We start from the raw sequence: 62,315 nt of genomic DNA, 5'->3' as shown, positions 1-62,315 counted from the left end.
TATCCCGGCAGCTTTGCACAAGCTCATGAGGATTTTTTCTAGGCTAAAAATAACCTCTGAAAAACCAGTACTGTCCATTACGAAGATTCCCAACATCTGCATTTCCCCCTTCCTTTCATCTTAGTTAATGGACAGAATTTAAGAAGTGCAAGTAGCCAGGAAAGGCTGTTTCTTCCATGGAAAGTGCCAGCCTTGTTCCTGGGATGGGCCAGCAGGCTGGACTGATGCAACATCCTCCGCCTTGCTCCCAACCGCACCACCGCAAGGAATCATTATTCCACAGCTCATCCCGCCTTGGCACGGATGCCGCAGGGCGTTTGCCAAGCCAAAGCTTGGGATAAAGTCTCCAAAACCTGCTCTTTTAATGTAGCTGCTTATTAACATGGCCCTCATCTGGGAGGTTTCTTCCCTTATCCTTTGAATTGGGAAAACCATTTCAAAACCTTCTCCCCATGATGGGTGGAAAGCGTATTGGCTTTAAGAAGCTGAAAATAGTGGTGGATTCTCAGCAGAAAGCAAGGGAAAAAAATGCCGAGTCTGTCATTTGGATTTATGAATATAATGTCTGCTCTTTTGACATAACCTCCCTGATTTAAGCTCGTGGTTTCTACACAAAATTTCCATGAACATTAATGCAAGTCATCTGTGCAAATCTCCCCCAGGTTGACAGGATGAAAGCTTTAAATTTTAGGTTCAGTCCAAAGCACCATAATACTGGTTTCTGGGTTCAGCATTCACCTGCCTAGGACCCAGGCTAGAGCCTGGGCTGGACCCACGGGCCTCACTCACGTCCTCAGTGCTGGCCACCAGCTGACTGAACCAGGCACCTCAAAGGTGGAGGAAGAGCAAGCAAATGCTCTAGAAATCACAGTTTTGTCTCAGAACCAGTACCAGATGGTTATTCATTAGGCAGAGGGATATTTGATCATCTTTTTATGCTGCAGAATGGAGCTTGTGAACATTATAATGTAATACGTGTCATACCAAAACTGTCAAGGAGCTTTGCCTTTGAGCAGGATCTGAGCAAAAAGACAGATGTGCCTAGAAGGGCTTTAGCCAGAGCCACAAAAACATCCAGGCTTGCTCTTGCTCAAGAACCTTCCATTGAGGTGAACATTAAATGGAAAAACTCCAGATCAACAGAGATTCCAGAGCACATGGGCTCAACCTCCCAGCACAGGAAGCATTTGCTGAGTGTGCAGGGAGAGGGCACTTCCCCTCTCCCCCAGCACAGGCAAAAACCAAGCACCCCAAAGCCTGCCAACTAGTATAAATTGCAATTCTTTACCTTTGCATTACCTGGGCCCTGCTCTGCTGAATCTGCACCTGCAGAGACCCACTGCTGACTTTCTCCAGGCTTCTCCCTCCTCTTCCTCCCCCAGTTCTTCCCCCATGCAAACAGGGGTGTTTTAAGCAATGAGGTCATGATGAGCTCAGCACTGAATTCAGCTCGTTTCTCCAGAGCCTGTCAGCTCCCGGCCAGGATCTGTGATTAATGCAGCTCAGCTGGGCCAGGTAAGGCAGACCAGGGCCCTGATTTTAAGGGGGTTTTAGCCATGGTTGAGAGCAAACATCTCAGAGGTGGAGGTTGACTCAGTTCTCCAACAAACTCAGTCCAGAATAGGAGAAAACCCTTTATTCTTCCCCCCAAAAGACAAAATCCTGCAAATTTCTTTAAGCAACAGATATATTTGGTCCAGACAACCCAACATCCCCCACAATAAGCTCCAATTTGAGGAGCAGGATTGGAAGGAAGGACAGAAAACCTCAGTGCAAAACCATGAGAGATGAAGTCTGGAAGCAGAGCTCTCCGCAAATGTTTTGCTTTGACACTTACAACAGGGGTTATTCTTTTTCTGATAACTTTATCCTACCGTTGGCTGGAATGGTCAATGCAACATGTAATATTGCAAGGACTCGAGGATTTGCATGAAGAGTTTATATCTGAGTGCTGCTGTGTCCCTGAAGCCCTGCGGTGCCTGGGATGTCTCCAGCGCAGGAGCCCGACCTGGGCAGCATTTTGTGATTTTTATGCAAGATTTTGCGCTGATTTTCTGAGAGCTGGGGAAAACCAGCCCGCTTGGAGAAGAGCCCAGCCGGCTTGGCTGGCTCTCAGAGGGATGCACAACAGGGTCCAAATCACGGCCGAGCTTGGTCCCAAGCCGGAGCACACGCTGGGAAATTAATTCAGGAAAAGGGCTAATAACCAATTCTGAACAAATATTTAGAGTTGCTTGCTCCTAGAGGCAAGGTCCTCATGTGCCCACAGGGGCCGATTAGCGGATTACTGAACAACTCCATCATATATTTGCCCATTATTCCTTTTTGCGGATAATTAATCAAATAACAAGGGGGATTTCTCATCCTCATGGAGAGGGGAGTGTGCCAGGAGCTACCATAATGGTGCAGGAAGACACGGAGGGGAAAACAGCCCCAGTGCTTAAGGCCTTTAGGAAATTTAATCCCGCTCTGTGTTTACATGGTTTGAGATCTTGGCCTTGATCTTGAGATCAAGCGCCTGCTTTGCTGCCTGGACGTCCTGCAGAATAAAACAGGTAAGAGGAGAGACACGGGCACTGTCTTTGCACCGTGGCCATGTTCCTGTGCAATATCTTTTATTAACGTATTGCACCAAGAGGCTCACTGGCACAAATGGGCTCCCTGGGAGTGCACCCTCTTCCAGATCACAGCGTAAAAACCCCATGTGCACCACGGCGGTGCCAATGGAAAGGCCCTACTGGCATTTACCACCGTGAGGTTTGACATACTCCCTTACAGGAGCTGAAGGCCTGACCCGAAACCTGCCCCGGGCCAATAGATGTCTTCACTGAGGATTTTTCATTCTTTACACTTAAAATATTTGTCAAATTGCCTAAAGCAAAATTTTGCTTTCCCATTTTGCTGGCACCTGATGTCGTTGCCTTGCATTCTGCTTAGCCGGTAAAAAGCAGCAAAGAAGGAAAAAAATAGGCACTTTTAAAGGGAAAAGAAAAACAGAAGGTGAAGTGGAGGGGGAAAGTGCGTGAGTGTGGAGGGATAGAGCCAAAAACATAGCATGGAGTGAGGGGAACAGCCTCAGGCAGACGAAATCTCGTCCTTAGGGCACTCGTCAGGAAAGCTCCCTGCTAAGTCATAGCTCAGGCTTTTCTTTATCCAGCAAAACATTTTCCTTTCTTTCAAGGGCAATCACCTTTTATAGGAAAGAAAAAAATGGAGAGACTTGTGCAAGGAATTTGAGAGAGTGCTGTGAACCCTCTAAGCTCTTAAATAATTAGTGACCTCCTTGGGTATTATGTTAAGAGACGTCATCCGCATCGCCCAGAGCTAACACTACTCCTGCTAAGGAGCTCAGGACTGGAGCAACTGTAGGAGTTAAGGAGGATTGCATATAAATCTGCCCACAATCTTTTTAAATTAGAAAAACAGCGAGGAGCTGCTCTTGAAAAGGTTCTGTGGAAATTATCATTGTTTTCTTATTTCTTACATAGGCATACCACAGAGGAATTGGGACAATAAATGGCTTGTTAAACATAGGGACTAAATTTATTGGCCTTATAGACAAGATTTCTTTTCTGATTTGATCCCTGTTAACGTATTGTTCAAATATATTTATATATGAGTACACACACATGCATATATATAGCTTGCAACATGCTACCATAAATCAAGTGCAAACACGGAGCAGATGTGATATAGTAGCCGGGATTAACGTGCCTTGGTGGTGCTTTCATGGAAAAGGAGCCGGCGCGGGCTCAGCAGAGCATGCCTCACGGATACGGTCATGGGGCTGCTTGAAAAGGGTATTTACACACGGCGCTGGCCGCGCTCTTTCACATGAGAGGTGACTCGTCCTCCTCGTCTGCTTTTAGATGACTCAGACTGTACACAGAGAGCTTCATTAGGAAAATATGTTCCAGTAATTGGTCATTTGTAATTGTCTGCGCATCCCGAGCGGGAGTTTTCACAGCCCCTTAGCTGCTGCGAATGGGGGATGCAGCCGACGCCGGTCCCATGCGGCAGCTTCACCCGTTGCTTTGAAACCCGCGTTGCTCCTCATCGGAAATGATAAGGACTAAGAAGTTGTCTTAATAAACATACACTAATGCACCAGGTTTCATAAAAAAAAAGGCTTCAACCCGTCCATACCATTACATAAGATATAGAAGTAAATGCACCTTTGCACAAAAGAATTTTGGGTGTTGGGTAACCCCTGGGTTTCTTAGATTCTTGGCCTAGCTTGTGCATTTGGAAGGACCCAAGCAGCGTCATGGGCACTTGGAGGTCCCGGGCGCAGAGCAGGGAGGCAGACGTTACCATGAGGAAGAGAAGCTACAACCCGGCACAGCTGCTGGATCCTTGGGAACACAGGGACGGAGCAGCAGGAAAGGGCAGCGAGGACAGGGGATGCAGAGGAACCCGGGCTCCTCCACCAGCTCCGACGCCAGACACCAGCATGTTGGGAATAAGTTGGGAACAGAGCTGTCTCTGCAGGACATTCATTGGGCCAAACAGGGGAGTCCGAGCATCCTCCCTGAACATAGTTTTCCACATCCTGGAACAGTCAGTGACTGATGAAAAATTAGTATTTTCACATATGTGCATATTAAAAAAAAAAAGGGGGGGGGGGGGGGAAGGAAAACCACAGGAGTTTCTAAGGCGACCTTACCATGGGGCAGCTCAGGTCCCTCCCTGTGGCCATCCCGGATGGATTTTCCTTTGCTTGCCTTGCTAAGCGGTTACTGACACTCCTTGGAGCTACATTTCTGGCAGAGGACATGATGGCTGCATCAGTGCCCCACTGTGCCCCTGGTGTCCCCAGAGCCATCCAGATAGGGGCCAAAGCGAGAGTGGGTTGAAAACAGGGTGAATGCACAAAACCAATGGAACGGCACAAGGAAAGGTCAGGGAAAATGAAGGGAAATGGTGCAAAGCAACCGAAGGAGAAAGGGCAGAGGATGAGCTGGAGGGACATCTCTGCCATCCCATTTTCCCTTCTTCCTCCATGGTGCTACCCCTGGAGATGCTCTCCCTGGGCAGCTCCTACACATCATCCCTGTGGATCACAGGAAAGCCACTTCCTCTGGAGCAGGAGTGTCTGGGAGCGATTTGCTCTAAATAAATATATGAGAAAGCAGCAGACTCAGGGTCTGTGCTCTCCTTTTCCACACACTGATGAGCAAGGGGGATCCAGGAGCAGCAGAGACCTGCAGGTTCAGCACAGACCGGACGAGGAGACCTGCCAGATGCTCTGGTGGTCTCAGATGATCCCAAGGAGACTGTTACGGGGCTTGGGACCATCCCGGGGGTTGTCCTGGCTTCTCCTTGCTCTGGGGAAGAGACATCAGGCACCCACCCTACAGATTTTTGAACATTTGTACATGTACCAGGACTTCTGTCCAGGAAAGCAGCATTCGCTTCTGTGGCCAACTCCCAAGATCCAAATCTCTCTGGATTCGCTCTTGGCACACGCACATCCGCACCGGCACACGCTGCTCCAATGGTGGGTTCATCCGCGGGATGGTCAGCGAATCGCCATGCTAAATGCGGCTGTGTGTTTTAAAACCTAATGTAATAACTAATTTCAACCAAGAGATCATATGTTTTCCTACTTTTGATGTTTAAGAAGCTAATTTTAAGTGAGAGGTTGGCTTGCTTTTGAAGTCTGATGAGTAAATTGCATAGAAACCTCCATAAAACACAGACCTCATTAATAAATATGTAGTCCTTTTGTCCAGGACTTCCAACTTTAAATCAAATGCACAACAACCAGATGTTTTTCACATTACTGCATTTCAGGATTTTACTGGAAGTGATCTCATCATCCATAGTTAATGTAGGTGTCCAACTGTGCATGTTATTCATATCACGAATCAGACCTTGCAGCTTTAGGACACTGTGTGGCAAACACAACTATTGTTTAAAGTGGATAAAATTTATGCTAAGCTTGCCACTGGGATATGAGGGAGACCAAGTTGGAGGCAATATGCTGATTTTGATGAGTGTCAGAAGTGAGGAAATTATATCATTCAAGTGTTTGAACTTATTGTTTGGAAACACTGAGCCACTGTTCTGGGGAAAGATACTGAATTTAGCCAATCTAGTAAATCAAAGGCTTCTCTGTTTGCTTTTGAAGAAGGCAATTAAGTGCAAATGTAAATGATTGAGACCAGGATGGAGACAAAAGTGAAAAGAGATGTATGTTTTCCAGAGAGAGTGAAAATAAGGGCTCACTTGCAGGGAGGAGTGGAATAACATTTTGGTAGGAAAATGCTTCACCCTTTCTGAAGGCAATATATATACTTAGATTTTGAGCTGAGCTTTTCATTAGAAAGCATGGCAAGATGGTGGGGTTTCTTTCCCCAAAGAGATGGAGAGGGCAGGACATGGTTCAGTCAGCGCATCGCACTACAGCTTACCTGCTGCTGGAGTAGGAAATACCACGAGGGAAATACCAGCCAGGAGCTCTGACCCTCAAGTACTAATGAGTCATTTGCTAATTACCAGCAACTGCTGGTTGAAGGGAGTTCAGGAGTATTTGCCATCAAAGCTGAACAGTGGGATGTAGGAAACGTGTAAAGACTCCAGCTCGTTAGAGAAGAGCCTATCTTCTAATTTGCCTTTGCAATTCCCCTTCTTTCCCCCAATGTCTGAAGAAGAGTTTGAATTTGCTCAAGCTTATGAGTTGAAATCTCACAGGAAGGTTTCTCAGGAGCCTGCTTGGTCCATTTGGTTTATTTTCCACTGGAAATATCACAAAAGCTGCTTTTAAGACAGCTATGCAAGGTGGAAGAGAAATGGGGGTTGACCAGCATGGGACCCAGGGTAGGTCTCTTTCAATGGGAGATGAGGAAGACGGGAGACAAGTGTCTGCTCAGAGGAACAGGTGAAATAATCTCATTTTTCCTCCACACAATTTAATCCTAGCCAACACTGAAGCCATCCTGCTCAGAACACTTTCTTCCATGCTGTTAAGCTACAGCTTTCTGGGACATCCTCAGCGAAGAGGGGAAGACTGGTGGCCTTTCAGCAGAAGAACGACCATTGGAAGGGAAAGTACTGAAATATCCTTTCACACCGAATCAGTTTTGACTCACACTGCAATAGCGACCAGCCTCAGCCTCTTGCCCACGACACAGATGTCGGAAGTTCATCGCTTTTTCCCAGGCCAGCTCTTTGGGAAAGGAAGGAAGAAGCAAGAGTGACTCACTTGCTCTTTCTACCAGGAGACCAGAGGCAAGGAAATGGGCACTCAACGCAGCCAGGTCACCTGAGCCCAAAACATTGGATCAGATTCAATGGAAGGTGCTCAAGTCTCAGTGTAAGAACATGGATCTTGTAGACACAGATAGACACAAAACAGCTTTGCATTTAAAATAGGCTGTTTTTTGGCCATCACTAGGTGAAGACAGACTGTTGCTGTAGTGGTTGGCAGCAGGGAGGGATGCTCTGCCTGGATGCAGGCAGCACGCAGCACCAAGATGCTCCCAATGCCCTCTGTGCCTGCAAGGGCAGCAGCTTTGGCACGCGGCTCACCCCTATCCGTTCCCTATCTTCAGAATCAGCATGCAAACAAGGAGAGTTTGCAAATATTTTCTTCATGGGAAACACAACTTAATTTAGATCTGTCGCTCATTATGAAGAAAATATAGCCTGGAATGAGGAGACTGAATGTAATTAGGTTACACTAAGCTGCAATATTAGGGCTCTTGAAAGGAGGCCAGGCAGGCCCGTCCCCTTTGAGATGCACTGCAGCTTTTGCAAGACCTCAGTTTTTTTTTTTTTTTTGTGGGCCTCATTATTCCCATGCCAATTACTGTCAATCATTAGCAGCACTATGAAATAAATAAATCACCATACGACTGCAAGGGGTTTGGGAGCTTCCCAGAGACTTGGCATTCGCACGTCCTGCTCACCAGTGGGCAAACCCGGCACGAAATCCCACTCTGAGAACGGGGCCCTGATCAGCTCAGCCTGCAGCACCAGCCCCGGTTCCCCATGCAGGAAATGATACCCAGGGTCTATCAGGGCACAAAGGTGGCAGTGTGTCCCCAGACTCCAAGGGCTGGTGGCCCTGAGGTCACAGGAAAGAGGTGTCGAAAGAAGCTGCCCTCGCTGGAGCTCCCACACTGACCCGTGTCAGCAGGGAAATTGCTTTTTGGCCAGGGATTTATGGGGATTATAACCAAGCGACTCGAGAAGCGAGTCCTACAGAGACGGGCTACGCAATTGCTGTCCCCAATCCCTCCTGCCTGGCTGGGCAAATATTGCTTGAAATTGTTTTTGATGCAAGCGTTAAATAGTTCCAGTTTTGCAGCAGCAAAGGCCCCTGCAACCTCCTCTTTTTGAAGAAGGAAGAGGCTGCAGCGAGGGGCAGGGAGCTGCTTTCGGTGAAATTCAACCGTGCAGAACGGAGAAGCAGCTGCACCCTCTGCCGGGGAGCGCGGAAAGGAGCCGCCGGGAGCAACGCGAACCCAGCGCAGCTTCCCCACCCGAGCAGGTATTTTCTCTAAAAACACCCCCTGCTTTCTAAGGGATGTCCCAACAGCGGTGAAACCCCAGCAAGCCTCCAACCACCTCCATCCCAGCTAGGGCTGCCAAGCCCCGTGTGCCACATCCGAAGCGTCTGGGTGCCACCAATAACTTTTCCTCTAATTTTCCTCTAACGGGCTGGGTGCTCTGCGGTTGCTTTTACAGACCCGGTCTCCTCTGTGGAGACACCTCCGGCATCAAGGCTCGGATGCGGGGAAGCAGCGCGGCTCTGCTGCAGGATTCATCATCCTGAATCGGGACCTTGCGAGGAATCCCTCATCCCAGAGTCAGCAACTATTTCACCAGCACCAAAAACACCCTCAGACAAGCCCTGGAAATGCAAGACCCTAAACGCATAGCAGCACCCGCGGAGCCTTTCCCTGGGGTGCAGCCCTGCAAAAATAAAAGATGGGAAATAACACCAGCTGAATATTAAAATAAATAAATAAATAAGAGAGCGAGAATAACTATCACCAAAAGGGCACTGGCATTTATGAGCAATAATGCAAATTGCTTGGGACAGGCACTTTGAGGGATTGTGTTATGTATAGAAGATGGAGGAGAAAAGGAAAACAGAAAAAAAAAAAAGAGGGAAAAATTATATACATTTACACCCACAAATTTTGTATCTGCATCTATACAGATTCAAAAATATATGTATATGGGGCACCAAGGAAGGAGCGTATTTGCTACCACTCGGGAGCTGTGAGGTTGTTTCCGCAATTGCACTGGGCGCCTTCGGTTGCTTTAACTAATAAAAAACCGCCATGGGTTTCCACAGCTTGAAGCAAGGCTCTGGGGGAAGCACAAAACCCTGCTTTCCCGCAGGCAGAGCATTTCTACACTATTTCCCCCCTAACTTTGCAACAGAGCCCCTCAGCGCCACTTATTAACCAAGCAGGGCTTCGTTAGCAGCCTTTCCCTCAGTGCCCCTTGCACGAGCCAGATGCTGCATTGCAGGAGTCCCTTAAATGTTAAAACAAGCACTAAAAAAAATCCCCTTAAAAAAATTTGGCACTAAACAAGTTCCTATTTCTTTCAAGGTTTGAGATGTTATCTGCGAAGGGGAGGCAGATCAAACAGCTGCTGCTGGACACCCGGGTCCTCTGGAACATCCTGTTCTCTCTATTTATTTTTTTCCTCAGAAACAGAGGTGGGAGGACAGGAGCTCAGAGCGTTTGCAGCATCTGCCGGTCAGGCTGAGCATTCGCGCCCTTTTGAGCATTGCCAGCAAACTTGCTCACGCCTGGGTAATTTATGTGCAGAGCAGAAATGCAGCTCTTGGAGCTATTTGTGTGCCTGCCATAAGCAGGGAAAATACCGCGTCTTCCTGAGCGCCAAGCTTTGAGGCAGATGTTTACAGATGAATGGGAACTTTATTAGATCGCAGCATGGTTACAGTTTTGGAAATTGCTTTTAATGACATTAATGAGTTTTAGGACTAGGATTTAATATCATTGCCTTTTAAATCTTATCTGCAGTGCACTTAACTGTCGGGCTTATTTGTGAGCAAGCCACTTGCCACTTTGTCACATCCTTGCTCTGCTTCGTAGGGACTAACCAGTCTTAAAATGGGTTGTCCAAGAGTGATAACTGGGGGCCAGGAACAAATCCCCTGCCTTCACTTTCCAAAGAGCAACGGGACAGCAGAAAGGAGCCTTGCTTCTCCACGAGCCCTCTTAAATTCTCTTGGACACTGCTTGCTAATTCTCTAGCAGACTGAGCCCTTAACAAAATAAATTTAAGATAATGCTATTTTATCTGAGCTGGGTTAACCGATACCTAGGTGCAGAGAGCTAGGTATTGTTTTTTCCCTGCATATTCTAAATGCACTCTTTCAAAGCATCAAATAAGTAAATTCAAACATATTTCCTCCCAGCATACGTGAGGATCAGAAAAATAGTAGAAGTTGGAGAAAACGGCTGCTGAAGCCTCCCTGCAGGCACTGAATGGTGTCCCCAGGCACCCTTTGCCTCATTTCAGGTGTTAGTTTTGTCCAAGGTAAGCTGCTTCCTTGTCACTAGGAATTCACCCCAGCCTCCAGTGACACAGTTGCACGCTACCGCGCTGGGCAAGGGGACAGGGACAAGGTGGCATGCTCGTCTTGAAGGTGTGCTGCCAGCACCAGCTTTTCTCGAGTATATCATAGAATCATAGAATGCTTAAGGTTGGAAGGGACCTCTCGAGGTCATCCAGTCCAACCCCCCTGCACACGCAGGGTCACCTAGAGCACGTGGCACAGGACTGCATCCAAGCGGGTTTGGAAGATCTCCAGAGAAGGAGACTCTACAACCTCTCTGGGCAGCCTGTTCCAGTGCTCTGGCACCCTCACTGGTAAGAAATTTTTCCTTAAGTTCATGTGGATTCATCAAATCATGGTTTCTGCTCAGCTGCCGCCAGTGCTGCTGGCCGGGGAGCTGCCTTCGAATCCCTCACGTCTACACTCGGCTTCTGGGCCATTTTGGGACTGCATGGCCAACCTCAACCCCTCGATGCGATACCACCGATGGAAACGCTGCTGAAGAGAGGCACTGAGGGCACAACATCCCATCTGAAAACAAAGCCACCCACATCCCTGGCTTTCCTTTTCCATTGCACAGAGAAATAAAACGGTCAGCGGCTCCCCGTGGCCCAGACCAGGCTCTTCACGAGCCAAGGAGACAAACAACTTCCAGCTCCTGGCCATAAACCAATGGATCACATTCCCTGCCTTCCCAGAAATAACTCCCGCGATGGTCTTGTTCATGCTCCAGCGTTCTCTATTTCTTGAATTTCCTGTAATTTTCCTCAGCCACAATATTATAGGGTTTCTTACTTCTTTTTTTTTTTTTTTTTTTTGCCCCGTTCAGGCACAGCAAAGACTGTAAACATGTGTGTCTTCCCCCTGGTTGTGCTGCAGGTATCACATCGGAAACACGGGAATATCTGGGGGGCATAATAAAGTGGCAAATAAATATGGGGGAGAAGAGCCCCGTTTTACGTGCTGTTTGATCAAAACATGTAGCTTCCCCAGCAAAAAGTTGCATTCTTCAAGGATAAGGCCACCTGGCTCCATTTATTCCAAGACATGGTGGAAGCGCGAGGTATTTATCCGCCCAGATATTTTTAAAGTTCATCTGAATTCTTTTCCCCTTCTCCACCCAAATTGTCCTGCTAAACTCTGCAATTGCGCAAGAGGCAGGAATGGAGAGAAAGAGCTGCAAATCGCCCTTAAAGTCTGGCTTTAAAAGTCAGTGCTTGGTTGCAAACAAAATAGTATTTAGCTGGTATTGCTAAATAAACGAAGAGGCTCAGCTGGAGCCTCTTCAGCCCCAGTTAGCTGGGCTGTTGTCCGTTCTTGCTCCTTGGCTTGAATCTGGAAGCAAAAGAACTAGTGCCCCATAAATTTTGTGATTGGCTGGAAAAAATTGGCTAGAGCTTCTGCTGGGATGTATAAATAGAAAGCAGGGTATTTTAGACCTTTCAGTGTGAAAACAAAGCTCCCAAGGCACGCGAAAATGCACCGAGCCACAGCAGTCATTTTCGCGATTGCAATCTCCAGTGGTGAGTTAGATTTTTTTTTTTTTTTGTAAACATTGATGTTTGTAAACTGCCTTCTCGTTCTTTTACTTTTTTTTTTTTTCCTGAAGTTCATCCCTAAGGATATAGGAGCCGATTTATTTTTGACTGCCATTTTCTTGCTTTTCAAAAATAACCCCCCTCACATTGTAGAACAACCATGGGGAAGCCTCTTGAGTTGGGTTAACACCTGTACTCAAATGATTTGAGGAGCAATATCTATGGCGGCTAGGTAAGAAAGGGCAGATTAAAGTCTATTACTTGCTATCAGCATTTATTTTTCCTTAAAAACCGTTTTACTTAAAGATCAGCTTCCTAAACAAAAAGTGTCCCCTAGATGCTTCTGTATTTAATGTTTTCCCTAGATCCACAGTTACAGCAAAGCCCAGGGCAGCCTTACTATGGATTTCAACAGACCTTCTATCATGTCTTCAAGTTTTCATGTTGCCCTTCATGGACGTTAAAAGCAGCAGCTCTGAAATAACCAGGACTGGGAAACCCTGTTTCTAGCCTTTTGCTCATTTTTGCTCTTCTCCTCTCTTTTTTTCTAGCTGTTGCAGCCCAATGGGCCAACATCTGCCCGAGTCAACCCGCAAACAAGATCAGAGGCTGTGACACCAAGGGCTGCGGCGGATACAACGAGCGCAGGTGAAGATGAGCACTGGAGAAATTCCCAATACAAAACAAAACCTTAAAAAGGTGGAATGGGGCAGGGGCTGGAGGACTTGGCTCCCACCTGGAAGGCTGGTGCGGATCCGCCGTGGATGACCCGGGACACTTTCCTCTTCTCTTGCAGGGGTGGCAAGCGGCACAGAGGGGTGGACGTGGTGTGTGAGGACGGCTCCGCGGTCCACGCGCCCTTCACGGGGAGGATCGAGCGGCGAACGCGGCCCTACGGCAACGGCAATGCCATCGATGACGGGGTGCAGCTCTCCGGGTCAGGTACCGGAGCTCAAAGATGGGCATTTTACAAAGCCCAGTGGTAGAGCACTCCAGTTCCTCTATGAGACTTTAAAATAAGCCCAAAAATCACGAATGCAGCCAGAACTGTAGTTTTATAGCATGGGAGTCCAAGCAAAAAGATAACCTAGAAATCCAGGATTTGGCTCCTGTGAGTCCCATTAAATCCAACCACTACCAGAGGCTAATGGACACTTGAAGCCACTTAATGTTATGAGTCATAGCAGGATCTTGAGTCGTAGCAGAGCAAACCAAGCTACATCCAGATGGATTATCCCCAAATTCTGGCAGAAACCAGAAGCCCTTTTAAAAACAACCTTCCACAGAAACATTTACAGCTGAAGCCCAAACGCAGTTGCAGCCTCCTGTGCACGTAACTGGGCCAGGCTCCGTGTGCCACTGGTGGTGGGAAACATGGATCTGTGCATGGACCAGTGGTTGGTCATCATCCTTTCAAGGGATGAAGGGGACAGTACAGATCAGAGCAATTCATCCTCATAAAAAAATAAATTCAAAGGGGTCAGGCTGGTGCATTGGCATGTTTGGGATAACAAGGGACAGCAGTGTGTCTTTGACTTGCTCATGCAGCTTTCACCCTTGTGATCCCCTTTCTCTACTCTGCTCCTGGTTAATCCATTGCTTTTCCTAAGCTCTCCTCTCAAGGCTATTGCTGCATCCCATTTTCTGCAGCTTTTCCTGCTGCTATAGCTCAAAAGTTCCCATCACCCAGTGTTTCCACTGAATTTTACAATGTTGTTGGGTTCCTGAACCGCTCACAGGAGCGGCAGTTCCCACTCCCTTCTCCATGCCCTGTCAACAGGTTTCTGTGTCAAGATGTTCTACATCAAACCACTCAAGTCAAGCGGCCCCATCAGGAAGGGTGAGAAGATCGGCGTCCTGCTGCCCATGCAAAGCGTGTACCGAGGCATCACCTCCCACGTCCACGTCCAGAACTGCGACCTCACCGACCCCACGCCCCACTTGTGAAGGCCACGAAGGCATTGAAGCAAAGGTTTGGCCTATCTCTTGTGTACCCACTAACTCGCTTGCACACCGATAGTCCCTTGAGTAAAGCAGAAGCCACCAAACCTTGAATGGGGTCTCTGCAAAGGAAAGCCAAGCGCCCACCAACAAAATGCTTCATGCAGGGGAGCTTCATGCAGGGGAGCTTCATGCAGGGGAGCTTCATGCAGGGGAGCAAGAATAAATGCACTATAGATGTCAACATACCCTGCACACTCTCTTGATGTTCACCAGCAACGCAGCGACCTGGGCTGTAACACGCCAGGCCAGCGCATCCCTGCTCTCTTTGCAGCTATATTTCTTCAGTAAGCCCAAATCTTCATTTCACTTCTGTAGGGGAAATTACCTTATTAAAACAATGATTCCTTACAAATTGTTTTGGATTTCTTTGGTGCTTTCACAAAGTTTGCCTGGAGGACAGATGATCCCATCACCCTATTGCAACTCCCAGAGATACTTAGGTAGCACCAGCGACCCGAGTGCTGGAAATGCAAAATATAAATGCAAAAAAGTGGCTGTTGCAGAAGTCCTCGAGGTCTGGGGCGGGAATGGAGCAACCATTTGCCCAAGAGTGGGCAAACTTAGACCATTCCATGTATTTAAGTGTTCTACAGCACAGTATCTATTTAACATAACACCGAAGAGGTCTTTTGGCTGATCAAGTAGCACAACCTGCTGATTTTTCAGTGATACTACAACCTGAACCAGACAGCTAAAACTCATTTAGGCTTTGTGACAAACCTCATCTCATTGCGGCCTCCTAAAGCAATGATAAAGCTTGATTAAATCCCACGTGCCAGCTTGATTTTCACCGTGCTGCTAATTGCACGACTTCTACCACAGTGAATTTCTAAAGCATAATTTGTTTTTTTACAATTCACGCTATTATTCTTTTTCCAGACAAACAGCTTTTGAGGTTTCTAAACACCGTAATGCACATACATCACCTGGAAAGCAAAGCTTGACATGCTTAGCTCACCACCTCACCTGAAACTGATGAGGGATCTTTGTGGAGCTTCTCCTTTATATATATATATATATATATATATTAAAAGGCAGAAAGTTTGGGCCTTCATGTTAGCGACTAATCCCTAGCTGTCCCTCACACCACAGCTGCAAACTGGGCAACCCTGGAAATGTCAAAACGTCCAAAGCTCCTTGTGTCTTCAGCTACCTGCTTCATCATTAACGCTATCACGACTGGGCCTAAATAAACTTTGTTTTATTTGTTAGTAAAATAGTTCATTTACCAAAAGCTCAATTTACTGAAAAACTCATTTACTGAAAACAAGTCTGTGAAAAGCTTTGAGACAAGTAAGTCTGGGAGAAGAAAGACTTACCAGTTCTGTTTGCAAATCCAGAGGTAATTCCGAGACTCAGACAACATCACTGCCACATTAAATTTGGAAACAAAAGAACTGCCCCCAGCTGCTTAAACTTGGCTGAAATGAGAAGTTTGTCTGAATGAAGCTTCTCTTCAAAAACTTGTTATCACTGTATTGTTTTATCTAGTAAAACATGAAACACTTCCTGCTGCTACAAAGTAGGGCCACGGGGAGTTATGAAGGAGTCCAGAGAGCAGTTCTGATAACAGAACTCCCTTCTCTTCCCATCAAAGTCATAGAATCACAGAATGCTCAAGGTTGGAAGGGACCTCTAGGGATCATCTAGTCCATTCCCCTGCACACGCAGGGTCACCTAGAGCACGTGGCACAGGACTGCGTCCAAGTGGCTTTGGAAGATCTCCAGAGAAGGAGACTCCATAACCTCTCTGTCAAGAAATTTTTCCTTAGGTTCCTGTGGAACTTTTGGTGTTTCAGTTTGCGGCCATTACCTCTAGTTCTGTTGGTGGCCACCAGTGAAAAGAGACCAGCACCATCCTCCTCACTGCCTCCCTTGAGGTACTTCTAGACCCTGATTAGCAGTCACAGGGCTCCTGGTGTGAATCCTAGGAAGGATTCATCTGGAGAGGAATCTCCCACTAGGAGAGCCTGGTACATCGTGTTGGCCAGGGATCGTCTTCGCTCCATTTGCTCCTGCCCACGGGCAGGGAAGTGGCCCGACCGCAGCTCCGAGGGGCCACGCAACCCGCTTGTCCCATATCCTTCTGTTACGGGGCGCTCGGCGCAACCACGGGGCCCCTTTCACAACAGCACCTACCGCCTCGCGCACGGACACCTTCATTGCCCAACACGGGGCTGGCGACAAGGGTTTCACCGCTTCCCGGCGCCCAACTGTCCGTGGTGACAAGTCTACTCTGCCAGACCACACAGCAAAGGCAGGCTACATCCCAACTACTGAAACACGCATTTTAAAACTCCTTTTTTTTTTTTTTTTTTTTTTTTTTTTTTGAGACAGATACTTCACCTTCACAAACGTGTCAGTTATGTTGTAAAAAAAAAAGATATCTTGAGCTCTTCATTTAAGAAAGAATCGAGCAAGACATGATGCTATTAAGATCTCTTAAGAAGGAGACACAAAAAGCACATGCTCCCAGCGAGCAGCAAGCTGCAGTAAGCCCAGCAACACAAATGCAGATGTAAAAAATTACTGGCAACTCCGAGCTGTCTAACAAAATACCAAATTGCAATGCAGCAATCAAATAAGCACTGCTCTCACTTTCTCTGACCCCAGAGTCATACTGCAAATCTCTTACCTATAAAAAGTCCAGCTTATTTTATACTCCACGTTTCTTTCTCCAAAGACTCTGTAGAGAGAACAGAGGTGCTGCAGTTCCTCCCTTGGTAATACAACCACCTCATTAGTTTATAAAAGGCTATTAAAGAAACCTGTTTTTTTAGGCAGGTGTCGCTGGGTAAAATTTATACAATGAGAGATGTAAAACCCTACTACTGCAAGCTGGCAATCTGGAGTAAAATGAGGCCTAAAGACCTGGCAGATAGAGACCATTACCACAGACACCATGTTTGGAGGCCCCATGACTGAGAACAACCAGATAAGAGCCAAAACTCATTTATTTTTAAGTGATTTTTGTTCCTAGCAGAAAGGAAAGTGCGGTATCTAGCTAACTAAGCTCAGCAACACTTTGATACCTACATCCTAGGAAATTCTTGACTCTCTCTCATGCTGGTTACACAGGATGCAGTTACTACAGCATGAGCACAGCGCTCACACTGGGCTGCAGGTAGATCAATAAAGCCCCCCAAGGAAGGGCCAAAACATTGAACTGGTGTTAAAGATTTTAAAATAAAGATAATAAAAGATTTTCCCTCCAACTGAAGTCCCTGGTCCATGTTCTCTGTTCCTGAATCTTTGGCCAAAATGCACCCTCACTTCAGGAGGAGGAAGAGAGTTGAGAAATGGTTCAACTGGAGCTTCCTGACCACTGGGATTGCTGCTTCCATCTGTTAGTGTGTGCTAAGAGGCCAATCATTTATCTTTCCCAACCGGCTCTAACAACAGTTGAGTTGGTTGACATCTTTACAGCCTAATATGGCAATATCATCAACTCGAGGTGTAATAGTTTGCTCAAGATTGATTGGCCAAAAAAAAAATGGACTTGCACTTTCCAAAGTACATAAATACCAAAGAGAGCTACTACTCGATGTCTTTGATTTGATCAAAGAACACCCGTGGAACGGCTAAAAGATGTCGGCTCTCAGCCTGATCACTTTGGTCAGCTTGGTGTCCACTGGTGAGTTGCAATTACTCTCTTGTATTTTACTTTTTCTTCAGGTAGGCAGTAAGAAATCAGTGAAATTTCCTCCAATATACACGCTGCTAAAGCCATTTATTGCAATTTAGTTTTATGTAGAATTACTGTAATGTATAATATTATAATTTTTCTAAAATATAAGCGTGGGTGTGCATGGGAATTAGTGCCATACCATACTGAAGTATTTAGAGAATTTTCCCTTCCGGCATTAACAAATATAAAGTGTACATCTTTAGTGTAGTTGAAAGCAATACCTTCATTCATTTTTTATAAATTTAAGTACTACATCATTGCTGTTTAACATTTTACCAATTTGTCATCTTATTCCTCACACATGTTCAGATGCAGAGGTTGCTTTTACATTACATTATTTCCTGTCCTTTCCCCATCTGGAAAACTCTAATCGCACCCATTCTTGTTCCTTAGAGAGAAGCTCTTCCTGCTGTGGTTTTACCTTGAAGAAAAATAAATATTTAAGTGAGACAATTTGATGCAGGTCTTGAGGCAAAGTGTATTCCAAGGAATGATGCAGGTTGGGTGAATAAGGGGGACTAGATTTCACTCATGGAATTTAAGGATAGGATAAAAACCCCAGAAGCCACATGTACAGGTAATGAAGAGAAAGCTGTATTCAATGGCACACAGACAGAAGTGACACACACAAGAGTCACGACAGTTGTCTTCTCTTTTAAGCACACACTGTACTTTGCAGCTTACCAATTCCTATAGCACAATACTAAGAATGCGCTTCAATTTCCCTTCTTTTCCTCTTTTGCTCTTGAAGTTTTTGGCAGTCAGTGGGACATACACCCACCCCAGCAACACAGGCACTGGGCACAGATCTGCAGCGGGAACCCCACCAACAAGATCCGAGGCTGTGACAAATACGGCTGTGGCGGCTACGGTGCTGACAGGTAACGCAGGGTGGTCACTGGGAAGTCACTAGGCGACTTGGGGATTTCTAAATAAAAAAATCCCAACATAAGATTCTGTTTTGCCCTGGAACAAGTGTATTTGTGTGTAGAACAGAGATCCTTTTCAATAGTTATTTTTTCATTGGTTAAAGATGGATTGAAGCCACTAATTTTCCAACTTCTTTGCAGGCATAAAAGCTTAAATTTTTGCCCAAGGTTCAGATCTTGCAGTGTGTGGATATCTGTTCCTAAGGCTGGGCCTGCCAGGCTTCACTCGACACCTTTATGCTTTCAGGCACGGCGGCAAAGGGAAGCACGTGGGGGTGGATGTCATCTGCTCTGATGGAGCAATTGTGTACGCTCCCTTTTCTGGCCAGCTCTCCGGCCCCATCAAGTTCTTTCATAATGGAAATGCCATTGATGATGGAGTCCAAATCACGGGATCAGGCAAGTAACAGCAGCAGCTGCATTATTCACTTGAGTAAGATATTTCTGTTGCTTTTCAAGTTAAGCAAACTCTTGTTTGCTCTCTAATTCCTGTATTTAAATACAACTACAATCACACATCACTAGCAGGAACTACAGCCCTCTTGCTATGCTCTTTTGAAGAGAAGGGAAGCAAACCAACTATACCCAAAATCAAAAAAACTGTAAAAATAAAAATATCAGTAACATGTCCTATGTGGGGAGAATTGTCTCTATTCTGCTGAGAACACTATCCCTATTCTCAGTTTCTCTTTTCTTTCCCCCTTTCCATAAGCGACTCAGAGAATTTTGATTCTAGGTTGCTGGGATCTCTACTGTACTTCTGCTTCCTCACTGCAGTCTCCAGTAAGAGTCCTCTTACATGGAGGACCTCTTGAACAGCACAAGAAAAGCTACACCTGATGTTTCCTGACTTCACTTCTCCTCTGTCTCCAGGTTACTGCGTGAAGCTCGTCTGCATTCACCCTATCAGATACCACGGCACCATCCAGCGAGGGCAGGAACTTGGAAGAATGTTGCCAATGCAGAAAGTATTTCCTGGCATCATCTCTCACATCCACGTTGAAAACTGTGACCGCTCTAATCCTACTGATCTACTCAAACCTGGTAAAAAAAGAAAAAAGTGTGTGCATGTATGTGTGTGTGTGTATATATATATACACACATACATAAAACACAGCAATGATTTCTTCACGATCCTTTTAGGATGATCCTTTACAAATACAAATTTAAAGATTTTGTTAGTAATGCAGAATAGGACTTGAAGACTGAAACACCATTAGGTTGGGCTAAATGAAAAATAGAGCTGAGTATTTTAGTGAAAAGATAACACTCTAGGAAACATGGTAATCCCTTGGCATTTCTCTTTAAAGGGTGTTCCTTAAATCAGATAGCCCTGTATGAAGAAAAAATTAAATCTAGTCTTGATATGCTTATACTGCCACATGAGAGACAAATCCTGTGTTGTGTCAACAACTCCAGCATATTCCTACTAACTAAAATGAAAACAAAGTATTTACAGCTGTGCAGCAGATCCCAGAAACAAAAATGCCATTGATGGAGCCCATCAGATTATTCAGAATCATTCTGATTTCTCGTGTTTCCGTATTTCAAAGTTGTTCCACCATTTCCACAACACGATCGACGCTGGTCAGCCGTATGTGCTGGGAATCCTACAAACGAGATCAGAGGCTGTGACAGATATGGATGTGGATACTACGGAGCTCCAAGGTACTGCAATTAGCATGAGTTTGTTACTGCTCCATTGAAATAGTGGGGTTAGGTCCATTTTAAAACTCAGCTTTGAAGGCTGAGGTAGCAAATTTGGTCATGTTTTCACTACAAAGGTAATGGCAGCAACACAACGGGCTGTCAGAGAGTCATGACATCTGTCTTGGGAGCTTTTTAAGACTCACCTGGGCAAAACCCTGGCCAACCTGACCCCGTGCTGGGACCAGCATTGACTGCAGTGGAGGGCTGGACTGGACGAGCTCCCAAGACACCTAACCCACATTTCTGCCACTGCACATTTCTATCTAAAGGGTTGTAAGAAACATTGGTTGTCAGTGTACGGAACTGCAAATCTAACAATACAGATCATAAAACCTACAGGGCATTACATAATCTACCCTTCCATAAAAACATGATTTAGATTCTTCAACCACAGTCTATGCCAGCACTGTCTTACAACTAACATAACCTTTTTCAGGACAAACGGTAAAGGAAAGCACAGGGGGGTGGATGTCATCTGTGCTGATGGAGCTACAGTGTACGCCCCCTTTTCTGGCCATCTCTCTGGACCCATTAAGTTCTTTCATAATGGAAATGCCATCGATGACGGAGTGCAAATCAGGGGATCTGGTAAATAGCTATTTTTCATTTAGTTCTCCTATCTCAACTTCACGTAGGAGGTGATCCATTGCACCTAAGCAGTGAAGCAAAGTGCATGTTTTGAGCCACAGCATCTTCTATCCATTCACATTCAGAAATTTTTGCTCCTATGTTGAAATCCTGATATAGGGCACCCACTCTTCAATATAACAGGCAAGCTCTCATTTTCAGGACTCTACAGTACTGAAGTTGGGCCCCAAAGTGCAGAAAAAAAGTTTTAAAAAGCAAAGATGTTTTAGTGGATTTCTCTCTAGATCTGTAAAAAGTCTTCAAGCTCTTCTCTTTCCTAAACAAGGAATCCCCATCCTCGCTCCACCTCCTACCCATTTTCCATCTTCCATCAATCCAGTAGCTTTATTCCCTTTATATTCAAAGACCACAGTATTTGGGCTACTTTTATTTATTTATTCTTTTTTCTTAAACCAGGTTTCTGCGTAAAACTGCTCTGCATCCATCCCATTAAATACAACGGTATGATTGAAAAAGGACAAGTCCTTGGGAAAATGCTCCCAATGCAGAGAGTATTTCCTGGTATCACATCCCACATTCATGTGGAGAACTGTGATCACTCAGATCCTACCAGCAACCTCGAAAGGGGGAAGGGACAAAGAACATAAAATGGAAGTGCAGTAAATTCAAAATAAATTCATCTCAGCATCCAAAAAGAACATAAAATGGAAGTGCAGTAAATTCAAAATAAATTCATCTCAGCATCCAAAAGTTGTTTCTCTTCTCATGCGGGCAGCCTACTTAAATGAATGAAGGAAAAATGTTTACCCAGAATAAATAAAAACACAACATTCTGCATTACTACTGATTCAGTACTTTGGGTTTTACATAATATTGCAAGGCCCTAACATTAATATGTGTTGGCAACACTAAAATGCAGGCCTGTTTGGCAGCACCTTTGAGCTGGAGCAAACTATCATTCCTGAATTTAGAGTGTGGTTCCTTTAGTAACAGAGAGACAGAGAAAAAGGACAATATTCCAACAAGCATTTGAAGTTTTCTCCTGTAGTATATTTCTGCATGTAGCCACCAGTGCTTTATTAATGGTGTCAGGTAGGAGCGAGACACGAAGGATTCTGGAACTTCTAAATGTCACCTGTAAGGTTTGTCCAAGCTCTCTCTCGCAGTTGCAGCACATCAAAACATCCTGGAGTTTGCAACAGGAATGGGGAAGGCCAACAATTAAGCTCCTACGTAAACTAGACTGTCCTTCCCTGGGTTTCTCGAGTACAGGATTACTGTAGGACAAAACTCTGCAGAGAGGGGGTGAAATTCAGTGGAACAGACAGGTATCTGTTAGCAGTGCATGTATTAGATTAGTTTATTAAGTTTTCAGTTATAGCAAAGCATGTATCAAACCAAATACTGTCTGGAAATACTTCAACTTTCTGTCCAAAGGTAAATTACAATCCCCTTGATTAATTAAGCACTTGCTTCCATAAAAAGTGCTAGCAAACAGTCGGCTGCCCTTTTTCTGCCTCCCTATCCCACCCTCCTGCCCCACTGTGCAAAAAGCAAAAATGCATTACTGATTCAGACGTGCATTACCTTGTTAATTCCCTTAGCTTAGAGCTGTGAACAAGTCATTGAACTAGCTTGTCCAAGATGATGATAGTTTTAGACAACCCATGGCAGTTATTTTTGCAGGAAAGTTTAACTGTGGAAGAAACTACCTGACATTAGATATAATGTCACGAATACCACCATTCATCAAATGGGACACATCTCATTACAAACAGGAAGATAGACCAACTACAGCAAGAAAATAATTATTGTAATATTTGTATATAATACATTTTAGTTTACAAAGTGTGCAAAGTATCACAAATATACATACTCTACAAATGCCCCCTTCCCTTCCACTGCCCACAAGCAAGGAATACAAGCTTTCTCCTTCAAAAAAACAATTAAGAGTAACAAGCATTAAGAAGTCGTGTGATTCTTTTCCTGGAACAAAAATTTCAGGAACCAGCAACACACGCTCTAGGAATCAGGGCTCACAGTCCTGAGAACTGTGGCAAGTTACTGTGGCAAACTCAGGCAAAGTTGCTACAGATTATTGTGGCCTCTGAATGGCAAATAAGTTTTGGAAGGGCTCTTAACGCTTAATTCCAGGCAGAAGGGGCCTGAAGATCACCGTTTTCCTCTCAAACCTTCCTTCTCACTGGGCATTTTCCTGAAATCCTTCTAATCTCTTAGTAACAGAAGCATGGAACAGCACTCAGACATCAGCGTTTGTAGTCAAAGACTTGGACTGTGTCCAACACAAAAGCTATTCCCTTTATTCTACAGTTCCCAAAGTCTTTTATTGTTGATGTAAATAATCAACCTAGATTCAAACTTTTAAATCCAGCAATTTTAACAAGGTCTCTTTCCCCATCCACTTAAGTGCATAAAATAGAAAAACAACATACTCTACAAAACTGTCTCTACAATTCAGCTAATCTTAAAGTGACTTAAAGTGCAATTCAAAATCAGGAAGGTTTGGGGGGCATAAACTTAATACTTACCACACCACTTTAAGGTACTCGCATCAAGTGAGCTTAAGCTAAATAAAAATACTTACATCAGTTCAGGTTACTCTAATATAAAGTATGAGCCTTTACACTTATAACAAGAACTGTGAAAAATCTGCTGCAGAAAACATCATGGCAAACAACAGGGTTTTCCTGAACTCCCAAGTTTTATCCAGCTCTCCACAAGCTGGATTTGCTCAAGGAGGAAAGCTTCTCTAGTTATCTCCTGACTATGTCAGAAAGTCTAAGCACAAAAAAAAAGTTTAACTTCAATAGATTAAACTGAAACTAAATCAGAGAAGCCTCATTTAACTGAAGTAAAAAAGTACCTGTAAACCATGGACATACTTTCAAGAGCGTCTACAGTTAAGTACACTTAATTGCTATTTCACTATACCATGAACATTCTTGAGTGATTTACTGTTACCCCTATATCCAGGGTCTCAAGGAAGAGAAACTGAAATCTGGGAATATGTTTCCTATATGTTTCCATTTAAAAGTTCCTTACTTGCATAGAGAGCAACACCCTGATCCTAACAGTTTATCCACAGATGTAGACAGTTCACCACGTCGGCATCATATCAGGAAACCACATCCTTCCAAGGTGCTTGGAGACTTCAGAATGAAGCTGATCCAAGTTATAATCGTTATCTGGAATCAACACCTCCTCCATTATAGAGAGCTGGGTGAGCCTGCCACCACACATCTTCACAAACTCGATAAATCCCCTGCAAGTTACTTCACACTCACCAAGCCCCATTGCTGTTAGGTTCTTACAGCGCTCTGCAATCTGCATAAGTTCATCATCCAAAGGCTGAAGTCCATTAGCACAAACCACCAGCTCAATTAACCTCGGGCAATTCATGCCAATACGACCTAACATTGCTTTGCTTACTGCACGGCCAAAGTACAGGTGTGTAACAGGGGTTTCCTCTCTGAAGAAAGCATCAAATTCTTCTTCATACAAGAAAAAATACATCACAATGTTGACTTTGGGGGAGTGTTTAACAAGAGCATCCCAGCTTTGCTTTTTAATGGTATGAAATTCAACTTGTCCAGGATTTTCACTCACAACATCTATCCGAAGGTGTTCGAGATCAACATGTTTTTCACTTGAAAGAGCCAGCAGCAGTTCATCACTTAAAATGTAGTAGTTCAAAGCCAGCTCCTTAAGTCCATGACACTGGTCAGCAACACAAAGAATTCCTGGGAAATAAAAATATTACTTTGTTAAATAAGAGGTGAATATAACTAACAATTCTTTACTGTATAACTTCAGCAAGCGCTAAGTTTACTGGCTTGAGTCTTCGTGCCCATAAGCAAGAACCAGAAGTAGGACAAAGTTCTAAATATCACATCTGTTCACGTGTGGACCCAAAGGCCCTCTGAACTGTCAGGAAATCCTGCAATTTACCTTGGAAGGAGCGAGCCCTTCACCAACTACTGCACCAGAACAGCAACATTTGTACTACCAGATCTGGACACTGGAGGGCACTGCAAAAACTGAAAAGCCCTTTGGTCTTATACTACTAAATTTTGAAGTTTGTACAGTCTCATCTTTCTGTAACACAACTTCAAAGCACTAAAACCTTTTTTTAATAAATTTAACTCAAGGTGTTAAAAACACCTTCTTTATCCCATCAAGCAGCACTTGATCTACAGGTTTTGTGTTTTTATTCCCATAAAACATGAGAATCTCCAGGACTTCTAGAAGATGCAGTCAAGTGAGAAGCACCTCCACGCTGACCAACTACTCCAGTTCATTCAAAGGGACTTTTGTTTTTCCCTTCAAACTTTAGAAACAGCCAAGATTAGGCCAAGAAAAGGCCTATGCTAAAAGACTCAAAAAGGCATGGAAAATACGGATAACATTTCAAACCTAAATCCTATTGTTTCCTACTCTTAATATTACATTTCTCAAATTCACTACTCACCAGCAGGTGACACATAAGGACAACTGCTCATTTTCAGTAGTTTTAGAGTATCGCTATTGTTAGCGACAAGAACTTTCAAAGAAGGATCATCCACGGGTGTGTCGTCAATCTTGATTGATGACAGTGACTTGGAGTTAACAAAAACTACTGTCAGCGCTGAAGCAAAATGAGCCTGTTTGGGGGGGGGGGGGAAAAAAAAGCATGAGAACATAAACCTTATGTATAAGTCAAACTTCTGCATTCAAAGACTTTAGTTTAACTGCAAGATAAAAAAACTGCAAGATAAAAAAAAGTGTCATTTATTTTATCTTCTAGAAAATAACTCTCCTGTGACCTTGCCAAGAGAGAGAAAAAAAGTAAACTAAAAAAAATCTCAATTTTTTCAGTACATTGGAACTAGTGATTGCTGTATCTTTTAATGTGGAAATTAGAAGGATCAACTCTTCTGAATTCAGAAGAGTTTCACTCCTTTATGCTGTGAAGTTAACAACACTACTAAATTTAATGAAGGGAACCTAAATTTATTTCCTCATTTTAGTAGATACAAGAAAACAGACCAATAAATATAGAAGGATTTATTTAAAAAGTATCAGCCAAGTAACTGTTCTCACAAATCTATAATATCAACATCATATACTTTCCTACATAAGCACAACTATTATTATCCAGTTTTCTCTTAAAGTTGTTTAAAGAGTGAATAAATATTTTCCTGAAAAAAAAATTCTCAGTATCTCTACTTATAAAAATACAGTTTGTAGGACATTACCTTAGAGACATTCATGAAGCTTGGTTTTGCTGTAGAAATCAAACCCAGTGTCTTGATAGAACAGTTCACCAACTGAGAAAGGATGTCACAGGCTGCTTCTGCTGACTCTGTGCTACTATCAACCTATAAAAGCAATTTAAGAATCATGTAGTTATTCACTATTACTATTTAGAAACTTAACAGTGTCACAAATACCAAGGAATACAAGCACCACGGCCTGTATTGCACAAGATTTCATTTGCCACCAGGTCAAAGTAACATTAAGTAGAAATTTAACGATAAGAGAAGTTAAAGTATTTTTGGAACTACTGCATTATCAAAATGTACAGCAGAGCATAGGTATTTCTGATATGAGTAATTTAAACCCAGCCCTTCTCTAAGAGCCTCATGCCCATATTTCCTCCTTAGTAACAGGTGTAATTAGTACTGGCATTATGATGGACAGTGGCATGCCACATATGTGTGCATGCATACAAACACTCACTTGACAAGTTAAAGCAGAACTAAAAAGCCTTAGGAAAGCCTAGATACAACTGAGGAAGCTAGTTCAGGTTACTTCGGGGACAATAGCTTAACATATTTAATAATGAGCTGAAGGTCCCCAATGCATCCATAAGCCTGACAGGTAGCTCTAGACAAATCACTGCTCCATCTCAGCTCCCTTAATAACTGATTAGCTCCGTGTCCTGCTACGCAACCCAATCGTGTCCTGCTACGCAACTCCAAGTGTAACAAAGTTCAGCAACAGCATTAATAATACACGTGACTTAAGAAATATTTCCTACAAATAAATTTTTCTTAAATTCTTCTATTTGCAGATTAATCTGTTGAGCACTTCAGCTGCCACTATTATTGCATTCACAATATAAAACCTCCACAGTCTGTATTTGAAAACAAGTCACGTAGCCTTCAGCACAGCATCACATACTGTTACTTTTTCCTTCACTGTACGGGAACTAAGCTGCAGAGGTAGGAAGGAAACAAGGTGTCTGCATGCAAAGGAGTGGTAGCAGCTGTGTTTTTAAAAATATGTTCCAGCCTTTACCTTGAAGCTGACGTACTGCAGATGATCAGCATGCCTCTTGATAATCTGCTGAATGAGATCAGGATGAGTAGACTTTAAATAAGAAGTAGCTGGCTGGCTGAGCTCAAATTCGAACCTCCTCCAGAGTTCCGGGACATGGAAAGTTTCATTCCACCTTCGACAAACGGAGGATGCCCTGGCTCGATCGACTAAAGGCAGAAACTGAAAGATCCTCAGGATGACGTGGTGTGGCAGGCTCCCCCAGCCCGAGCCGGGCAGGCTGGCTTCTCCAAACCGTGCTCCCTGGAAACCAGTCCTCTTTTTCTTAATTTTCTGTGATGTTTGAGGAGCTTCGTTTTCTACCACAGCCTTCTGCCTGGCTCTCTTCATTATGAATGTAATCAGCTTCAGGCACTGGAATAGGCCACTATATTCAGACTGCACAGTTGCTTCTCAGTTTCAAGTACAGAAGGTCTCTAAAAGACAAGAAAACAAAAACAAGCACACGGAAGATGGTAGAATCAGAGAAAAAATATTGTAAGAGTTAACAAGTTCATGAAATTTAAAATATGTTACTATGCAAAACGTCTGTCCTATAACATCATGGATCTCTGTATATTGATAAACAGTTAATGTTAACTCCATTAACTCCAGCTTCCTCTTGAATATTATGACTCAATTCTGAGTTATCTTTCTAACAAAACTTAACCTTCTTACAGAATTTAACATAAGCAACTCATCTCCCAGTAACCAAAGATACATGAGCTAGTAGAAAGGAATGGATGCAGCAAGCAGGCCTGCCAGTGGAGACTTCTGCTTTGAGAAAATGACAGCCAGAAGCGTATTTCTAGTCTATCAAGTCCTAAGGAGTCTTGGTTTGCTGGAAATATAAAAGTAAAGGAGCTGCAGCATGTCCTTGGAATGGCACAGGGAATTATCAAGAGGAAAAGAAGTCACAATAATGTGACCTCACAAAAATAACTTGCATCCTTGGATTTTGCACTATGTCAACATGCATATATTTAGCAGAGAGAAATAAAGTTTCTTAGCCCAACTTTAGCTGAGAATCTAGATGTGAACATAACATTATCAAGTATAACTAGTTCATAAACGAGCGCTTCTTGCATTAGTTTTTATATGATCTAGTGAAGGCATCCAAATTATGATCTACATGTGAATCAACAGAACACACTGTATATTTTTTTCCTGAAAGTCTTCCAAAACAGCCCTCAGAGTATGCCTGGATTTTTCACATTTTTTAATAAATACTAGGTTTCTCAATCGTTAAACACTAAATTAGCTAAAAAAAAGTTTTACTTTAAAAGTCATACTGGTTTAATTCTTATTCCAGCTTGCTTAGTTACTTGGAGCAATTTCCAAATCTGTGCAACAAAAAGAAGCACTGCAGTAAGTAGACGCACTACAGATCAGGTTAAGATCCAAATATACAGAAATTAATTTAAATGCATGTTCAGACCACATGCTTTATTCCACTACAGTTCTGTACTCCACTTTGAGCAGTAGGACTCAACTGACATATCCTTGTCCTAAAGGCTGAAAAATTGTCAGATATGCAAGGAGGGATATTCCGTTTTTATGAAAAGAGAAAGCACACACATCCAAGCAGAATGCTAAACTAGTGACACTCTTCCAATTATTTCCTGAATAGACATGTGTACTTTACATAACAAGTGAGAAAGTGATTAGGTCAGAGAGAACTAGTCGTGCTACTACGCATATTCCAACACATTCCATTCAAAAGCAAAGTAGTATTTGTAATCAATTACTAAGTACCATCGTACTAATTACGCTACTACTAATTGTACTAGTATTACTAACATAGTAAGATGCAAACTTCTTAGGAGCTCAGTATGAAAACACATTGTGGACCATTTTACTGAATCATCTACATGACCACATTTTATAACTTCAAATTCTTTACTTATGTACTTATGCACAACAAACTGGCATTCTGGGTGGGTGTATAAATTGACTGTATAGAACTCTCCTAGCCTTGCGAAATTTAGCTTGGTACAAATACCTGCTTATTTTTTCCTTCTGTCTCCTTAGGTTGCATTAAAAAATTGCTGTTTTCTGGACTTTAGTGTTTAAACATTGAAAAAATAAAATAAATGCTATTGTCTAAAAGAAGCATGATCTCAGTAAAATGCAAGTACCTTAAAAAGGGTAATTTTCCCTTTGCCCTTTGAAACTCATCTGAGCTTCACAGGGGCTGCTTTGGCTCTGACAAGAGATCTGACATCCTACAGCTACCAGAGAGAAGGGGCACAAAAGCTTATCCTGCAGACAAGCTGTAGTACATCCATTTCAGCAACGTACGAGATCCAACAAGGCATGCTCGGCATATGTAGTAACCTAGGCTGCTCTTGTCCTTGACACTATATCCCATTAGAACAGACAAATTCTGAAGTTCTTTTTTTTTTTTTTCTGTATTCTATACTGCAGAATTTTAAAACTAGCAACTTTTTTTTCACGTTTTTTCAAACATGAAGCCCTGATGTGTGAACACTTAAAATTTCATGCAAGAAACACATCGGATTGTATGTGTATCTATGTATTTTAAAATGCAATTGAAGATAACTCAATTATATATAATCAAGGTAGTATTAAATGCGAGGTGGACATGCACACATACCTCCAAGAATGTGGAAGTTCCTGTCAAGTTACCAGCACCTTTTTGGTGTCTGAACATCCATCCCACTGATGAGTCATCCCGTATGTGTGCACGGATTCCTTAACCAGAAGGCAGAGAGGGGTCCCAGAAGATGAACTGACCTGTGAAGCCATGGACCAAAGAAAAGCTCTTCTGCAAATTCTGGGAGACCCTCAGAAAGGACTAAGGCAAGTTGTGGAAACATGACTGGGATGACTAATACTCTCTATGCCGAGATGTGCAAGTAGAACAGAACGTGACAAGTAAATCGGTTTTACCGAATGCTGCTGTCTCAGAACTATCAACTAGCTAATAAAAGGCTGCAGGTGTTCCCACAAACCTTGTTTTGGCGTTACCCATAATTTGAGTCACACTAGTGCTCTTATGCAACATAGGTACAGCTTGCATATTATTTAAAGAGGTTGTGTACCTACATAAGCGTTGATTTTTTTCAGCTAACCATATACTAGTGTGCTGAGAAGGTTACACTGCTCAAAAGATTTGTATCTAAACATACAACATCCAATATCTTAAATTTAAGGACTCTTGGATTTAAACATTACTAAAGTTTACCAAAAGAAGGTATGCTACTGCATCACTATAATCCTTGACAAACTAGCTTGGCTAAACTCTCTCACAACTGGAAAAATACTGATAATGCATAAAGATGCTCCCATATACCACTATGATAGGAGCTACTCTATTTTAATATCAAAGAGCATCTTCTTCCACTATGAATTTGACAAAATATGCCCCAAATTTCCAAATTCAGTTACCCACTTTACATTAACTTACCAATAAAACTGCATCAAATAATAGGGACAACAACATGCAAAATCTACAAGCTGCATCATCATGCTTGTCCAGGATTACAGAGCTGACATGTATTAGTAACTGTGCTTGTAGATGAAATCTGAAGAAGTTTTTAAGATTACTGTGCATTACTTGCACATTTTACATATTCTTCAGCAAAATGTGCTCATCATCCCTTTGCTAACTCTGCATGGCAGGACAAATACAGAGCTAAAATTCATCTGCAAAAGTGCTGCCAGTTTCATAAACATGAGCATACGACATAAACATAAAGCAGATAGGTTGATAATGACATGTGAACAGAAAGATACATAAATAAGATATTGTAACTGAAAAAGAGCGAAACAGAGAGATGTATCCGAAGAGTCAGCACTATGGTGTAGTAACTGTAATTTAATAAACCACACGGCATATTTTGAAGCAACTTTCTCACCTGAAGAACGCTTCCAAGTTAGAACAGGCAATAAAAGAATGAATAGAGGTTGCTGCCGCCATGGGGCATTCAAAAGCATCTGTCCTCCTGTCCAGATAAAATGCCAGAAAAACCTTTATTAATTTAAATAATAATAATCCCAATAGGCCATCCCACGCAAAGAAAACAGAAAAAAATTAAGTTGGCAGTAATCAAGAGGTCCACTATTTTTACCATCCCACTTAAAAACTTAAAAGAGATGCTAAGTAACCTGTTATTCCTTCATTTTGTCCATCTTCCTCAGCTGCTTGCTTTAGTGAATGAGTTTGCATCACCTTAACACAAAGCAACTTACTTAGTATTGTAATTCTGTGAATTGCACAGCTTTCGAAGAAGGCAACTTTTAAAATTAAAGCAGGATGTTGCAACTGCATTTACCCTGTACTGGCCAAGAACACAATGTAAACAGTATAAATTATTCAGCATTTGCTTCTTTAACAGCAAAGTCCAGCAAAGAACACTCCCTGTAAATACTACTGCAACCTGTAAGTTAGGGAACCCTGCAAGTACATTGGAATAAGCAAGTACACTGGAATAAGCGAAGTTTTTTCCTGCCTTTTGCCCTTCACAGGCAATTCTGTCTAATGTTCAAGGGAACCGTAGGACACATGATCCACACACGGCTGCTCTCTTCCACCGTATGGTCCAGCATCCTTGTGCCCAAGATGCCCAGAGTTCCCCCCACTCAGTCCCACAGCAGGAAGCAGGGAATTCCGTAATATCCAGCCTGCGGCCTCCTCCCTATCCCAGGGACCCCATCAGGCAGGCGTATTCCAAACTACTTAATACTACTACACTGTTCTGCAGCCTTCTGAATTTCCTGTTTGAATTAGTTACCTGCAATGGCTAAAGACTTCTAACTAGAGACTACAGCTTTTGCTGGAGTGAACTTCTCTTTCACAGAGTCCCACAGCGCAGATTTAAATATACCTAGGTTACACACACTAGCACTTTATGCTTTTATGCCAGCGTTAAAAGTACCCAAGTCTTATCCTGCATTAAAACAAACAAAAAAAACAGATTACTGAAAGGGTTCTCAAAGCTCCGATAACAGAAATCAGGTGTATGGTCTCATGACATCTCCTTTAAGGTTCAAGGCCACACAGGCCAGCAAAAGCAATTCGAACAGTTACAGCTAAACCAAGCAGGAAGATTAATGAGAACAGCTAGCAGAAATGCTAACAGAGATGCAATCAGATATGAGGTAATGTTAAAGAAACCACTTCTGTTAGAAACCGAATGAGGTTTAGGTCCAAGGTGGAGCTCTCCGGATTGCAATCCAGGATAAACAGCCGCAGCGGAGGCTGGCGGAGTGTTTTGAAGCCCGGCGAGGTTTGGCTAATCTGCTCACACCCTCACGTGTCCCCGTTCGCAAACAGTGCCCGTGTACACAGCTGCTACAGCATCTCCCCCAACAGCCGCGCCGTTCTCAACAAGGGGAAACCTCATGTTCTCAACACCTTTTCTGCCCCAAAAAAGCGATTTTACCAAATTAATTTATTTACTCTACAAAACAACTCTTCGCATGCATCCCGGTTCGTTACATAGCTGCTTTTCAGGGGCCTACCCAAATGGTTGTATGTGTCAGCAACCCTGATTTCTTCCAGATTTTTCTACCATTTTTCCTCCCCCAAGAGCCTCCCCTGACTTCAATACGCAACGTGAGCTCTTTAGACTTTAAAAATAGTAATAATAATAAACCTCCCTGGTTTTGGACATAAGGCTCTGCCTAATGCTCCCGGCAAGGGGCTCCTCAGCACCGCCTGCCAGGAGGAGGTGACGCCGGCCCCCGGACACGGCTACAGCCACCTCGGCCGGTTGTTCCCCACGCGGGAACACGTCGGGAATTCCCAGCGGGGACGCTACACCCCGGATCACGCCGCGGTGAGAAGCGCCTTGCCCCACACCCTCGGCACGAAGCCGCCCCGCCGCCGTTCCAGGGGGATACAAGCCCAAATTTTGCAGGGAGGGGGACCCCGCCACTCCCCCGCCGCCGCTCCCCGGGCCGGGGCGGTTCGGCGGCGCCGAGCGCGGCGCACACGCAGGCGGCAGGGAAGGAAGGAGGGAGCCCGGCGCGGAGCCCCCCGCCGCGTCCACACGTACCCCCGCCGCTCCGCGCCGCGAGGCTCCCCCGCTCCGGCAGGCTCGAGGCGCCGCGAAGAGCCCGGCCGAGCCCTGGCCAAGCCGGGGAGGAGCCGCCGGCGCCGCCGCGCAGGCGCCATGAGCGCCGCCCGCCCCGCGCCGGCGGCGGGAAGCGGCACGTGACGCGGGCGCCATTTCGCGGCGAGGCGAGAGGCGCCGCGCGGCCAAAATGGGGGGGAGGCGGCGGCCCCCTCAGCGCCGTGTCCCCCTCTCGCCTTATGGCCCTGGGCCACCCCTACTTTTATTCATTGCTCCTTTAATTTTTCAATCATCTCCCGACTAGAGGCCATCTCTGGTCGAAGGAGGTGCAGGTCTCCTCACAAACAGTCTGAGCAGCCAAGTTTTTAAGAAGACAAGAGCAATTGCCTCAGTCTCACACCCAGCTGGGACAAAAATGCACCTTTCTGGGCAACTTCATCAATTTGACTGTCAAGAAGTGACAGGGGCAGTTGCTTCTCACAGGAGCCTAGAAAGCCCAGCAGCACATCACAAGCTGTTTGTTTTCTGAGAAACCTGCAGATTTTGAGCCCCCAAAGGAACTATTTAGCACCACTAGCTTCATATTTTCATTTCTAACTGCAGCCATGGACTTCAGAAGCCACTGCTGGAGTCCCAAGAATCTTCTCAGGGGCTGTTTTACACAGACACAGGGTTTTTCTTGTCAGGTCTCTGGAAAGCGACAACACCACAGAAAAGGAGTTCAGTATTTTGGGCCAAATACCCAAACAGACCCAAAACTGAGAAGAGCAATAGCCACCCTTCGGGTGCCGCAGGGTGTCTGCGCACCCCAGTATCGGGCTATCCTAACTGCTCATCCCAGCTTGAACAGAGATGATGTTCAGGCAGGTTTTACTGCTGCTTTTCAGCTAAGTGTTGGACAAACAGGTGCCCTTTCTGAAGGGCTAAACTTTTACCTTAAAATCTAGATACCTTATAACATGAATATTAGCTCACTGGTCCCGAGCAGAGTGACCTGAAGAGGCAGTAGGCAGTGAAGATTTGTATGGTATCTAAAATGCACCTCAATTTTGCAACACAGAAGCAAAATAAACACATCTATGCAGACATGCTACATAACAATCTTAATATACAGTTGCAAAGAAACATTCAGAGTGACTCATTTTCGTTGACTGCTACCCAAAGCACAAGCAACCGCACATTTCCTGGATCTTGCATATGTGTTTAACCAATAACAATTTTATAGCATCTTATTGTGAAGAGATAAGTGTTTTACTGAATGTTTAGTATTAAGTCCCACATTATATCTTCCTTTATGTGGGTATTCAGTTGCATCTTGCCAGCTTTGTGTTATAATAAAATAAGATCTTTTCAAACAAATGTGGGAAACTTAGAAAGCATATTAAAGGACTAGTAAAATTGAAACTGAAAAGACTAGTCATCATAAAATGACTATAGCATCTTTAAAGATGCTGAAGTAGAATGACTAACAAAGCCCATTGCATATAAAATCAAATTATTATTAAAAACTTACCAAAATGCTCTTAACTATGAAGTTCTCAGGTGTATTATTCATATTCACTAGAAAGTAGGAGATAAGTTCTGGATAATTCTACCCACTTTGTTCCATGTATATATATATGTGTGTGTGTGTATATATATATATATATATATATATATATATACATACAAAATGTTTTCTCCATTAAGTTACCACCAGAAGCGCATTAGTGTTGTAGTAACTCCCTGCAGACAGCAATAGGTGGTAGAACGTAAACAGGTTAATGGGGATTTGTAGCTAATATCTAAATCAACCCGTCATGGGTTTATCTTTGATGCATTGCCAGTAACCTTTGGGCTGCTGTAAAGGAACGGATTCCTACTTAAGAACAATTCAGATAGACTAATCTGTCCAAGGCTAATCTGTCCAAGGCTTTCTTTATAAAAAAGAAGTTTCCCCAGTTGATCTTGCAGAGACATGTCTAACTTAAAACATTATCAGGAAGACTGTCCAGATATTTTATTCTTGCAGGTTGCAATTGTTCTATAAAATGCTTGCGGATGTGTATGAACAAAAATCAGCTATTATTCTATCAGTGATTAGAGAATAAATGTGCACGCACCAGAGATGTTGCTTGTGTCTCCAGGTTCTCCATCCACACACAATGCAGGGAGCTGAAGACAAACTGCCCCCTGGGTGCATTCCCCGCTCCGCTCCAACTCTCTTCTGCAGACTGACCACCTCGTTCATCAACTCAAGGTCAAGCTTAGCCCTTCTGCTGCTGGCACTCTGGTTGTGTCCCCTGGAAACAAGCTTACAGAAGAGTTTCATTTCCTTGTGTCTCATTTTATCTTAACACAAATATCACTCATATTGTATTAGCTTTATAGGATACTCTGTGTACTTTGGTCAACAGCAATATTCACATTTTATTGCCGAGGTTTAAAATAGTAATTAAAAATGCCATATACTAATAAACTTGCTGGTTTGCTCCTAAGAAAGCTTTCAGGAAATTCAGACTGTGCAAACACGTCTCCCACAGCATAGAAGCAGTTAGTGCATTGTGCATTTCACAGACTAAAAACCTGGGTGCAGCGTGAAGGAAGGAGAAGCTCCCTTCAGTTACCAGCCGGTTCTTTGTGTAGTTTATTGAAAGGGCTGCAGAAGGGAGAGGAGGCAGCTGGAAGAAGTGAAGGGCAGAAGTCACAGACGCTCCTGAGATCAGCTGAGGATCCATGCAGTATATTGGGCTATACAAGGATAAGCCATACCAACAGATTTCAGAAACTCTACCCTCAAAAAATAAAGCCACGCATCTCAACATAAATAAATTTCCTAGTCCTAAATTTCCAGGACTTTTACATTTTCATACAGACACTGCTTCATTCTCATGGGAGCATGCAGCAAGCCAAGAGCTTCTCATAGTGCACGCTTGCTCTGCTGGATTCCTCAAATACAACCCTGGAAGAAGCAGGCGTGGGTGCTGGGCAATGCCCCGGAGTTTCAGGGTACCAGGGTCAGTGCCACATTTAATGAAACTCCGTCTGCTTTCCAAAGGGAGCTGCATCCACACGTGTTTGTGCCGAGCCAGTTAAGCTTTGCATTCTAACTCCTGCCTTTCAAGAGCTGATTTTATAAGAGTTGATGCATTTCCCAAACACTGTTGCAAACAGCGACTTATGTCACTCTTAATTTAAAGCCGGAGTACTCAAACTCTGTATGATCAAAGACCGCAGCCCTAGCGATCTAAAATGCACCAAGACTAAAGCAACCAGTGAGAAGCAGAGGCAGAAAGTAGGTCAGTGTGTCAGGCTCGCTGGAGCCTTGCTGCTGTGCGAGACGGCAACCGCCTGCAGGACAGGAACCAGGGAAGTGCTCCCACAAGAAAGAAAAAGTTTCTACAGTCCTCATTAAAAATAATGCAGTAAAAACTCATTTACACATCTGCATACAAATGCCCTCCTTTATAAGGAAGGGGTAAGACTTTTTCTTTTATGAAGAGATCTTTATAGAGGCTGTAATGCAGAGCCTCTAAAAGTAACTCCAACTGTATTTTTTCCTCTAGTTTGATGGCTTGAAGGGGTAAGATGGTACATTACAATTTTTATATAACCCAGGCATATGCCTTTCAGGCTAGACAGATAACAGGCAGAATTAGTACTCTATTTGCAAAACAACTGAGGAAGCTGTTTGTGCAGATGCTGTTTGTACTTCCTTTGTGGAAGCTCTCACAGAGCAGCTTTCAACTTGCCTGAAGAGAAGTTTAGCACAGCACAGATTGCCTGCCCCTTCGGTATGCTACACACAAGTTATTAAAACCCTCTGGGAGCAGTTATTTTATCTTTAAGATAAGCCTGGCACTGATTCTTCTAAGGAGCAGAGGTCATTTGCTCTATCCTTAGAGTGAGCTGGCTGCTCCCCAAGGGATGGGGAGGCAGGGGACAAGATCTCACCAGCCAGGGCCCCATCCCAGGGCTCCCAAACAGGCAGCAGGAGCAGCCCCAGAGCTGGCAGGTTCATCCAGGAGCCCAAACCATCACCCAGGCTCACAGAGCTGAGGCAGGTCTGAGATCAGTCCGGGAAATCAGTCCATACGTTGGGGTGCAGATCCACAGGGCCCAACCAACCTCAACTGCAGCTGGGCTGAAGACCATCACTCCTTCAGCACTGCAGGAAACAAGAGTGAAGGCCCCAGGCTGAGCTTAAATGGGCTCCTGGGCACCTGAGAAGGGTGTGGGAGAGCCCCAGGTGGCCCCTGTCAGGGCCATCAAGGCCCTTTCATGCACTCAGGGCCCTGGCACTTCTGGGAGGTGACTGCCCTCCAGATGTTTGTCAAACACACATCGAACATCCCCAGACTGCACAGCATCCAAGCAGCGTTAAAATAGCCTGACCACCAGCTCGACTTGTGTTTTCCTCCAGGAAAATAGAATGTACTCATAAAACACATATGCATTCTTGAAAAACAGTTATATTCTCTGATTCAAAAGTCTGGTGTCATTAGCTACTAAGTAAATACCATAGTGTGATTGTCTTGAGGAATGAAGCCCACAGAAAGGATGGAATGTACATTTCCATGTACATTCTGATAAATGTATTTGAGTTAATCACACAATAACCTATAGCCAAGGTGAAATTTATAAAGGGGTTTTCACCAATTTCCTCCAGCCTCTGTTGACTTTGGGGTTTAGGATTCTTGCAGCAATATTTTTGCATTACTAGTTTTTATCATTCTTTTGGATTCATACTTGTGACAGTCGTTTCCAGAAACATGGTACTGTTCTGTACTGTGCACAGTTGTTGCAAAACTTTTAAAATAGAGAGCTGTCTAGTAAACACAAGATATATAACTTATTCTATGCAATTTGATTAGCTTCTTTGCTCATCAAAAGTGTGTTTTTTTCTATATGTATTTTGTGCTTTTTTTGGCATTACTTTAAGCAGTTGCTGTAGCATCACTTGGGCACAAGAGGGAACTCACAGATCTGTCGCTATGATTCCGTTTTTGAAACCAGAGGTCTGCACAGCCTGGTGGAGACTATGTTGGAATATGCATGTTTGAGAGAGATATGTATATGTGTAATGTATAAATATATCTACATTTAAATACACATCATCTAGCTACCAAAGAAGGAAAATCATTCATAGAAACATGGAGCAGTAGCCTAGAAGGTATTAAAGCATAAATAAGAACAGATATTGTCCTCCTACCCTTTGCAGACTTGCAGCCTGTCCCTGTTCCCATGCTACCACGCTGTAAATCTCAAAGCTAATACTAGTTTGCAGCAGCAGGACCAGGGAGAGCAGAGCATCAATCCCTGACCAGCAGGGGCTTCTCTAACCAAAAATTTTGAGCAACCTTTCTGGTTTGAGCCTGATTGCCTTTCACCTTTGCAGAGAATCCTGCCAAATAAATTTGAATCCAGCCAGACAAAACTTGATTCCAGTTGGAATCTGTCCCAGAACTTATAGGAATGAATATGCATGCATTTTCTTTGATCATCGTTAATGTGTTTATTAAAGGAGAAGACTTAAATTTACATTGTTTACTAATTTCTCCTAAACATCAATGCCAGCAACGTGGATTGTATCCAGCATGCTCGGGGTTCCTTGTTCTAAGCTAAACAAACATCTAAATCCAGAGCTTTTTAACGTGAAAATTCCCGCTGTGCTCAGGACCTGTGTCGCACACTTTGCCGGGGTGTCCTGCTTCCCAAACAGCTCCCGTTTGTGAATCCTGCCAAGAGGATGCGCAGGTTCCTTCGGGATGTGTCCTGAAGAGATTCCATGTGCTGTGGGAGCCTGTGTTGGAAACCCAGCTCCTGCGCCTGGCCCGTGGCTAGTGCAGGCAGCGCGGGGACAACTCGCAGGGTGACCCCGACAACTCAGCAGGGCTGGGATCTGTGCTTGTTGCTTGAGTTGTGGGAGTCCAGGGTAACTGATTCCCCAGGAATTAATAGGAATCTTCCTGGGTGAAGAGGAGCTACCTTGGCTCACCCCGGCGTGAGGCAGGTTCCTCACAGAGCTGCATTAAGCTCTGTTGTCTCGAGTAGCTTCTAGGGGCCCTTCAGTTCTCCCTGTATCCGTGAACTTGTAAGAAATCACCATGCTGGGACCGTGTGTGTTAGGTGATGGGTCATAGTCACAGCGGGCAGTGCTGTAGGTTGGTCTTTCACATGTATCATGTCTGTTTTTCACTCTCTCCTTGTTGTCCACTGACCTGGTCAGTTCCTGAATTCCTAGGGGCCTTCTTCTTTCTGTATGACTTCCAGGAGAGCCGGGTTCTGTCAGGAAGAGCATCCCCAACCTGTGGCTGGTGGCCCTGTTGGTGGTTGATGGATGTATTAGCAGTTGGCAACTTATTGCTGATGTGTTGCAATGAGTCTGGGGCCCTTGAGGAACGAGAAGGTAACCTGGCTCACAAGCCTGATTCCTAGAAGAACTCTGGTGTGGATTTTGCTTGGGAAATGGGGCTAGGTGTTTGGAGACATATACCAGCTTCAAGGAGGACACCGTGGATTCTACTGAGTTGATAGTAAAACTGTTGTGACGGGAGAGGGCAGCTCTCCTAACTCGAGTTTGTGTGCTGAACCACAAATCACATGGATATCTGTCAGCTTTGGTAGATGGTAAGGCTGATGATCTTGAAACTTCTAAGGGAAGGTTGCAAATAGCTAATCATTAGCTGTAATCTGTACGTCTGATCTATTAACAATCCAGTTATTAATTTCAGTGCACCACACCTGCATAGCATTGTTCGGTTTGGATAACTTGTGGGAATAAATAGGCTTGCACAATCGAATTTTGAAGAGTCTGGGATCCATCCAAGAAAACAACAAACCATGAGGCTAGACCTCAAGCCAAGGGTACAGTTATGAACATGTCTGATGCTCACAGGACTTATCACATGGTCCAGCAACGTGGATGTCAGAACATTACAGGAGGCGAAGACTCCCTCGAGGCTGTATCTCCAATGTGATACAATTCTGTGTGCTTTTGCTCATTCTTTGCTTGGTTTGTCCCTCCATACACTTTTAGATGGCCTTTACTGGTGCTTTGTGCCTTTTTTTGTAATAAAAGTAGCATAGTAATTTTTTTTCTAGACTTTACCCAACTCAGTGGTCCTTCTTGGGAAGGACTGTGTGAGAGGGCACAGTTATCATTCACACAGAATGCCTTTTTTTCCCCTATTTCACCCACACTGCTTCACCTCACTGGTAGTTTCCCCTCATGCAAGGGGATTTTTCAGTTTACTCCCTGGAAAACTCTGTTTTACATCGTCAGGTTGTTCCAAACCCCAAGTATTTCCCTGCTGTTGGCCGCCTCCTGGAGACTCATTCTTTATTTGCTTTGTGTCTTGATGCACCTTTTTGTGTCAATTTTTTTTCTTTACACATATCCAATTTTACAAAAAAAAAAAAGACCCATCTACACACTTTTGTGTTTGCACATTTTGCATATGGCAAAATTTTCACTGCTTGTCAGGATCTTCTGATCGTCTAGTTTGTACCAAGGGTTGACCCGAAGCCAAGGGGTGCAAGGTGACAAAAACAGCTACAAACAGCAACACTGTCCTCAGATGCTGACCCAAGAAGTCTGCTCAGTTCATCCTTTATTTCCCCTCATCTTTGATCCTCAAGGACCATATAAATGGGTGCGTTATGTTGAAATACGTAGAATTTCAGTAGTAGAAAAATACTGTATCTTGCACACACACAGATCTGTATTTCTTAATTGCATATAGATTAATGAAGGATTATTGTGGAAGCAGCAGGAAATTAGCCTTCTTTGCTGCCCATCTTGTCCTTCTTGGCACACCAGTATCACAAAATCTGCAAAAAAGTGGGGAGACCATACTTAAAAATGCCCAAATGTCCCTTCCCTGTTCCCAAAACAGTTCCATGCCTCAGGTAACCTCAGGTGAAAGGAATGATTTTGTCCTAAATACCCATTTTCTTAAAATATTGTGAGATGTATCAAGGAACCTAATCCCTTAGGGTGCTTGCCTCTAAATAGGCCATAAAAATTAAATGCACTTTTGCACTTTCCCTTCCCTGTAAACTCCATCGCATTTCTTCCCAGTTGCACTTTGTTGCCAAAAACACCTTGTGGTTTCCAGGAATATTCAAATGCTTTCTTTTATTTTTATTGCGTTTTTCCTTCATAACGTGAAATCAAAAGTATGGGAGCGCAGGAAAATCACAGAGTGAGAAACTTCTGCCACCGTGGAACATTCTTAAAACCAAGTGGGCTGGTTTATATCCTGCCCAAACGCAGACAGAGCAGCCCTCGGCTGCTTGCAAAGTCAGACGCAGACCGATCATTATCTGCATCTCTTAAGTCATGATTTCCCTGTTATTTTGCTGTTTTACAATTCCAATTTTGTGGGGCGATGGGGAAACCCCCCTCACTCCTGGGCTTTCTGTTGACCTATTACCCCTGGAAACTATTTATTGCGTACGAACGTTGTTGTAGGATTGAAAAACCAACAAATATGAACACAATAAATCTATGATGCCTCTTTTCTTGTGAAACCTCTTGCTAGTGCTGTTTCTGACATGAGGAAAAAGAACTCGCACCCATGTTTTGCATGGAAAAAAGGTGGTTTTAATGTCATTTCTTACTTACTATCACTTTTTGTAGATGACAGGTGATACAAGCTTAGCATTATGTCATGCATTACTACAATACCTGATTTACGATAGCAGAAAGCGTGCGGGTGTCTTGGTCGTTGGTAAGCATCTCCGATTTTCCCAGGCAGCGGATGCATCAGAGCAAAAGGCCCTTGTGGAGCTACCAATGCCATTTGGTGGTTAGAGAAGTCACCTGCAAGTCAAGCAATTTGCCTTCTCTTTCCTGGATGCTGATCCAACAGGAAAAAGACAACAGTTATCCTTAAAAAAACGCCTGTATAACAGTAGTGGGGACGTTCATGAATATTGGCAGTAGCTCTGGCACGATGGCAGAAGATCATTGCAGGGACTGGTGCTTGTGCAGTCTGCGAGTTGGCTTCCATGAAGAAATAGCTTTGCTGCAGTTCCTAGAGCCTCACTGCAGTTGACTCCACAAGAAAAAGCCTGTAAAAGCAGCGGAAAGAAATCGATCTCTTAGAGATTTGTTATTTGAATAGCTCCAAAGTGGGAGAGCAAGAGAAGATGGGCTCACCTGGCAGGAGGCAGAGGGTAGAGGGTCGTTACCTCTGCTTTAGTTTTCCCATAGTACGACCTGGTATTGGAGATGCCTTCATTTATGGCAAGTAAATCTTAGTCTTCCAACAAGTGTTGGATGCAGGGACATTGGAGAAGTGTTAGAGAGAAATGAGTGCTCCCTGTCACCAAACTCTTCTTCCCTTATTCTTCTGTAAAACTAAAGAGTGAAGCGTGTCCACATGCCTTGGGCGGGTGTTGTGAGAATTAGTCAGATAAGATCATCTTTGTTATACAAACATGTAAATCTGTTTTTAAGTAATGAGTTACGGTTTGTGTTAGAGAAGCACTTGAGAAGCCCAGAGCCTCTCCTTCCCACAGCACAGTGTATACCAGACTTGTTCCTACCGCGCTGCGAGACAAAATATATATATATAAATATATATATATACACTATATATATATATATTTACACATATATATGTACACCAGATGCACTTGGGCAGTCATGGCCTGTCCAAAAATGCCTTCTGAACCAGTGATCTCTGAACCTGTGACCAGAGCACAACAGCTCTGCAATCCCACGGGTGTCCCAGCAGAGACCCAGGTGTATAAAAGTGTCCTGCCCGGAGCGGATCCAAAGACAACGCTGGATTGTTCCAGTAGCCGTGCTCCTACCTGGATACCTGAGACCTTGCAACTGCAGGGCTTGTGACTGGGTTTGTGGCTGTTTTCTCCAGCCAAACCTTTCAAAGAAAGCAGCTCTGGTGTGACAGGATTGGGGACAATCGTCCTTGTTGACAACTACAGTAGTTTTGCAAGTGCTTTTGGTGCCTTCATAGCATATAATCTACCATTACTTGATACTAATACGAAAAACAAAAATTACATTGTTGTGGTGACATGTGGCATGGAATCGCCCAAAAATCTTGTGTTCCAGAGGAAAGCAGGTCATCTTTACCGCTGTGTTTTACGAGGGGTCATGGCATTTCTTTCCAGTTAGAACTGTGCATGTCTGGAAGCAACCAAGCTCCTCAGCACGGACTCCCGTCGAGGTGCGTGTTTGGAGGAAGGGCTTCTCCTGCACTCCTGGTCAGCGCCCGTTCCCCTTGCAGAGCTGCCTATTCCCCATAGAACGCGCACGTGCAGGCCACGTCGTGTCACAGCCACCGGCCGTCTTCACCTCCGCTGTCCCCTCCACCCCGTGCCACTTCCTCTGCTGCAGACGCTGCGTGACACATTGTGCTAGAGCGCGATAGGGGAGATAACAGCGAGCGCTGCTTGTTACAGGAACCGTGCGGCTCGATGGATTACCGCTTCCCTGCCTTTTGTTCTGGCAGTTTCACAATAGCAGCATGAGCCAAACTGAGAGAGAAAGTGGCGTTACAAGGGCCCGGCACCACGGAGGAGGGGGTTCAGCCCCACCGGGAGAGATCCAGCCCTTCCCATCCGCCTGCCAAGGAGCTCGGGGAGGATTCGGGTCCCCACGGGGAGGATTCGGGTCCCCACGGGGAGGCAGGAGCAAAACTGGAAGGGGACAGAGCATCAGCCTCTTTCCTGGGGTCTAGATTGCCGGGCTATGAGTGAACCTCTCATCCCGTTCGTTAATTTGTGGCAGTGTTTAAGAATGACTGGAGCAATGGCTGTTATCCCAGAAAGCCGGCAATGCTTCCTCAATGCTCCTCACATCCCCATGGCCTTTTCTCAGCAGCTGCACTTGTGCCCGAGGACAGGGAAGGCCCCGTTTCAGACAGTGCCACTCAGCACTGAATGCCTTAAATGCATCCTGCAGCCTGAGACACACAGGAACAGGTACTTTGCAGCCCTCTCCTGCATTTTAGCAGTGCTTGGGCTCTTTCAGCCCAAGAAAGCTGCTTTCTTGCAGCTTTCCCTGCAAGTTTCACACGCAGCATCTCTCTGGTGCCAGTCATGATGGTTAGAACTAAATTCATTACATCACCTTTCAAAATGACGGCATCTTTTACATAATTTTAGTGAAATTCTTTTGAGAGGCGAAGTATGAGATACTGAATTTTCTTTCCCCTTGCAACTTGCCGCAAGCAGGTTCAAGAACAGTCATCTGCAGCCTTAGGACCTTGGAGCTCTTTCTCTCGTTTATAAAAATGAATCATTCTTCTCTGGGTTTTGTGCTTGCTACACCTTGTGACTAGACACACTGCTGGCAAACGACATGCACAAAGATAAGAAAATAAAACCATCAAAGAAACACTAAAATCAGTTGGACTTTGCTTGGCAATACTTAAAACCATTATTATCATTATATATCTTATTTGCTCGGGAGATATTTGGAAATCTGCCTAAGATCAGACACTGATCTTAGCCCCAGGTGAGCCCCAGGTGAGCCCCAGCTTCAGTAGGATATGTTGATGTTAATGACATCTTTTTGCCTGCTTAAGGGCAGTGACATGCCCGAATATTTTGCTGATTTGGGAACCAAATACTCATGAGAAAGGCTGGTGATTTTTTGTTTGGACTAGAACCAAATGATATAGTTAGGGGAAACTATCTAATCTGAACTTAGAGCAGAAACTGTAGGAAGATATGAGAATAACGAAAGATAAAACAGTTACTTTCTGATTTTCATCTATGTAATAGTCTTTTGTGTTTTTTTATTATCTTCTAATTTTATCACAGGTGACAAATGAAGAAATGCATTTGCCTGATATGTCTAAGTTTAACTGCCTTCATATGTCAGTCAAAGAAACCATCAGTAGGGCAGGAATAGGTGGCTGACACAATCATCTCCCCTGATATATTTTTCTTCCCAGCAAGGTTCCCGTTTTGCCTGTTTTGTTTCTGTTGAGATGAGTGGAGAGGCAATACTGAAGGGTACCCGAGCTCACTGCAATATCGAAACATCTCCATGAAAGCCAAGATGAAATATATCCTGCGAAAGAAACGGGCCACAAGATGTTCCAAACAAGCCCATTGAGAACTTTTAATTAATCTTGGGCATGGTCATGCTTCCATATATTAAGATACTCCTGAGCTCACCAATAATGAACATTTGGAATGTGAGGGAAAAAAAGAAAAAAGAAGTCAAGTTGCCTGGGGCAGGAAAGGCTGCCGCCTTGCAGTAAAGCAGCTAGCAATTCAGTACCGTTGCACAGATTATCAAAAAATAAAGCTGGTGCAGAAAGGAAACCCAGAGTTAATATTTGGGGCATCAGTGCACGCATTTTCTGTTCCTGCGACCAGAAGAGGTTGTGCAAACATTAACATATGCCAAGAGAGGCCTCCTCTACCCTTACGGACACAGCACGCGGGACAGGGAGGGCAACGGGCTCTGTTGGCTCTATGGACACTCCTGCATTTTGCTGTAGCATCTTTCAAGAGGGAATTGCTTTGCCTGGAGCTTGGCAGAAACGGCACCATTTTCACACGTGGGAGAGGATGTGCAGATGCTTCAGAGCCCTCTGATGGATCCAACAGTGTCAGGAGCATTTGCAACCATAACTAATGTCAGAGGCTGAAGAACCCTCAGGAGTTGGAAATATTTTAGAGCTACATTTTTTTCACCTTTTCCTTAACTTTCCTTTTCCTTCCTGCCAAATCTTAGCTAAAAAAAAAAAAAAAATCAAGCTTTGGCTTGGACCAGTTTTGATGAATTTTTAAAACTATGAAACAGGCATGTATATAATATAAACTCTTGGGATACTGTCAGTGTTTATGTAAATTAGTTTATTGATTTTTTTATCAATTCCCGTGGACAATAAATACAATAAATAATTTTCCTCTTCTCCGTCCTCATCTCCGAGTTTTGGGTTGGTGAAGCTTTCAGCTCTTCAAGCTTTACTTTTCTTGATGGCTTGGTAGGTTTTCAGGATCGTAGTCAGAAATTCCTTCACATTCCCCTTGTCTCTGGACTGGCAACGAGTGCTGCGCGAGAGGTGCTGCGGTAGAAGAAAGGAGAAAAAAGGCTTTAAATATCCTTGGAGCTAAGTAAGGATTTCAAGCGCTGTTCCCGAAGAGCTGCGTCTTGAGCGGCGAGAGGGGCCGTCTGGGGTGTCCTGGAGGATGTGAAACCAGACAGCAGAGCAGTAAGAAACAGCTCATGTCACTGACACGAGCTACAAGAAGCTCCTGCTGCAAAAGGAGCAACGGGGCAGGCGAGCACGGTCGCTGGTTGAGGATGCTGAGGGTGCTTCGTGCCCAAGCATCCTTGAGGAAAACAGAGCTCACCGAGGTCTAAAGCACCACGAAAGGACGTGACCGGCCTGTGCTGAGCCCAGTCTGAAAAGGGGAAATAGCCAAGCAAGGAGATGAAGCTCCGGCCTCGTGTGTGTTGTTTAAGCCTCACGCTTGGAAATGGGGAGTTTGGAGAAGGCACCGGGTGGGAAAAGCCGTCTCCAAGCGTCCTCTGCTGAGTTCAGTTGCTTCCCCATGTATCTTCCAACATCATGTCTGGCTTTTGCATAGAAGAGGTGTTAAAACACATCTGAATTTAATCAGACAACTACAGGTATTTAAGCTATCTAAAATAAATAAATAAACTGCTCTGTTTTGAAAAGCTAGATAGCTACAGCAAAGCAAGAAATCTCTTACTCCACAGAACTTTCTCTCCAGCTGAATTTGGAAGGACTGGTTGAGGAGCCGAAGGATCTCCTTGGGCTCCACGTTGTTTTCCATGAGGCGCTCGGTTCCTTCCACAAAGCAGGAGAGCTCGTGGCCAGCCTGCGGAACAGAGAGGGCGTCAGGGAGACCTGCCAGGGCGGAAGAAACACGGATTCCTTCGCCCGCGAGAAGTGAGGAGAGCACAGCAGGAAGGCCCACGAACGCCACGGCCTTCGGCGGGCCCAGCATCCCCATTCCCCAGGGAGCCGATTCCCAGGGAGCTCCACCAAGTGCCCGGAGCCGCAGATGTCCAAGTCGAGTCCACCGGGAGCTTGTGCCTGACTCCAGGCTTGACTATTTGCCCTGCAAGGGAGGGCTCCTGCTTCTGCCCCTCGGGAGGAAAAATATCAACCTCTGTTATCACTTGTTGCTCACGTATTAAAAATCTTCCTCATAAACGAAAGCAAAACTTATGCAAGGAGCAAAACAAGTTTCAGCAGAAGTAGTACCTAACTTTCTCTAAGACTTACAGTAACAGAAAAAACAGCATATTTACTTACCTCAGGAATAGGAAGGCATAAACATGACTGAAAATGAAAAGAGTGAGCATTAAAATTCAGCTAGCAGTGAATACGCAGATAAATTGTGATTTAGTCTCACAGTACTCTCAAGGGGGATTTACTCACGCTGGTGGTGGGCTCCTTACATGGGCAATTTACAGAAATTTGATCCTGCACATTTTCACCCTGCATATTCTGAAAGAATAAAGAGGAAGAAGCCAGCATTTACCATCACACAAATTACAAACAAGCATTTTCACTGCATTAAGGTGCTGAAGGTGCACTTACAAGCAGACGATTTGTAAAGCGGATAATTTCGCTGACTTGGCAATAGTGGGCTTGCACAGCGAGCAGCAAAGAGGAGAGGAGCAGGTACGTCAGCATGCTGGCACCCGCGTGCATCTGTCTGATGGGCGAGGGACAGGAGGACACTCCTTTTAATCGAGTCTGCACAAAATTCCCATTCTCACATGGAAAAACCCAATTATAAAACTGATACCAGGTGCCCACTATTTCTTCCCACTAGCTTGGAGAGCATTTTAGAAAAATCAAACGTGGAATTGAGTCACCTACTGCAGTGACTTTTCTTTAGTATCGTGGAAATTCACACGGGCTCCTCAGAAGTGATTAGTTTGAACATTATAATATCACTCCCCAACAGGAAACAATGGTCGAAAATCTTCTACGAAGGCATTTTTTTTTTCAGATGTGGGTTTTGCTTGTGCAAATCGTGGCTCCATGAAGGCAAAGAGACAATAACGTTCGGCATCGCCAGAGTTCCTTGGAAGATGCAGAGATGTCCAGCCAGCTTATGGTCTCCTGGGTGCAAAGCAGGACCTTGTGCAAGGGAAGCTGCTAATGCTGCAGGGCCCCGATGTCCAAATCAAGGAAAAATGCCCAGGTCCGGAGTGGTGTCTGGAGAAGCTGCCTGGAACTACAGTTCCTGCACCTGGAGCGCAGTCCTCTAGTCCTTGATGCTGGTCTTGCCAATGCAAGATGCACTGATATGAAGATACAGTTCAGGTCCTTTGGGGGTCAGACCAAATACCACAGGCCATGCCACCCTCACCCATCAAAGGAGACAGGACTAGCTGCAGAAATGCTCTTTAAGTGACCAAAAAATATTAGCCTGGAAATTCTGCCAGGCGAAGTCTCCACAGCAGGTTGAACGCTGCAGGTTGCCGTGGCCCCAGCGGTTTTCCTTTGCTTCTCAAGCAGCCCTTGTTGGCATCGCTAGAGCCAACGTTCACCGTGGGGTTTCTCTCAGATCACCCGCGTGGCTGGTAGCCGTCCCTGCCTCCCGGGCCGCCTCGCTGCTCTTCTCTAGAGGCTTCAGGCTCCGGCCTGGCCCGAGGCCGAGCGGGCTGCTCCTGCAAGGAGAAAACACGAGCTCGTCCCTGCGTGCCGGGCCCCGCATGGAGGCAGCTCTGCCCCTGCCAGCCCCGAGCACCGTCCCCATCTGCGGGCCCCGCTCCAGGCCTCTCCTTTGAGGAGCATCCTGAGGTGATCTTGTGTGGGAAGCGCGCATCCTGTTGGGCACGCGCTCCAAAAGGCCCAGGGCAGCAGCTGGGGAAGGGCAGAGCCTTGGCAATCCGGAGCTGGCAGTGGCGGGACCAGCTGTGCGTTGGATTCCGTCTTAGCTACCGGAGAAGGGCTAGAAATCACCCACTGGGGATGCAGACTGTGCAGTGCGGCAAAGCGGCTGCCCTCATGGGCAGAAGCTGCTCAGGGATGGAGCTTCTGGCTCCTGCAAGGCAGCTTTTTCCTCATTCCTAGGTCAGCATGAGCGCACGGTACGAGCTGCAGCTATCAGTTTGAAGCATGTATCCCCTAACAAACCATCCTAACCCCTAACAAACCAAGGGAGGTGGGACCTCATGGGATGCTTCTGAGATGGCTGGAGAAGCTGTTTTGGATCATCTGAGAGGACACAATTAACAGGCATCCCAGATCCCCCACGCTTGTGCGAGGGCCGTTGTAAAGAGCCGTGGGCAGCGTGGGCCAGGGGACTCTCCGGGCCAGCCAGCGGCCTCAACTCGCTTCTCCTTTTCAAGGAACGTGTGTTTCAAGGCACCAATAGGCTGTGTCATTGCAAGGTTTTTACAAAACTGGGTAACAGACCCAATGCATGGATGGGCCTCTTCACCCAACGAGCAAAGGTGCAGTGAAGCTGTTCTGCAAGTGAAAATAATTAGTGGCATGAACTGTACATGACAGATATGTGATTACACTCTTCCATACATGCCACATAGTTTATATTCCCTGGGCAGCCGATAGCCCAGATCTCATCTATTAAACCTGTCATCCCAGAATGAAAAAGGCCAAGCCTGAATCTCCAGTCACCTGCGAGTCACCCCTTGCTCCTATTGACTCCTGCCCGTGCCTAAAGCCCAAAAGGAGAAGATCCGGAGAAGATCTGACCATCTGAATCCAAGTGGCAGAACTCGCAGGGAGCTAAAGGGACTGGCTCGGACAAGTTCGCTTAATGTGACAGCTGGGAAACCGATGACATTTGGGAAAACAGAGAGCTGCCCCTCGCAACGTGAAGCAAAAGGCAAAATGGCTTTTTTATGTGTCTTTAGGCACAAAGAAAGATGAATGGAAGGTTTCATTCATTCATTTCAGTTATTTCTCCCTGAGCTTTGCATGCATACTTCACTAGAGCTAATGCAGTCTGTACTGCCGAAGCCTCCATACAGTGGGGAGAATAAAAGCTGCGCTTCCTTAGAATTTTGTTTGTTCCCAGCTGAAACTGTATCCCCAGTTCTCCTTTATGGAAAAAAAAAAGCCATATTTAAAAGAAAATGAGCAATGTGACAGCAGGGAAGATTTGGGATAAGGATTACAAGTGGTCATTTGGGACTGAGAGGGAAACTGCCATTCCCTTTACCCCTTTTTTGTTACTTAAAGAGGGAATTTGGGCACGATTCCCCAGCGAGCCTCGCAGGTCCTCCCTGCGGTCTGCCTCCGCCAGCAGCGCTATCTGTGCAGATTCCATCACCCCTTGACTGCTTGGTGATGTGCTGCTGGTGCTGCTGTTCCTCCAGGCTAAACAGGCAACCAGAGAAGCTGCCTTAAACCCGCAGTAAATCAGAAAGCAGATGCTGGCACAGAGGGCACTTTCTGTTTATTGCTCATAGCAGTCGTGGATTAGGCACGCGAGCACGTGGCACTGGTTAGAGGGCCTCTTGGGGGAACTTAGGTTCTCCTCCAGCATGAAGGGGCTGATCAACGTCCAGGGAAATCACAAGTATTTTTACGGGGTTCAACGGATTCTGAGTTGCACCCCGAACAGTTATGACCTATTTTAGTTTTATTAATTGTTTTAATTAATTTTATTTTGAAAGTCTTCATGTTTCGGATGTGAGGATAACACAGTACAAAGCTGGGCTGAATGAACAGTTTATAATGAGACATGTTTCCTACTCAACCTTTAATTGGGGCCTAAGGGACCAGCAGTTTATGCTGCTAGAGACTTTTGCTTGGTTGCAGAGAAGAGTCGCGTTGTGGTGGATTCTCATCCAGGTTTTTATCCCCTTGCATTAAGGGAATTTCAGCTTAGATGAATCACCAAGGATCAGCACTAAATGCAATGATTTCAAGTGAAGCTATAATACATTTCCCTTTAACCTGCCACTCCAGCAAGAAACAAGCTTTCTTTTTAATATAATTTTTAAACAGCTTTGTTATTTTAAAAGTCTTCATTTTGATGATCAGCTCTGACAACATGTTTTCAAAAACACTTTGCAATTTGTGTGCTAAATAAAAGGCAGCAGATGGGTTTTAGCCCTCATTTCTATGTATCGGATCTTCCCATGTTTCCTCTCTCTTAATCTTTCTGTAAGCAAAAAAAAAAAAAAAAAAAAAAAAAAAGCAAAGTGTAGAGACAAAATAGATGTTTTGGGCCTGCCACTCAAAAAAGCTAAAACAAATTATTTGCAGGTAAAATCCTAACCTCAAACTGATTAGGGAGGAAGGCGAATGTTTTACTCCGCATCCTCCCAGGCCGTAAAAAACGCAGCCACAAAAGACCCCTTGCCAAAGTGGGCAGCTGCCAAGGTGAAGCCCAGAGCTTTTCTGAAGCTTTTTGTTCCCTTTCAAGCTTTGTGGCTGAGAAAATCAGAAGGAAAATGAAGCGCTAGACCCAAGGGTCTGCAATATTGAGCTCAAATGCAAGGGGTGCATTAAACCCCGATAAACAGCCCCTTCCTCGCCAGTGGGAAACCAGAGCTGGGAAGCACTTGCCATGGCCCCGCTGCACTGGGACACTTGGATTTACAGCTCATGGATCTCCATACCTCTTGTGGCTTCCCTATGTGTGCCGGGATGATGTGTATACGCAGCCAAAAAGCAAGGATTTGGGGATTGATCCCTAAACTGGATGGCTGCCAGGGCCGAACCATCCACAACCCGCTGAGCTGGCTCAATGCTCAACCCAACACCCAACAAAACTTCAAGAGTTCAGCCCAGAAGAGCTATTTGGAAAAGCTGAACACACGAAACTCCATCTACATCACTGTGGTCTTCTACAGGTAGATCCCTTTGGCTCCTCTGGAAACCCTCATCCAATTCCCCATACATTTCTGGTTTATATATAAATACTTCTGACTATAATGCCCTTTTAATGTCTATTGACCAAAAAAGCCACAAGAATCACACAGCAAAGCAAAATTTCCAAATCAGTATTTTTGCCTGCAGTGAGGATAATCAGTATAAATGTTCTTAAGAGCGAATCTGCAGCTCGATGTAGTATTTGCATAAAACTCTCTATAATTTGCATTTCTGTAGAAAAGGATTCCCTGCAGATGAAAATCAGAGATGATACACCAGCTTGGTGTAAACTTGCTGTGCACACTTAGCGAGATGCAATAGCTTGCAAAAACCACAACGAAAAGATGCCCTTGATAGTCTAAATTTCCAGAGATAAGGTGCCCTGGAGTACTTTTTGCTTTCCTTTTAAGGAAAGATGACATGTGCTAACGCAGAAATGATGGAAAACGCAGCCACGCTGATTCCTCCCCAAAACTCCGAACCCCCGTGGGGTAGCACTGAGTTTGCCCATGACACAGGGATGTAAAACCCAGGGGAGCTCAGGGAAAACTTGAGGCTCTGGCTGTGCCCTGGGGAAGGGGAGAGCGGCCGGGACCCGCCAGGGCTCGTAGCCGGGTCTGGAGGTGACAGAACCCCCGTTGTTTTGGGGGGCTGGAAGCCCTTTATATTAACTAACTAAAACAACTAATGGTGCTCAGGAAATAAAGAAGGTAAAAGAAATGGGGTTTTCTGGAGAAATAGTAAGAATTAAATAAACACTTGCCTTTCCATAGCCAGGAGCCCTGGGAAGCCTCAGTTCTGCTGAGCTGCCCCAAAAGGTCCCGTAGCAAAATCTGCTGGTGCTCCTGGTCTGCTGCAGGACACGGGGACAGGACCAGGCCCATCACCACAGCCCCTCAGCATCCCACCTGCTCCGAGGGCAACGGCAAACAGGTTTGTCAAACAGCTCCACGGGAAGCCACCAAACAGCTTCAGCAACATGAATTCTCACACTGGACACGCTCACTGTGCAAAAATACCTGTGAGAAGAAGCCCCAGAAGCACCAATCCTTTGGAGAACAGTATTTTGAATTCAGCCCCCTATGTGGAAATAGCAGGGAAGAGGGACAGACAGTATTTCTTCTGACGACAGAGCAGGAACAAGGCCATTTCCAATTCAGATAAAAGGCTGCCAGCCTATCAGCTTGGTCCCCAAGCTCTGAAGTCTGCAGGACTTCAAAGGCTGAAGCATTTCCTGCAGCTCCACCTGACACAGATTGCAGTTTGCTGCATGTACAGCTGGCAGAGATTGTAATTTGCTACAGCTGGCAGAGGTGGGTGACATTGGGCAGTGAACTAGGAGAACATGCTGGGTGGCAAAATGTCAGTCTGAGGAGCAAACACCCAGGAGAACATCTGGGCAGGACCCTCAGTGCTACGAGTTGTCCCTATTTCATGCAATATTGCAGGCATGGATGCTTGCCCGGATTTTCTCACAGGGAAGCAAAGCTTTTCATGCTGCAGTAACGTTTAGTAAAAGCTCAAGTGTCTGGAAGCACGAAGCCCGGATAACAACACTCTGGCCATACTGGCTTTGCATCTCACGCAATCTGAGAGTTGAGGGAGCTGCAAGTGCATCTTGACAAATGGTCTCCAGAAGTAAGAGGAAAGCAGGAACCAGCAGCAAAGCTCCCAATTCCCTTTTGCTTCTCCTGATGCCAGTTTGAGCACCACCAACATACTCTGTCCTCACTTCAGCATCCCCTTTTGTGGGACTGACAGTGTTCGTACCACAAAACAGAAGAGCTCTCATAGCCTAAGTCCACTCACCCTTCCTTGCTTCTCCTGCTGAGGGATGACCAGGATGCTGGATTCTGCCCTGAGAGTGGCATTCAGCAGAAGGACGAATGCACAGGACAGAGTGCAAAGCACTTACTCCTTGGCTGCACCACAGCCCTGCACTGCTGAAGCCACTTTGCAGCTTGATTCCACTCTGGAACCCTTCAGAAACCTGTTTGATGGAAGGCGTTTCATGGAAACACATCAATCACAGTTTAATAGAGTGAACGTAGCTGCTGCACCACCATGCGTAATTGCATGAGGAAAGCTGGCTCTTTTCCATAAGGGTTGGCAGGATTTGCTACACTATGTTTCAAGCAGGCCACATAATTGGTAAAAGCTTTGAAATCTGGGGATGTAGACTATGAGCTGGTCCAGTCCACAAAGAGGATCTATGCAAGTCCTGAGGTTCTCGTGCCAGGTTCAGCCCCAGGAGATGCCAGCCTTGAAGCACTGGGTGGTCATGACAGGGCAACCTCAGCCTATGCTCTTTCAATTGCAAATTCCTTGTTTCCTCAAACCCTTTACACTTAGGTGACCCAGGAGTATTCACTGGCATCTCCATAATTAAAGACTTTCACGTTCCTTTCAGAGATTTGTCGATCTACAGTCTGGTGGTCTTGGTGTTCCACCTATACTAACAAAAAAATCATTGATTTAGTCAACGTTTTGTATCTTGCAGTGTAAACCTCATCTGGGAACACTGAGACCTCCTCAAAAAGATTCTTCTGTTGCACATACAGCACTTAACAGGTTGTTTCAGTAACATCTGCCTGTAGAGCTGTATTGGGACATGTAGTTTAGGAAAACTGCTTTGGGAATCACTGTAGCTGCTTAGATTTTCCCTCATTGTATGCTTTCCCTCATTAATTACCTCTGGAGTCTACCTCTGGCAGGTTACTTTGCACGTTATTTATCCAGGTTGGTAATTATCAGCGTGTGCTGCTATAGCAGTTTGTATAGCCCACGCTCTGCTCCACCCCGTGATGAGGGCTCTTCCATCAGCAGGGCAATGTGGGCTCATCCTGCAGCAAACAGGGACTTGGGCGTTGAGTGGAGCAAGGGGGAAAAGTTGTTTTCCCGACAGCTTGAGCAAGGGAAGCCAGCGAGCTCCGCATGGACTGTGTCCTCTCCCTGTCCTCGCGGTGGATGCGGATGCCACCATGTGGCCGAACCCTTTTAATCACTTCCCATTTTATTTTGTTATATTAAAAGCTTCCTTCCCCTGCTGTCCTTCAACACCAGCTGACGCACAGCTCGGACAGAGCACCCGTTATCCCAGTTTGCCCTGAATCCTGAGGATCCTCCTCAAAATTGGTTTCATTGTAGGGAGAAAATCAGGAAAAAATATCATATCACACAGCTCTGTACACATAGGTTGGCACTAAAAGCACAGAACTTAGGGACAGGATAATTCAGATATGCAGCTCATTGCAAACCTCATCATTTTAATCCATTCATACTCCATTTTACATAAAGTCGTTAGATAGCTGAAGCAGTTCATTTGCACTGAAGAAGCCATTTTCCCCAAGTATTATTCCCAGAGTCATCTGATATTACACACCTAGAGAACATACTTTATGTGTATGTATTAAAATACGCAACATGGAAAGAATGATTTTTTTTTTAAATCGGCCAATAACAAATATTTGTGTGAAGGCTCATCCATTTCATACATAACATTTATCCGAACCAGCTCCTCTTGTTCTTGCCAAGTCAAAGGCACTATGTGAAACCTCCTACCCTACAAGCCCTGAGATGAAGCAACATGAGCTTTGTTTCTGCACCTCTTTAGGGCCTCTTCTGGGGGAAGCGGGTGCTAATTCAGGTCCCAATGAAGAGCAATCCCCACTGCTACAGGAGATCAGGGCACCCATTTCTGAACTTTGCTCTAGAGCCAAGTTTGCAGGTGCTGTTTGCTGGGACGTGGGGATCCTCAATTCCCTTGCCCCCTGTTACTGTTCCTCCATTTCTTGAGGGACAAGGATGTTGGAGTTCCTCTTCCTTCCCTTTTAATGGAGCAAAGCAGAATGGCTAATCCAGGTGTCTTCAGAAACCTTTATTGCGGTTGCTAAAATGGCCATCGATGGGCTCCTTGCCCAGAGCTTTTCTTCTCCAGAGGAAGATGGGGGAACTGTGCATTTTCTACAAGATCCTGTTGTCCCAGGTAGTTCTTCTGTGATGCACTTGGCTCCGCACGCGAGGCTGCTCCCCGCCACCTCTCTGCCAGTGCCACCAGTGTCACTAGTCCCAGTAGAGCTGGTTCTTCTGCTCTTGGCATCAGAAGCCCCATGCTTAGAAAATAAAGCATGGATAAACGAAAGTAGCATAAACAGAAATGATGATGATGATGATGCAAGAATTTGAGAGTAAGTGAAAAGCTGAGGTAGACCAAAAAAGATACCTGGTTCTGCACCCACATCCTGTGGGTAGGATTGCAACACGTCTGAAGTTGGCCCATATGTTTTGCAGCATATACGGTGGGATAAATCCACATCCCTTAAAGAGGCTTCATTTGGCAGTGGCCTCTGAAGGCTGCTGAGAGATGGCAGCAGAATTTGGCACTTGCCAGGATGGACTGTCAAATCTGAGAAATAAGTCCCTGGAAGTCTACAAGGCAAGTTAAGGGGCAGCTAGCTATCTGAAATACAGGCTTGTTTTACTGTTTTCTGAGGAAGAAGGAGCAGTTTACACTCCACATTTATCATCCTCTTGTTTTCTCAATTTAATTTACAGCTTGGATAACAAACTGTAGTTGACAAAGCCCTCCACATCTTTTAAATTGCGTTAAATTGTGACAAACAACATGGAGAATTTCATTTTGTAAAACAAAAGTACCCAATCATAAGGGTGGAGTCATCCATTTTTTTGGTACTGAAACCAGACTAGGATTTGTTAGGAATCTAGGACTTCCTACATGGAAAGCATCCCCACCCCCAGCATGCCTCCCCCTTTTTTTTTTCTCAAGAGGGGAAGATTCCTGTTTACAAATATACATATATATATATATATATCCAATATTTTATAGAAGAAGCTTCAGTTGATGACAGACAGTTCATTTTTAAATAGATATCACTCTTCTGCATAAATAAAGCGAGTTGTTCTACTGGCTCAATGGAAACTTCAGCATTGGTGAAAAAGCCCAGTGCAGCTATAGGAATTATTAAGGTGCTTATAGAAAATCGTGTGAAAGATTTAATAATAATAATAATAATAAAGTGTTCTTTGGATTTGGATTGAGCTGGTGCAGGTTTGGAGCTCTCCCGTGGCCAAGTCCATGGCTGAACAGAAAGCGCAGTCCATGAGCTGGAGGTTTCTGTGGCTGCAGGATGCTGAGGCCGTGTCCCATGATGGGAACAGCACCTCACCTCACTGCTGATTTGGCCCAGGAATGTGGCAGAGTGGTCAGGTCTTCTTCGCTACACTTTTGAAATAAGAAAGAAGGAGATTTATAAAGCACCACAGAAAACAGCAAGGACTGCCAAGAATCATTTTGAGTATTTAACTTCTAAAAAAGGTTCTGTAATCAGATATTTTTAATGTTGCTCCTTTACACAATCCTAGGTTTATGAGAGGAAGTCAAGACTCTCTGATAAGGCTTAATTTCAGGGCCTTGTGGATGTATCTATGAAGGAAAGTATAAGGTGCACAAGTGTTAATGAGTGGTATTTCAAAAATTATGAAATATTAGGGAATGTTCTCCTTTCATATTTTCATTTCTGACTCACACCAATCAAGACAATCACAAAAAAATCAGAATGACTGGAATGAAATCCCAGAAGACCTGGATTGAAATCTAGCATCTTGGCAGTTTTCCTATCTACACCAAATCCCACAGACCAGAATTTGAAACGTGCTCAACACAAAAAGTTTAAGCACCCAGGTATCAGTTTTCCCTCTGACTTTCAGAAGATCCATACAATTGCAAAGATTTGTTTTCTAATTTTAGTAATGCTAGAGGCTCTTTATGCGCTGACCTGGAGGTTAAGGATTGGTCTCAGTTTGGTCTCTTTTCATTGCTTTGAGAGACAGTTCATAGCCAAGAAACATGGCTGAACTCATTGGAAATCCTCGCACTGCATTGACCGTGATGCCCCTGAAAAAGACCTGTTGGGGATGGAAAAAGGTTAGAGCATGAGAATATGCTAGCTATTTTAAGAAGAGAAAACATTGAACTAAATCACAGTGGAATTCTGAAGAGCAAAATTGTGACTTGCTCAAGAGATCCTCTCACTGCTCCTCTTTGCTGACGTGCGCTCCGGAGGATGGAAACGCAGCAGAATGAGTGTGATATTCGTGTGCTCCATAGGGACCACCCTCTAGACCCATCAGCACAGCTGGAATGGGCAGAGGTAACCAACAGTAGCACAGCGCGGGTGGAGAACAGAAAATGGGAAATCTAAAGTTTCTTCCTGCAAAATCCCACCTGCGGCCGATGCCTCTGGCCCTTTCATGCATCCATGTGGATCATGCTGACAAACCCTCACATACACAAGAAGGCCATTGCTTTCATCCAGCAACTGCTCCAACTTCTGGGGTTGGGTCTACAGGAGCAGAAGACACTTGGGAAGCAGAGAAGGAGCAGGGGAGCTGTTGCAATCTGGGATCAGCACCTGATTCAAGCAGAATAAGCCACAGGGCGCTTCATCAGCACCATGTGCAGCAAGAAGCAGGCTCCCATCAAAAGACATTCAGAGGTCAGACGCTCCAAACTACCCTCGCAGGGCTCTGTCTCTCCCCGCTGACCACAGAAGAGGGGCAGCAGGAATAACATCAGCATCTGGGTTAGCTCCCTGCAGCACCAACCCTCACGTCCAAGCACTGTCCGAGCACAGTAGGTGCAAGGCTGCACGCAGGGCTGCCCCATGTGGCTTCAGGAGACCCTGCCTACAAAACGATGGTCTCTGCAGGCTCATTTCTCCTCAAACACCCCATTAACCAGCCACGCTAGTCACTGGGATCACCACTCTAAACATCAGAATTTCACAAATGATGAATTGATTCACATCAGCAAAACCAAAGCCCTCAAGCTCTTACAAAGGCAAAGTTCCCACAGCTGCCTTAGGAAGGGGTTGAAGAACTTGGCTCCAAGACAGAAAGTCTTTAGATTAAAGGGTCTAACCAGCTCGTCCCCCAAAACACTGGGCTCACTTGCCACCACCGTACCCTGCGTTCAGTGCAAACGGGGCTGCTGCCGTGTGGCACCGAGGAGCAAAGCATGGACCCTGTGATGGAGTTTGCAACATGAAGCTGGGATATTGTTCACTTGATTTATTAGGGGTGTGTTATTTTGTTTGAAGAGATGAATTCTCTGGGAGGAGATTCAAGCTTTCCATAATGTAGCACATGTCAAAGCCAACTTAAGTAATAATGAAGATTTATGAAGAGCCCAGAGGCACATACTTTTCTCATCAAAACAAGACAGCCACATTTACATTTTTTCATGCACATCAGACAATTACTCTCGCCGCTGAGAATGCTGCTCATATATCCACGAATAAATGAACAGCCAAACCCGGGTTTGCCATTTCTCAGCGATACTCCAGCAGTTCTATATCTCCCAACATGCAGAAAGAGCTTTCCTTGCAAAAAAAGGGTCCGGTCACCTTATTCAGCTACCCCTCAACCCTCCTGCAGGCTTTCCAGGTGCCTGGCAGAAAACCTGCAAGCAGCTCTGACCTCAAGCAAGAGAACCAAGTGCCTCAATTAACTCAATTTTCACACAGAGCAAGGATGGTGGTGAGGATGAGGATGGAGGGAGAAGGGAGAAAACACATGGAAATGCCCTTTCCAGCTATTCAAAGTCTTAGTGTGAGCTGTGATGCCTGCTTCGATGCTGCTTTAGGAGCACATCCCAGCTCCCCTGCTTTGGGGCACGCTGCTCGGGGGCCACGCAAGCCACAGCTCCTCCAAGGAGCAGCCCACAGTGGCCAAATAGTCCTGGATGCAACTGCGGTCCCTGAAACCAGTGACTTGATGCACCCAGGGCTTTTATCTCGGCAGAGGCAGTCACAGAGGTGAGATTTTCCACTGCTAGCTTATGCTGACTCAGGTTATATCCCCAATTAAACACCCCGACATAAAGTGTTGCTTTACGTTAACAGCCCCAGTAGACTATGACCCCAGGGCTATTGCTTCTGCATTTCTTTAGGCACCTTCTTGCGCTCACCATAATGATTTAGAAAGAAACTGCCCTGGGCTGAGTATTTAGAAATAACTGCCTTCAGTCCCCTCTCATCTGTCTGCAGCTGGGTTTGTGAAAGCCAGTGTATTTCCCAATTGGAAATTCAAAGTCTAATACCCAGATTTTCCTTCAAACACCACTTACTTTCAAGCCCTCGCTCCGGTAGCTCTGCAGGATGCAGTCCAGGATCCCTTTGTACCTGTTGTCGTAAACGCCGTCCGCCTGAAGCCGACTCTTCACCACATCCATCGGAGTCGTAGTCCCCCAGGAAATCGCTCCTAGGAAAAGGCAGGCGAGAAAACCCTCCTTATCCTGACAGGGATCCTCAGGCTTTGATTGTGCCTGGAGATATCTCAATAACTTCCTGTCTGTGTTTTCTTGGCCGCAGCCCAGGGAACTCAGAAATCCACCTCTCTCCTATCACATCCCACTAGAGGGATTTTCTTATCAGGGCAACACCCGGCTCAGGTAGGGAAGGCACCTGGGAGCAAAGCTCACCCCTTCGGGAAGCAGCGTTGAGGCTTCGGAGGTCGCACCAAAGCCAATTGCACGTGGTGCTCCTGGAGATGCTCCCCGAGCAGCAGCGCTGCTGTCACGGGGGTTCTGGGGACAAGAGGGAGCGAAGCTTGGGGCAACCCCCAAGGAAATCCTCAAATAACATCGTTGAAAAGCAAATTTTGTGCTGAGAATGCAGAAAAGAAGCTGCTGCACCTTATACAAACAACATCAGGATCCCTGCATCTGGTCCACGTTGGTATTCCAAGAGGGAAGCTCTGCACTGGGATGCCTGCAGCTGCACGGGCCGCCTTGCCTGCCTGGTGCTCGTCTACCACGATCTCTTGCTTAAGTGCAGCCTCGCTGCCTCCCGCTGCTGCTCTGCTCCGGACCCATCGCGTTGGTGGCACCTCGAGGGCTCCGCGCGCGGCTGGGACGTCCCAGAGCTCCAGGGCTCCGCTCGTGTGCGGGAGGATCGCAGCGTTTGGCAATCCCTGTGCGAGCCCAGCACTGGCCTCCTCCGGGATCCCGCGCTCCGGAGGAGGCAGGGAAACGGGATGGGCTTATTCACCAGGCGGGGGACGTGGCACTGGGCGAGGAAGAGGTTTGGCACCAAGTGCTCTCCCTGGGGCAGCCCCTGAGCAGCCACCCCTGTAGATCTGCCCTGCTAAAAACTGCTGTTGTGCCCTAAAAACTTCTGTTTTGGAGAAAGAGCAATTTCTTGGGGGAGGAAAGTAAAAAAAATCCCAAACCGGGGGCTTACCTGCCACGCCGCCTGCTAGCCACACGGAAGAGGGGCTAGGGGAAATGCATCCGTCCGGGGTGATCCACGCGCAGAAGAACGCGTAAGGGATGAAATACAGGCAATATCCAGGAACGTCCCTCAGCAGCATCGCTCCCGCGCCCCGGTATATCCCCGTTATCCCTTCTTTCTGCAGGACTGTCCTAAAACAGTGAATGGGGCCTCGGTACACGGGCAGTCCAGGCACAGTGGGCTTCGATGGAATGTTTGCTGGGAGACGAAGGAAAAAGAGGGATACAAGTGTTGGAATCATGATTGAACAGGGTGAGCAGGACGGAGGAGAGGATGCTCACGCGGGAGCTGCTCTTTGCAAACCGAGCTCAGACCAAGTCCAGCTCCTCCGCCTTCCTCAGAGCTGCTTCCACCCGCAGCAAACGCCCTCCGAGAGCTGTGGGGCAGAGCCCGACCCGGCTCCAGACACAAATCCCGACGGTCATTGGCCTCCAAGCCCGGCTGGGCAAACAGGCCGCAGACCTGCCCCCCCCCGGCACAGCTGTTTCCTCATTGTTGACCCAAATGGGAACGTCAGGAAGCTCCGGGGTGCTGGTGTCACTGGCTAGCAAGGTTGCCCCATTGCCCGGAGCCTTTTGGATGCTCCCACACGCCGGGATATTCCCTGGCACTCACCAGCCCCCTGTGCAGCCCCAGGCGCGCTGCAAAACCCATCCAGAATTGCCACCGTTGCAGCCGGGGCTCACCGAAACTCAACAAGAAAATCCCAAATCCAAGGCGCGAGCCCGCCCGAGAAGGGTGGCAAAACCACCCGCTCTCACCCCCCTACCTCGGAGCAGCGGCTGCGTCTGCATCTGCAGCCGGATCTTGACGAGGTCCACAGGGGT

General features: G+C 45.2%; 5 protein-coding genes across 5 annotated transcripts in view; 2 read left to right on the top strand and 3 right to left on the bottom strand.

The window, feature by feature from the left end:
* Window positions 1-11,589: 11,589 nt before the first annotated feature.
* Window positions 11,590-14,034, top strand: LECT2 (leukocyte cell derived chemotaxin 2). The gene is made up of 4 exons (XM_010218855.2): window positions 11,590-12,072; window positions 12,639-12,735; window positions 12,884-13,029; window positions 13,868-14,034. Exons 1-4 carry the CDS (start codon window positions 12,027-12,029, stop codon window positions 14,032-14,034), a joined length of 456 nt encoding a protein of 151 aa, XP_010217157.2. The 5' UTR covers window positions 11,590-12,026.
* Window positions 14,035-17,645: 3,611 nt separating this feature from the next.
* On the top strand, window positions 17,646-21,693 carry LOC104571737 (myeloid protein 1-like). Its single transcript, XM_010218865.2, has 7 exons — window positions 17,646-17,725; window positions 18,531-18,660; window positions 18,956-19,107; window positions 19,582-19,752; window positions 20,262-20,376; window positions 20,855-21,006; window positions 21,463-21,693. Exons 1-7 carry the CDS (start codon window positions 17,680-17,682, stop codon window positions 21,651-21,653), a joined length of 957 nt encoding a protein of 318 aa, XP_010217167.2. The 5' UTR covers window positions 17,646-17,679; the 3' UTR covers window positions 21,654-21,693.
* A 655-nt stretch (window positions 21,694-22,348) lies between these two features.
* Window positions 22,349-33,446, bottom strand: LOC104571718 (F-box/LRR-repeat protein 21). Its single transcript, XM_088536928.1, has 7 exons — window positions 33,348-33,446; window positions 31,206-31,292; window positions 29,942-30,081; window positions 27,307-27,761; window positions 26,262-26,384; window positions 25,496-25,667; window positions 22,349-24,767 (listed from the first exon to the last, which is right to left on the bottom strand). The coding sequence occupies exons 4-7, from the start codon at window positions 27,673-27,675 to the stop codon at window positions 24,124-24,126; spliced, it is 1,308 nt and encodes a 435-aa protein (XP_088393054.1). The 5' UTR covers window positions 27,676-27,761; window positions 29,942-30,081; window positions 31,206-31,292; window positions 33,348-33,446; the 3' UTR covers window positions 22,349-24,123.
* Window positions 33,447-46,174: 12,728 nt separating this feature from the next.
* IL9 (interleukin 9) lies at window positions 46,175-48,336 on the bottom strand. The gene is made up of 5 exons (XM_088536756.1): window positions 47,915-48,336; window positions 47,753-47,821; window positions 47,627-47,653; window positions 47,058-47,186; window positions 46,175-46,405 (listed from the first exon to the last, which is right to left on the bottom strand). Exons 1-5 carry the CDS (start codon window positions 48,026-48,028, stop codon window positions 46,298-46,300), a joined length of 447 nt encoding a protein of 148 aa, XP_088392882.1. The 5' UTR covers window positions 48,029-48,336; the 3' UTR covers window positions 46,175-46,297.
* A 9,429-nt stretch (window positions 48,337-57,765) lies between these two features.
* SLC25A48 (solute carrier family 25 member 48) overlaps window positions 57,766-62,315 on the bottom strand; it is a 7,955-nt gene continuing 3,405 nt past the window's right edge. Inside the window, exons 4-7 of the mRNA XM_088536933.1 lie at window positions 62,258-62,315; window positions 61,438-61,686; window positions 60,324-60,457; window positions 57,766-58,102 (exon numbers count right to left, since the gene is read on the bottom strand). The exon at window positions 62,258-62,315 is cut by the window's right edge and continues 189 nt beyond it. Of these exons, the coding sequence (XP_088393059.1) occupies window positions 57,980-58,102; window positions 60,324-60,457; window positions 61,438-61,686; window positions 62,258-62,315 (564 nt within the window). The 3' untranslated portion in view covers window positions 57,766-57,979. The remainder of the gene's footprint in view (window positions 58,103-60,323; window positions 60,458-61,437; window positions 61,687-62,257) is intronic.

Source organism: Tinamus guttatus, unplaced genomic scaffold, assembly GCF_059628265.1.
Source record: "Tinamus guttatus ecotype Peru unplaced genomic scaffold, ASM5962826v1 Tinamus_guttatus_pri_ptg000710l, whole genome shotgun sequence".
NCBI classification, from domain to species: domain Eukaryota; kingdom Metazoa; phylum Chordata; class Aves; order Tinamiformes; family Tinamidae; genus Tinamus; species Tinamus guttatus.
Note: the sequence above shows the minus strand (reverse complement) of the source record. Positions and strands in the feature narration are given on the sequence as shown.

Excerpts from the sequence above, each read along its gene's own strand:
- LECT2 (XM_010218855.2), top strand. The coding sequence starts at position 12,027 with ATGCACCGAGCCACAGCAGTCATTTTCGCGATTGCAATCTCCAGTG. Across the intron at positions 12,736-12,883 it reads GGCGGATACAACGAGCGCAG|GGGTGGCAAGCGGCACAGAG; the intron begins GTGAAGATGAGC and ends CTTCTCTTGCAG. Across the intron at positions 13,030-13,867 it reads GGTGCAGCTCTCCGGGTCAG|GTTTCTGTGTCAAGATGTTC; the intron begins GTACCGGAGCTC and ends CCCTGTCAACAG.
- LOC104571737 (XM_010218865.2), top strand. The coding sequence starts at position 17,680 with ATGTCGGCTCTCAGCCTGATCACTTTGGTCAGCTTGGTGTCCACTG. Across the intron at positions 19,108-19,581 it reads AGTCCAAATCACGGGATCAG|GTTACTGCGTGAAGCTCGTC; the intron begins GCAAGTAACAGC and ends CTCTGTCTCCAG. Across the intron at positions 20,377-20,854 it reads GGATACTACGGAGCTCCAAG|GACAAACGGTAAAGGAAAGC; the intron begins GTACTGCAATTA and ends AACCTTTTTCAG.
- LOC104571718 (XM_088536928.1), bottom strand. The coding sequence starts at position 27,675 with ATGAAGAGAGCCAGGCAGAAGGCTGTGGTAGAAAACGAAGCTCCTCAA. Across the intron at positions 25,668-26,261 it reads GCTTCATGAATGTCTCTAAG|GCTCATTTTGCTTCAGCGCT; the intron begins GTAATGTCCTAC and ends CCCCCCAAACAG. Across the intron at positions 24,768-25,495 it reads TCCTTATGTGTCACCTGCTG|GAATTCTTTGTGTTGCTGAC; the intron begins GTGAGTAGTGAA and ends TTTATTTCCCAG.
- IL9 (XM_088536756.1), bottom strand. The coding sequence starts at position 48,028 with ATGCACGCGGGTGCCAGCATGCTGACGTACCTGCTCCTCTCCTCTTTG. Across the intron at positions 47,822-47,914 it reads GCTTTACAAATCGTCTGCTT|AATATGCAGGGTGAAAATGT; the intron begins GTAAGTGCACCT and ends TTATTCTTTCAG. Across the intron at positions 47,187-47,626 it reads TATGCCTTCCTATTCCTGAG|GCTGGCCACGAGCTCTCCTG; the intron begins GTAAGTAAATAT and ends TCTGTTCCGCAG.